At 39.6% G+C, this 72,089-nt stretch overlaps 1 protein-coding gene and 1 pseudogene across 1 annotated transcript; both read left to right on the top strand.

The window, feature by feature from the left end:
- The first annotated feature begins 15,333 nt into the window (after positions 1-15,333).
- LOC133090095 (large ribosomal subunit protein uL22-like) lies at positions 15,334-15,893 on the top strand. The gene has a single exon (XM_061188368.1). It carries the CDS (start codon positions 15,465-15,467, stop codon positions 15,891-15,893), a length of 429 nt encoding a protein of 142 aa, XP_061044351.1. The 5' UTR covers positions 15,334-15,464.
- Positions 15,894-38,801: 22,908 nt separating this feature from the next.
- On the top strand, positions 38,802-39,065 carry LOC133090094 (large ribosomal subunit protein eL38-like; annotated as a pseudogene).
- Positions 39,066-72,089: the final 33,024 nt, after the last annotated feature.

Genomic DNA, 72,089 nt, shown 5'->3' with positions numbered 1-72,089 from the left:
TTCTTATAACTCTAACAAGCTTCAAAGAGCAGTTTCAATCCAGTTTCCAGCAATGAAAGCAAAAATTAAAAAAAAAAAAGTTCCAGGACTATTGTCAACAATATTGTAATGGAAAACATCTCAATCATTTGGGTCTGTTATAAATTCCACCCTCCCCCACCATTTGCTATAACTACTCCCAACTTAAGTATCTTGTGACTAGAGACACGGTCTCTTATTTGAACTTGGTTTACCCAATGGGAAGAGAAGACCCCAAAGCCATCAATGCCAAAAGGAATAGTATTTCCTTCTACAGTTTTATAATTTATTCTTATTCAGAAGTGAGGTTGGGTTTCCAAATCTGTTCCTTAGAGAAGGAGTAGGGGGGACGGGAAGGGCATTGCACTACAGAGTATGATTATATTTCAGATTATTTTTTATGTTTGAAATCTCTCAAGCTCTGATTAATAGCAATTATATTAACAAAAATGATGATGATAATGACAGAAAATCAACCTACGGTTTCTTCTTTATTAGTCCCCACACTCAGTGACTCAAATAAGCATAAAATGTGAAAGATGTGGCTGCTTCTACTGGCATCTGTGGTTCTCCAGGTCCCCAAATGGCCTGTTGTTAATTTCATTTATAGCAAATTGAGGACATAAATAAACTTGTAATTTGGGTGCCTATGAAAATATGGCAGGCTGGCATGCCAGCACAGCCAAAAATCTGATTTAACTGGTGTTCCTTTCCATCAATTCCATTAAAAGTTGCTAAACTCAGAGCCCAGCTTAGAGTCAGATATAGAGAGGTCCTGAGCCTGTTTAGAGAGGCAATCTGGGATGGTGGGGAACCCCAGCCAAGAAGTCAGGAGGCAAGAGGCTCCACTACTGGCTTCTACCAACACATCATCTATATTTAGAAAACGCTTTTTCTCTCCTAGTTCCTCAAACATTGTATCCTGCTGGGTGATTTTCGTAACTGAGCCTTGTTACCCGGAGTCATTCATAGCATCCAAGACTAGAGGAATTACAGAACATCACATGGACCATAACTCTGTCTCAGGTTTGCCTGACTTCTCATCATCCTGGCGGTGGGGTCGGGGGGGGGACCCATTTTCTTTTCAATTAAAAAATAAATAAATAAAAAGACCACAGATATAGTCTCAGCAGCGATGTAACTACAGACATGACCTCAGAATACAGAGATCAAGAGATTGGTCATCTCTGACACTCACTAGTCAATTATTGGTCACAAGTCCTAGTTGCTCTCAGGATCAGTCTAGACTAGAGTCAGCTGAATATTGTGACTCAACATGAAGTGCCTCAATAACAACGCTAATCAGAAATGTCTTCTCTCTTGCCACCAAAAAATTTCCATTTAGAAATATATTAGAATCAAAAGAGAAGCTTCTGGAGAAGTAGGGAATGACTAGCAGGCATCATACTTCAGCGTAGATTTCAGAGTACCAATTGTATCAGTTAGAGTTCTTTGTGTGCCATAAATAGGAATTAACCCTGACTCAACTTAAGGGAGGAAGTGGAATTTAACCAGAGGATCTGCGGTAACTCAGAGATTTGAAGGAAGAGCCAACTGAAGAACTCTTGCAGAGGGACTACTCAAAGTTTCCAATCCCCAGGAGAAAGAATCTGAGTGATCAGTGCTGGCCCATTGTCTGTCCACAACCCACTGCCCACACCTACCCTGGTCCAGGGGCAGGGACCACGTTCAGCAGCCTTGATAGAACTGCAAGGAGCTGTGAACATGGTCATTCCCCAAAGGAAAGAATGCTGGACAGGCAGACACAAAATGCCCCCACCCATGCAAGCATCAGCAAATATGTTTGTTTGCTAGTGGGGATTCTTCTGACTACAAAAGTCATGCATTTTTAGTATATAAAATTTGCTAGAGAGAGAGATTTCATTTCACTTTGTGGAAGGGAGAGTTAAAGAAGATGCAAGCAGCACATCCAGTAGCAAAGTCCCCTAGAAACACACAGGAAATTTTCAGACTTTTTGGAAAAGGAGAGGAATGTCCATCCAAGCTACTTATAAATGTCTTTAGCTCTCACAATTACTTCATGACTTGCTTAGAAAATGAAATAGGTATTATTAACTGACTGTTTCTTGCTAGACGATAAATGACAAAATCTAATCAGACATTAGACTTACCAAAGCAAAAGCATCTCTCATATACCAAGGCAAAAAACCTTGAGAAAAGATATAATGCATGTGAAAGAGGTTTTAAAGCTATAAGCCAGGGACTTCTCTGGCAGTCCAGTGGTTAAGACTTCACCTTCCAATACAGGGGGTGCGGGATCGATCCCTGATTGGGCGGCTAAGATCCCACATGCCTCATGACCAAAAAACTAAAACATAAAACAGAAGCAATATTGTAACAAATTCAATAGAGACTTTAAAAATGGTCCACATCAAAAAAAATCTTAAAAAAAAAAAAGCTGTAAGCCAGTATTACAACTGTAAGATCATTTTCTTCTGTATATTGTTGGGAGTAACGCAAGGAAAGAGTACATAGTAGTTCTCAAAGCAGTAACTGAGAGAATCCACAAACCCTTGGCAATACACACTCTCCTGCTGGTGGGGTACTCATAGACAGTATAGAAGTTAGGGCTCTGAGAGCATTCTTCTGATAACTAATGTGACAAAGAGAGGAGCTATAGCCATCCCATGTTTGTATATGAGCATCTAAAATTATTAGTAGAATAAAACAGAATTGATAGAAAGACTGAAATAAAGACATAAATTACACAACAATTATTTAGTGAGTGCCTACTTTGTTTCAGTAAATAATAGCTCTTTCATTATATTGGGGGGACTGAAGTTAACTATGAGATATTTTATATGGTCCTTGCCCTAAGGGAAATATTAATAATATACTTGGAGATCAATCATGAATTCATTAGTCAGGGCAAGACACCAGACATTCACTGGTCGATGAAAAAGCGTGGTCCTGGTCCACTATACAGTTTACAGTCTGGCGGGGACGATGATGTCAGACTATAGAAGAAACATTAAATAAAGGTGCTGCCATGACACACTGACATGAAACAGTCCAATTAGGGGTATGCCACCACAAAACTGTAACTAACACAATGAATTAACTAACACAAACAAAAAAATTTGTTTAAGACAGCATGTTCAAGGTTACCTCTGTAACTTTGCATCCTGATAGGTTTTCTTGAGTACAAGAGAAAGATGCAGACTTATGCAAAGTCCCTGACTAGGAGCCTCGCAAAACTCTAGGTTTTATACACACATAAATAAATAACATTTCGTTGTTACTGTATGTGTTTGCTATGTGTGTAAAGCACATTTTGCAAATTATGTCACTTAATCTTACCCTCATAGCAACACAGTTAAGTGGGGTGTTTTTTGTTTGTTTGTTTTACCAGATAGAAAAACAGAGCTGGGAGATGTTAAGCAATTTGTCTGGGGTTTTATAGCTACTAAGTGGGGCTGTCAAAAGTTGAACCCAGGTCTGCCCAACACCAGAGTGTGCCCTCTGAACCACTCTACCACGTTGCCATGTGAATTTCATCCATCACGTGTAACATGGTGGAAATCAGCAAGAACACCTGCTGTCAGAACTCAGTGACCCCTGAGAAGAAATGCAATGAGCCCCGTTTGGATATACCCTATTTGACTGTGGACCCCCTTATCTCTGGATCTTGACTAAAGAGTTTCAAGTATACCAGGGGCAGCTGACCTCCTGGGGCATGCTGTCATGGCTGTGAAAAACCAGGGTCCAAAATCCAAGGGACTTTAGCATCTTCTAAGGAGGGGTAGAGGACTTTCCTGCTGACATGAGTAGAGATCAGCCACCGTGACCATTGGTCCAAAAAGAGTGAATTTCAGGATGTGTGTAGAATTCATGGAGAAGAGACTAGCTGAAAAGGTACAGGCCAGAGCTGCTACAGCCATCTCATCACCAGGGGAAAGCTGGTATGAGAACAGAGGCAAGAGAGAAAATGGGCTAAGAGACCGGAAGGAGAAATCGTGTCCTGGTCAATTGTTTACGCTCCTGCATCCAACTAGGCGGAAAGCACATTCTGCCATCTGTACTTAGTTATAGGAGCCAGTTAAGACCCTTTTCACCTAAAAAACAGTCAAAATTCTTCATCATTTCTAATCAAAAGAATACTAACTTTCTCAATGTATAAAAGTGATTCCCAAAGAGGCCGAGGGTCTTGCCCAAGGTCATGAAGACTTTCAGTGGATGAGGGGGTTCATGAACAGAGATCCCCCAATTCCCAGCTCACAGTAGGAATGCATTCCATGCATCTTACCCAATGGCATCAATAAAAAATGTATTTCTCCCTTTCAAACAGGAGGGGTTTAAATACTTTCTGACCTGGACTCTCCTATGCAGTGGCCCAGACCCTAATTCATGGTGTTCTCATCTGCTCAGGACAAGAGAGCCACTGGGCATAATTTCAAAATGTGCAGATTCACAGTGTCTTTAATTATCTCTCTGTCATGCACGAACAGCCCTTGGAGCAAGAGCTATACACCCGACTGTCCTCCTCAGCATGGTTTCCATGGCATGACCACAGATGGCTTCTAAATTTAAACTCGCACTGCCTTTTAATTGGGTGGTTACGTGTTGTTTCCTGCCCACTCTTGCTACAAGTTAGCCTGAGGCTACTAATTACCAGCAGGACCGGTCAGTTGTCATGTCTGCACCAACTCCATCATTTCTGACATCCTCACACAATGACAGGCTCGCCCTTTTCCCTTTAGCAAATCTGGGTTAGCCAGGGTTTGGCTTCATTCTCACGAAAGCAGGACGCCAGTATTCCTAGCTGAGACTTCAATTATTTTAGTTGAAGTTTTCTGCAGCTAAAATGTGTCTGTTCACTCAACAAATGTTTATTTATTCAGGGTCTTCTCTGTGCCTGACCCTCTGCCAGGCCCTGAGTATACAGAAGAGAGATAAACAGACATGGTCTTTCCCTCAGGGAGCCTATTGTCCAGTAGGAGAGATAGACAATGACCTAGTGAAGAGTCAAATAAGGACAAGTTGTGTTCAGGGCCAAACAAGAAGAAGAAAAAATGCTCTGAAGGAAAATAGGAGAACCTGATTTAGATGGAAGAGAGAAGGCAAGGAACACCTCTCCAAGGAAATGATAATCAACCTGAGACTTGAAGGAAGAGAAGGTGCCTTTCAGGTAAGGGTGAAGAGCAGGGAATTCCAGACAGAAGGAACAGCAGCAGAGAAGCCCAGAGGCGGGAAGGCTGTTGATGGACTCAAAGAAATGAGAGAAGTCTGGACCATGGCAAGAAAGGGAGAGCAAGCTTAAGATGAAGGGTAGGAAGGGCCTTAAAAGCCATCTTAAGGAAGGTGGATTTTACTCTACCTGTGACAGAAGCCATTGAAGAGTTTATTCATACGTTTATTCTGTCAATAAGTCAGTAGTTGATTGAACATCTACCCTGGGTCAGGTACCATTCTAGGCACCGAGAATACATCAGCACAAAAAAGCCCCACCAAATCCCCATCTTCCTGGACCTTACATTCTAGATGACAACTCTAACACAGAGAGGTTTTATTTGTTCCACATTTATAAAAAGAGCACTTCGGATCTCTATGAAGAATGGAAGAAGGGAGGTGAGGCAGCTCCAATGGTTTCTGCAGGAGAGACAGAGAAGCATGAAAGCTTCCTGTGCTTCACACTGCAGGGCAGGACTCCTGATGTCCCATTAGAAAGGCGTCTTGTGCCACTTTTTGGCTAGAGCGGTAACGACTTTGCGTGGCTCCGTTATTTCATCTCCTCAGGGGTCAAAAGCAATATTTTTAAGGGGGCTGGGTAAAGTTAAATTGCAGTCTATGGCCCAGAAATGACCAGAGCTGGGCAGCGCCTTTGAGACTCATTGAAGCAAGAAGCCATGCACACCTAGGCTGCATGGTGAATACAGCTCTTGGGCTAAAAGAAAAAAATATATGGCTGATTCCTCAGTCTACCCCAGTAAGACATTCCTTTCTCCTGATGAACTAATTATCTTTCCATGGTTTTCCTTCTTTTTCCATCCCTTCTCCTTAGGTACACACACAGTCTTTTAAGGCAAAATGAATGCAAATTTGGCCCAACAGAGAATGAATTCGAACAATGACCACATAACCGGGACAAGCCAATCCAGCTTTCCTGAAGGTATAATCCAGTGATCACCTGTATCTGTATCAGGAGCATTAAAGAGTAAACACATGTCCACATTTCTCTGTATCTAACTCCTCCCCCTGCCCCAGGACCCTCAGAATCTAAATCTCCAGGGAGTGAAGCCCAGGAATCCTCATTTTTTCACATATTATCTAGGGATTTTCTTTTTTTTTTTTGCTTCAATTTTCTCACCATTAGAATTAACTTATTCAACTAAAGGCAAACCAGACCATTTAATTGTCTGTTCTTCTCTCCATGATTAGGGTAATGTTACAGGATCTCTAAAGCCCTTCCTTCACTGAGATACAATGAGATGCAGGATGTCATAGAGGTTAAGAGGTGAGCCAGATCTAGGTTCAAACGCTAGCTCCAGTAATAACTACTTATGTAACCAAGACAAGTTATGTAATCTCTTTAAACCTTAGTTTTCCTCACCTGGAAAATGGAGATGATATCACATCATATATTTATTGTGAGGATTAAATGAAGCAACAAGGTGAAATCCTCAGGTTAGATCTGGCACATGCTACATCCTTCATATATAGTGATGATGATTGTTCTCTAATTTTCTTCTTCTTTTTCACCTTTGCTATTAGGACCTGGAGAGGGTATGAGAGTAGTAAAAGATGGAAGGAGAATATAGATAACAGATACTTGTTCTTTCTTCTCTAAAAGAGAATTTTTTTATTCACCTTAATCAGCATTCTAGGAACAATTCTTCAGCTGAGGACACACAGAATAGCAGCCTGAATCCCTTATGTAAATATAGAAATAGTTATTCCCACAAGGAATAGAAGCAAAACTCCCACACCCTAGCTCTCCCAGGCTTGCTCAAGGCTGCAAAAGCTGGGCTTGTCAGAAAACACCTCCTTGATCCATCCCTAGAGATTTTTCTAACCTAAAGTTAATTTGATGGCACTGGGGAAGGGAGAAAAGGGAGAGCTGGAATCTAATGCCAGCACCAAAATTTAGTTCTGTTTTTAACTTGAAACATAAAAAGGCAATGTCATCCAGAGAAAAAATTCCCAAATGACAGGAAGAAGGGAAACCTGAGGCTTAGAGAAGTTAAATATACTCTTCAGGATTAGTAGTGATGATAAACCAAAAGACGACCCTCTCACAACTTCTCCCTATTCTAATGGCTGCTTTCTTGCGTTAACTCATCTTTATCGTCTTTGGATATGATCCTAACTAAATTTTAGTTATTCTGAGTTTGGAAACCAGAGGGGTTCAATAAAATGTGGACTGTCTGGATGAAGGAAGGGAAGAAAAGACATGGAAATGAAGATGCACTTCCCAAACAGGCCCTCAATCCATGAAGGCAAAAACGATGCACATAGAAACATTAAAAACGTCAACATGAACACCTGTTAATGAATGACACCATTTCCGGTAGAGAATAATGACACATGATAGGGCTTTTCTTTTGAATTCTTGAGCATACTTAGATCTGGGGAGATTCTGTTTCTGGTCGTGGTGGCTGTTGTCTTTGCCCAGGACTTCCATTCCAGTTCCCCTCACACCATCTTGTTCTAGCAAGGGACCCTAAAACTCTGATGGAATATAATCCCGATGATGCCTATCATTATACGGCAATGCCTTGGCCAGTCTGTGGTCCAGGGTTAGATATGTGACCCTAGCCAATATCAGGGCACTTTCCAGGAATCATCTAAAGGGGCTGGCCAAGAAAAATCTCTTTTCCTCTCTGTTCATAAGGCTGCCAGGAGCTGCAAAGTGCCATATCCCTCAACATAGAAGATCATGAGGAAATGAAGCTTGGAGAAAGTTTGAGAAGGCTTGGAGATGCCTTGGAGAAAATTTGAGAAGCTAAGGGAGAGTGACTCTAAATGCCATCATGTCCTGAGCTCCAGGTTCTGATCTGCAGCTCTTCCTTTTGTCCAGTGAGGTATCATCTTTCTCTTAATCTGAAGGAACTTGGGTCACTACCACTTGGAATCCCATGAATCCTAATAGTTATACTGAGGCCTGAAATTACAAGACCCAGTAGAGCAGGTGATGTGCTAACTAGCCGTCCAAGCTCATGGAAAATATAGATGTCTCTTCTTTAAAACTTTACTCATTCAAAAACAATACCATTTACAATAGCAGCAAAAGAATGCTAACTACTTAGGGATGAATTTGATAAAAGATATGCAAGACTTATACACTGAAAAGCTACAAAACCTTGCTAAGAGAAATTTAGAAGACCTAATGAATGGAGAGATATACAGTGTTTATGAATGGAAACACTCAATATTATTAAGGTATCGATTCTTTGCCATTTGCCACATATAGATTTAACTCAATCTCAAACAAAACCTCAGCAGGACTTTTAGGGAAACTAATAAGCTGATTCCATAATTTATATGCAGATGCAAAGGACCTAAAGTAGCCCAAACAACTTGGGTTGAATAATTTTTTTGTTGTAGGGAGGCTATCCTGTGTATGTTCAGCAATATTCCTGACTTCTACCAATTATATACAAGCAGTATCCCACCCCCGTTATGACAAGCAACAGTGTTTCCAGACATCGCCAAATGCCTCTGGGGAACAAAATCACCCCAAATTCAAAGCCACTGAGCTATAGTAATCAAGTGATGTATTTGCATAGGGATAGACAAACCAGTGGAACAGGGCAGAGAGTAAAGAAATAGACTCATGTATATATGGTCTACTGATTTTTGACAAAGGTCCAAAGACAATTCAACTGAATAAAAGTAATTTTTTCAACAAATGGCATTGGAACAATTAGCTATCAATAAGCAAAAAGAAGAAATGAGAAGGAAACTCAATTTATACCTCCCACTACATATAAAAATTAATTCAAAATGAATTCATACTCAAATGTAACCTAAAAATTCAACTTCTAGGTTCTAGAAAACATCTGGAAGGAAATTTAGGTGAAAGTGTTTGTGACCTTGGTTTAGGCAAAGGTTTTTAGTTAAGGTACTAAAGGCAGGACCTAAAAATGAACAAATTGATAACTTTGATGTAATCAAAATCAAAAACCTCTGTTCTTCAAATGCTATGAAAAGATAAGAAACAAAGAGAAAATATTTTGAAATCACATATCTGATAAAGGACTTGCATGTAGAAAATAAAAAGAGCTCTCAAAGGCAATGGTACGAAAACAGCCCAATTACAATTGGTAACGGATTTGAACAAATATTTTATCAAAGAAGATATATAGATAGCAATAAGCTCATGAAAAAAATTCTCAACATCATTAGTTATTAGGGAAATGCAAATTAAAACCCCAATTAAATATCAGTATACACCTATTGGAATGGCTAAACTTAGAAACTGACGTTACCAAGTGTTGGTGAGCACATGGAAGAATTAGAACTCTTAAGCACTGCTGCTGGGAATATAAAATGGTATAGTCACTTTGGAACACAATTGGGCAGTTCCTTAAAAATTTAAACAAACATACTGTATTAGATTGTTATGGTTGCCATAACAAAGTACCCTAAATTGGGTGCCTTAAAGAACAGAAATTTATTGTCTCATAATTTTGGATAGAAGTTCAAGATCAAGGTGGTGGCAGTGTTGGTTTCTTCTGAGGGCTGTGAGGGAGAATCTGTCCCATGCCTTTCTCCTAGCTTCTGGTGGTTTGCTGGCAGTCTTTGGCATTCCTTGGCTTGTAGAAGCATCACCCCTACCTTTGCCTTCATCTTTACATGGCATCCTTCCTTTGTGCATATCTCTATGCCCAAATTTTCCCATTTTTATAAGGACAACAGTTATATTAGATGAAGGACCCCCCTAATGACTTCATTTTAACTCGATTACCTGTATAAAGACTCTATCTCCAAGTAAGGTCACATTCTGAGGTACAGGGGGTTAGAACATCAACATATCTTTTTCAGGGGACATAATTCAACCCACAACACCTACCATATGATCCAGAAATTCCATTCCTAGGTGCTTATCCAAAATAAATATAAGCATATATACGTATGTTCACAGCAGCTTTATTCATAATACCCCAAAACTAGAAACAAACCAAATCTCAATCAACAAATGAATGGCTAAACAAATTGTGGTGTATCTATAAAATACAATACTACCCAGCAATAAAATGAATTAAACCCCAATTTACACAATTATACAAATGAACCCCAAAATAATTATGCTGAGTGATGTAAGACAAAGGAATACATCTTTTGTGATTTCATTTATATAAACTCAAGAAAATGCATAATAATTATAGTGACAGGAAGCAGATCAGTCATTGCCTAGTGATGGGGAAAGGGGTAGGGAGAGATTATAAAGGGAACAAGGAAATTTTGGGGGTGAGTGATTTGTTCACTAGCTTGATTGTGATGGTAGTTTCACAGTTTTATATGTATATACATGTCAAAACTTATTAAATTGTATGCTTTATATATGTGCAGATTATTGTATGTCAATTATACCTCAACAAAACTTTTAAAAACAAAACAAAACAGAGCTTGTGCATAAAGCAGGGCACCTGGTAATATTGAAGAAGATGTCATGCTAAACTAGTGATGATTGTATAAGACAGTTGGGACATCTTCAAGAAATGGCACTCCATTTAAAGTCTTAGAACACCATCTAAGACACCATAATAAGAAATGTTACCATCTAAAAGAGGTATGGTGCTTTAGGCTGGAGGAAGACTACTTACAAACACTGACTATCCAACATAACTGAAATGGAAATGAGAAATGCTGTCGAAAGAGAAAGGGCTATCAGCCCGATTTGTCCTGCCAATGCCAAATCAACTCATTTATTCAACACAGATTTACTAAGCTCAAACAAGGGCATCAAGCTTTGCATGCAGTGATGAATTGGATGTGCTCCTTGTCCAGTCTGGTGGGACAAGGGCAGAGGCTGCACATTATCAGCTCACCAGAACGCTGCTTGCTTCGGGCTCTGTGAATGTGCTTGCTAAGTGCTAGGGGAGCTGAAGGGGGCGGGGGATGGCTCCATCAAGTCTAACCGATTCTCTACAACTCATCAGAGCATAAATCCATCACAAGTATATAAACTGCCAGTTTAGATCAGACTTAGACCCCCCAGATCAACATTTTGTATCGGGCAGTGATATGTACCAAGTGTATGGGGAAGAAACACAACTATCTTCCTTGGTGATAGCATGAAAGTTTGGGGCTATTCCTAGGGTCCTTATATTCTATGTCTGAAATGTTACATTTAGTTAAGTTACTTCAATTCTAGAATACAGTGTGAGAAAGGATATAATCAGAGTCTACAGAATCAACAGCAGTCTGGATAAGATTAATTTGAACTTGATATATCAATTCAGTGAAATCTATCAGTCCAACCAGTGTTTGACAACTGGCAGGCAAAGCAACCAATTGATTTGCCATCATTTTCTTTCTATAATTGGCTGCTGCTTGATGTAGTACAGTGGAAGAAGATCTGGATATTTAACCAAAATGCCTAAGAGGCAGCAAGGAGTAAATGAAAGGCAAGGTCAAACTGTGTGACATTAAGTTAATGAACCTCTCTGAAACTTAAATCCTGCCTTGACAAAAAGGTGGATAGTAAGAATACCTACATTAAAGAGTTGATCTGAGGATTTAATGAACCAGGTGTGTGTGGTCCCTGGTTCATGGTATTTTAATAATAATAATAATAAGTAGTAGTAGTAGTAGTAGTATTGATAGTAATAGTAGTAGCAGTATTGCCACTGTTGTAATTTATGTTCTAAATCTGTTACTTGTTTTTTAGGTATGTCTCCATTGATAGGATCTTTCACTCTTTTTGACTTTTCTCTCACTTAATCTGTAAGACAGCAGTTATGAGAGCTGCCTTACATAACCCACAAATTAATTCAAGAAGTAGTTCTACTTGATAGGTGTATGCCAGTCACTAAGGCTATAGAGATGAACAAGACATGATTCTTGCCCTCAAGGAGTTTCAGTCTAGTGAGGAAGGTAGACAAGCAAACAGACAGTGGTAAAATAGGATGAAGGCTTCATAATAGGCAATATACAGGCTGAGTGTGGATGTCCACAGAAGGACCAGCAGGCTTCCTGAATGAGAGTTAGCCACAAAAGCGTTTTTGGCAGAGGGAATAGATATCCAAAGGCTGAAAAGGCAAGAAACAGGTGGTGATTTAGCAAATAATAGTTTAGTGTGGTGAGAAGATAGAATCCAAGGAAAAGAGAGATTAAATAAATTCTGGGAAGGTGCATAAGGGCCAGACCAGGAGAGCCTCTTAAACCATATGAAGGAGTTTGGCCACTACCTTGAAGTATCCTGAATACAAAGTTGGTATTAGAAACAAATGTTAAAATCTAAGTACTCTTTAATTCTAAAATTCTATTCAAATATTGTCACTATCATCAGGTACACATGGATTAAATGTCAGCTGTTGTGCACAAGGACACTGCTATGAACTGCAGGTTTGTGTGTCCCAAAATTCATGTGTTGAAATCTTAACCTCCAACGTGATGGTTTTTGGAGAAGGGGTCTTTGGGAGGTGATTAAGTCATGAGGATGGAACCCTCATATGGGATTAGTGCCCTTATTAAAGAGACCCCAGAGAGCTCCCTTGCCACTTCTACCATGTGAGGACACAGACAGAAGACAGCCACCTATAAACCAAGAAGCGAGCTCTCACCAGATATCAAATCTGCCCATGCCTTGATCTTGGACTTCCCAGCCTCCAGAACTGTGAGAAATAAATTTCTGTTGTTTATAAGCCAACAAGTCTATAGTATTCTGTCACAGCAGCCTGAACAGACTAAGACTGGAGTTCATCTCATTTTCTCCGCCTCTCTAACACACACACACGCACACACACACCACAAAGAAAAAAATAATAAACTATCACACGACTGCTTGCAATTGTAAGTGTGAAGTCCTATGCCTGTTCACTGCCTGCAAGAAACTCAGGAGGTCAATGAAATGAACTATCATTGCTTTGTGGCAACAGCTGCTGTCCATGGTTCTACTCTTACTAATTTTATGTCATCAGAATGCAAGAGCTCCCAGATAGGCTGGTCTCCTGTCTCCAGGTTTGCTTTCCCTTGCAGTGAAGCAGTGTTGCCCAGAGAACTGAATGTGAGGAAATGGAACCACTGAAGTTCCTAGACAAAAATTAATGGTGCCATTTTTTTTCAATGTAAGCCTAACCTTAGAACTTTTGTTGTCAACCATTCATAAATGCTGCTGTCAAATGGGCATGCAGCCTCAAAGCCCTAGTGAGGCACCAACTAATGGTTTATATTGCCACTAATATATTACAAAAGGCTTGAACATTTAGTTAAAAGTAAAAATGGAGAATTTGGGGGAGGTGCCAGAGAGGTAAATTGGGAAGAACTCCATGGCAGAAGAAAGGAGTCTTTGATGCATGCTGGGGTACAATATATGTGTACCACTTTTAATTGTTCTTTGGGTTGAAAATTGCAGTTTCTGCATCTGAGCCCTTTCAGAAGAATTAATCAGAGGAAATCTGTAAAGTTTTCCCATACGTAATAAAACATGCCTCCACAAAGCTTCACAGAGGAAATTATTATAAGATGGTCAGCCCGTATGTGAGATCACACCTGTGCTTTCCATTCTGGAGAAAGAGCTGGGGAACTTGCCTAGTTAATCTTGGAAAAGAGACTGATTTTGTCTTCTGAAACCTTTTCTCTTGTAAGTTAGTTCTCTAGACTTTGACAATCACAGTTACTTGGCTGATTTATTTGAAAATGCTGATATTCCTGGTGTTCCTAAGGCTATATAATAGTATAAATTAATGACAATTTTGACAATTTTATTGAAACTAATTTTTAGTTTTTAGACTCATTGGAATAATTATTAGAATAATTTACTGAAATTAATTTATACCAGGTACTATAAATAAGACAAGCAAATAACGAATCTGAGACTATAAAAATCAAACTGAAATATGCTACATCATATTCTGGAGCTATACCACACATCCACAGGAACACAAGTCTAAGAAAACTAGATGTAAATACATGAATTCTTAGAGAAAAGTGCTTCCAGTTAAAAAGGGTAGTCTTAAGAGAATGGCAGGGTAGAGGTAAGGGTTTTTAGAGAAATCTCCCTGCCAAAAATTCCTGCCAAATGCCTTGGCATTACTTCAAATTATTGAGTTTCTGCCTTAGAAACCTTAATGTCTGATTTATAAATCCTTTCTATAGAATCTTTTCAGGAGTATGAAAACATTCACTGGTTTATACAAAGCTAGGTTTAAAGACCTATTCAGTGCATCATTTTGCTCACATTGGTCACATATGTACAAGCTAAACAGATTTGTAAGAGGAGAGATAAAATGAATAAACTTATTCCAATAAGTTAGGGAAAAGGACCTCCAAGTATTCAGCCAAATGCAATATTGGAATAGCTGCTTCAGAGTGAATCCTGGAAGATGGAATATATAATCAAAGGTGTTATACCAAATTCCAACTGTCAAAGTAAAACTGACTGCACTAGACTGACATGACACACATAGTAGTTCAAGTGGTCAAATTAGAGTAACACAACAAGTTTCTATTCATTACCATGCAGATGACAAGTCCTGAACTAAATGTTGTGAAAAATAAAAACTTACAAGACATGGTGTTGTCCTTAAGAAGATTTCTATCTCCCTGGTGAAATAAGATTTAAATACAAAACCTAAGTCAAATTAACATAATCTAGCACATAATGAAGGACAAAATTTTCATCAATCATTAATTTATTCTACATTTGTTGAATGCTTATGGGACAAGCAATATACGAGCCACTGAGTATAAACAATGAATCACACTTAATCCCTGCCCTCAAGAAACTCACAGTAAGAAGTATTATTTTCCAAATTGTTTTCCATGGACAGTGAAACTTCTCAAACCGCTTTGACAATGGAAGACTTTTTTCCAGAGTCTGAAGAGTATTCTTCAGAGCTATGTAGGAAATGTTGGTTTCAATCCAGGAATGGTACAAAAATTTAAGTAAGGAAAAATTTCTAGGTTATACTTTGAGAAGTCTTTATGGATTTTAATCAAAGCACTGGATGATGGATAGACCTTGGACTGGTAGGTAGATTTAAGGCAAGGAGAGCTCATAATATGTGCAGGGTACACGGTAGATGATACTTAAAATGACTGGACCACCTAAAAATGGTAGACGATACTTAAAAAATGACTGGACCACTTAAAATGACTGGACCACTCTTCCTTTTCCGGTAAGCGGCCTGAGGTGACCTCTAAAAATGGTTCGCTATTCACTTGACCCAGAAAACCCCACAAAATCATGCAAGTCAAGAGGTTCAAATCTTCGCGTTCACCTTAAGAACACTCGTGAAACTGCCTAGGCCATTAAGGGTATGCATATCCGAAAAGCCACCAAGTATCTGAAGGATGTCATTTTAAAGAAGCAATGTGTGCCATTCTGTCGTTACAATGGTGGAGTTGGTAGGTGTGCCCAGGCCAAACAGTGGGGCTGGACACAGGGTCGGTGGCCCAAAAAGAGTGCTGAATTTTTACTGCACATGTTCAAAAATGCTGAACTTAAGGGCTTAGATGTAGATTCTCTGGTCATTGAGCATATCCAGGTGAACAAAGCCCCCAGGATGTGGCACAGGACTTACAGAGCTCATGGTCAGATCAACCCATACATGAGCTCTCCCTGCCACATTGAGATGATCCTTACTGAAAGAGAACAGACTGTTCCTAAACCAGAAGAGGAGGTTGCCCAGAAGAAAAAGATATCCCAGAAGAAACTGAAGAAACAAAGATTTATGGCCTGGGAATAAATGCCTCAAAAAATAAATGCAAATAAAAGTAAAAAAAAAAAAAAGAATGGATCATCACAGGTCCTCAGGCAGAGTAGTGAGAAATAAAATTTGATAGGTGAATTGAGACCAAGAGTGGAGGATCTAAAACCCCGAACTGAAAACTTCATTCTTTATTAAGAAAGTGACATGGAAAAAGCCCTATTTTTAAGAAGCAACCTAGCCATGATAGTTCAGTGTAACCTGCACATAAAGAAAAAAGTCTGGAATAAACTCAGAAGATAACCAGACCCAAACTCTCCCTGAAGAATGGATCAACATGACTGTAATGACAAAAGTTCAAAAAATGATACTTTACATAAGAAAACATGCTAAAATTAGATAGAAATAAGGCAAAAGATGTAGAAAAGTTTAATTTGCTTTTCAACAGCAGAATCAGTCTGGGGCACTGGAAAGGAGACCATCAATCATAAGGGCCAGAAAGCATTGGACTTTAACCTTTGAGGTCCATTGAAGGCAACATGATATAGCTACAAAACTGCTTGAGCTGTACACTTGTGCTGACTGGGTTCAACCGCATTGCTGTCATTTACTACAGTTTTATTCCTATCTAAAATATTTCTTTTGGTTATATGCAATCACTTACATTCAAGAAGGTTCTTCAATGCATAAGCTTTAAGAAATTTTATATCTTCATTTTTTTTTAATTTAATTTAATTAATTAATTAATTTATTTATTTATGGCTTTGTTGGGTCTCCGTTTCTGTGCGAGGGCTTTCTCTAGTTGCGGCAAGTGGGGGCCACTCTTCATCGCGGTGCGCGGGCCTCTCACTATCGCGGCCTCTCTTGTTGCGGAGCACAGGCTCCAGACGCGCAGGCTCAGTAGTTGTGGCTCACGGGCCTAGTTGCTCCGTGGCATGTGGGATCTTCCCAGACCAGGGCTCCAACCCGTGTCCCCTGCATTGGCAGGCAGATTCTCAACCACTGCGCCACCAGGGAAGCCCCTATATCTTCATTTTTTACACTTTATTTAGTCTTTCAACAAATATTTTCCAAGTATCGATTATACATCAAGGACTGAGCTAGGCACTGGAGGTTCAGCATTGAACAAGACAGACATGACTGCTGTCCCGGTGGAGCTCACATTAACTACAGAAAAACTTTTTTTATTAATGTACAGAAAACTAAGAATACAGCCCTTGCACCATTTTCATAGTACAGCTCACCATGGCAGATCTAATGTCTTCCATGGTGTGATGCATAGATGTCAGAAACGAGAAGGATGCATTAATTTACTGTAGATAATGACTAGACATTGAAAAGAAAGTATGAAATCATTGATCTATAGTAAAACCAGCAACTGACTTTTCTTGCTATTCAGAGGACGTGATAATCATCACTAGCACTTAGAAACAGAATGCCAGAGTTGGAAAGGTTCAGAAAGATCAAATCATTCTACTTTGCATTTTTACCGATACAGGAACTAAATCCAAAAGAGCATAAATGATCTGTCTAAGGCTCCATAGCTATTCAGAAACAGAGAAGGAACCAGAATCAAGATGCCCTTTACATCAGCCCAATGCTCTTTCCAATACACTAGAAAGGACACCATTTGTTAAAACAGTGAGAAAGTTGGAGATTTTAGAGCAGACCTGTGATATTTATCTGCATCATCCTTCCATTTGGAGAATTACACCTCCCTTTTCATTGTCTTCTAACTCAGCTCACATGATTTGGCTGAGGCTCATACAGACTTTCCAGCCTTCCAAGTCACAGGGAGGTCACATTACACAGGCCTTGCCAATAAGAATGCTTCGTCTTCTCTAGACACACTAATGGGTTCAGGGATGGGTACATGCCCCAAGCTAGGTCAGGTGATGTCCTCCTTAGGATTTTTGCCTGATTATCAGGAAAGGTATTTCCCTTCCTCTAGAACCATAAACCATATGGATTGCGAAAGTCTGGAACTCTTGGAGCAATGTTCTCTGCCACAGGGATAGAGCCTGCTAGGAAAAAAAGCAAGTAAAGCAGAACCAAGAGGTGAAAGGATCAAGCAAGAAATGTCACGAGTAAGTCACCTGGATCCAGCCTGGCCTGAAACAAGACCTCCCCCAGACTTTTCTGTAAAATGAGCCAATCAGTTCTGTTTCTTAATCTAGTTTAAATTTTTTCACTTACAACTTTTTAAAAAAGGTCCCCAAAATACATGTACTAAACGTCTACTTTCAGAATACACCCAGTACTATGATCTCCAACTTGAAATGTCTTTGTAGCACTATCCAAAAAGCCCATAAATTTGATGGCCAAACCAAGAGTTTCTAAGATGCCTAACAGGAAGTGTTAAGGATGATTTATTAGTAGTTACTTGTTTCTCATTAATAATTTTTATATTTATTATATGTTGAAAAGATCACAGTTTGGATATATCGGTTTAAACAAAATACTTTATTAAAATTATTTTATTATTTCCTTTTTACTTATTCTAATGTGGCTTCCAAAAAGGTTAAATTACATATGTGGTTTAATTAGATTTTTTTTTTTTTAATTGCTCTCCATCAACAACCTCAAGAGAGTCTTTTTTTTTTTTTTTTTTAACTTTAGGGTTTATTTATTTATTTATTCATTCATGGCTGTGTTGGGTCTTCGTTTCTGTGCGAGGGCTTTCTCTGGTTGTGGCAAGTGGGGGCCACTCTTCATCGCGGTGCGGGGGCCTCTCATTATCGCGGCCTCTCTTGTTGCGGAGCACAGGCTCCAGACGCGCAGGCTCAGTAATTGTGGCTCACGGGCCTAGTTGCTCCGCGGCATGTGGGATCTTCCCAGACCAGGGCTCGAACCCGTGTCCCCTGCATTGGCAGGCAGATTCTCAACCACTGCACCACCAGGGAAGCCCCGGTTTAATTAGATTTACATTGGACACTGGTAATGCATAGGTACAAACACTATGCCACAACTAGGGTGAACTGCCCCTCACCCAAAGGCTCCCAGATTTCTCCCTTCCAGCGTTCTGAGTCTGCAATCCTCTGTGTAAAATGGACAGGTCCTGTCTCCCCAGTCTGACCCCATTTCCTATTTCTCTGTTTTTTTTTAAATGGGTATACCATAATTCTTTTATTTTCAAGTTTAAATTTTCATCAAAATTAGATTTGGACATAATTTACAGAGTCACACAATTCTTTGAGACTTATTATGAAAAAACAGCATTCTCCTATACTCCTCCCACCTCATCTCTTTCTCAAAAGCAACCATTCTCAATTATTTTAGCTGTTTCTTTTGTTGCTCACCTCCATATATCTAAATAACATGCTTCTATTTCCTACTTCTTGAATTTTCAGGTTTAGGTATTTATTATCTATAGAATATGAGAAATTTTGGAGGAAGGCAGCATGCTATGGTGGGTAAGATCATAGCTTTGGAAACATACAGACCTGGGTTACATGTCAAATACTGGTTCTGCCAGTTATGGGCTGTGTGACCTTAGGCATGTTGCTCAATCTCTCTGTTTCTCCTCTCGTGAGGCCTAAATAAGAGCATGTATATGGAGTGCCTTGCACAATGCCCACCACATGTGTAAGCACTAAATACATAGTAACTATTACTGTTGATATTACAATTATTGTTGTTAGTGGTAGTGGTGGTAGGTACTAACTGCAATTCCTGTGCTAAACATTCAGGATGCAAAATGGAATAAGGTACAAATCTTGCCCTTCAAGTTGCTAACAACAACTGTTCAGAATACTGATAGGTGTCAAATAAAGGATACCAGCCACAAACACTCTGGATTCCAAGGATGAGAGAGAGAACCATGAACTTAAATGGATGGGGAAGATTCTATTGCCTGAAAATTATAGTAAGTAAAGCGTATTACTGCTCCTATTTCTGCCAGCAAACATTCATGGTAGCAGATCTAAAAATAGGTAAGAAGTAGAAGAAACCTAAATGATGAGCCAGCCAAATTCCCCACTTTACAGATGGAGAAACTGAAGCCCCTTTAGAGAAGAAACTTACCCAGATCACACAACTAGCCACTCAAAAAGTGAGGGTGAGAAAGCTGTTGGAAGCTTTTGAAGTTGGAGGCTTCTCTGTGTAAATTCTGAACAGAGTAGCTAACCCATTTCTGCACATAATTTACTACAGAGTAACCTCCATCTCACCTCCTGTCAGTTTTAGGATTGTATCATTTCCTGTGATCTCTGTTGCTATCATTAGTCAATTCCTTAAACTGACCTGAATTCAACATCTTCACTGTAGTCATTTATTTTAAAAGTTTCAATTGGCAGTTTGTTGAAAGACATACCATCTTTCTCATGACAGTATCACTCTTGATCTAAATTGTTCTCCTCATAAGCGGGATGAGAAACAGGAAGTGGAATTATTCTCTTCTTTTGACATTGATCTTGCTTCCTTCGGTGGGGATCTGCTCCAGGCATACAAGTCCAGCCCCCTTGGACCTAATTAATATTCCAATTCCTGCCGCCTAGACAGCTCCACGGACTTGAATCAGAACTCCTGGTATTAGATTAGCATCTCTGCCTAGGGGACAGCCATGTTCTCATTTAACTCAACTTTTTCCTGATGTTTTAAAACCCTTCAGTTCTAAAATTTTAAAGGCTTATGCCACTTATTTCCATAGTTTCCATAGAAGAATAAACATGCGATCTATTACTTTTCTGGCCTCTCAGCCAGTGATACAGTCAAAAACATCAAGGTCTGAATGTTTTTCAAGACATCCCAGGGACTTCCCCGGTGGTCCAGTGGGTAAGACTCTACACTCCCAATGCAGTGGGCCTGGGTTCCATCCTGGTCAGGGAAATAGATCCCACATGCATGCCACAATTAAGAGTTTGCATGCCACAACTGAGAGTTTGTATGCCACAACTAAGGAGCCTGAGTGCCACAACTAAGAAGTCTACGTGCCTCAGTGAAGAGCCCGTGTGCCACAACTAAGAGCTGGAGCAGCGTAAATTTAAAAAAAAAAAAAAATCCCATATCCCCAAGCCAATCTCACTGTACATTTATAAACATTTGTTCTAGAAAGTCGCACTATCCAGCCATGGAGTTAAATTTATTCTCTGAGGTGTTTGAGATTCTCCATTCTCACTGACAAATCACAGGGAATTTTACATTTCCCCACTCTGATAGCCTCGTGGCTCTCTGTTGTTCCATCACTGGCTGGATTATCATCCACGAACCGTGGTGGGTTCCAAAGAGACAGAAGGCTGTTTTCAATCCATTTGTTATTTTAATGACAAAGAATCACCCCATAAGCCTTGTTAAAACCTCATTTAATCTAGAAAAAATAGAGGCACCAAGATTCTTAAGCAGGAACAAGGTAATATCACCATCCATCAAACCTGAAATAATGGAGTGGAAGGAGGCCTGGAAAGGCTGTCCTGGGAGGCATTTGGTCATCCCAGAATGAGTCAGCAAGAGCTTTTAGCATTAGCTACCACTTCATTTAACCCTCATTTTATCAGGAATGAAAACCTTGCATACTTATTCTCAAACTTTAGTTAGAAAAATCTTGTGTGCAGTCAAAACACCAGGAAAAATAAAGTAATAGAACAATAACTCATGCACAGATCTTGAAGATCATCTGTTGCACTTTAAAAGTGTGTAAACTAAAACCTGGAGTGGAGAAGGGACCAAGCCTCTCCCCAAGACTCTTTTTAAATGGCCTTAATGTCAACTGAAATGTGATTTGCCAATACTCATTATTCTAGTCTTGGCTCTGTCACTTATTAGCTGCATAATACTGGACAATTTGCTGAACCTCTCCAAGCCTCAGTTCCCTCATCTGTAAAGTAGCTATAACAACAGTGCCTACCTTATGGATTAATTAATATATGTACATGAAGTGATAATCACATAGTAAATATATGATAAGTGATAGACATCAATACTATTATTTATGATGTGAAATTTTAGTATGATGCACCTATGGAGAAATGTTGATCTAAATTCCACCCCTTAATCCTCTGTGTCCCAATCTCTTTCTCGCTCTCTCTCTTTCACAGATGTGTTCTATAAGCACAGAATGTGGAGTCAGGAAACCTGGACTTCAGTGTCAGCTTTGCCATACTATATGTTGGGTGACCTTGGGCAAGTCAGTTTACCAATCTAGGCCTTAGTCGCCTCACTTTTAACATGGGGAAGTGAGATCAGGTGATATCTATGGTCCTAAACATCTCCACTATGAAATAAATTCTAGAATCTATACCATTGACTGGCTGCCCAGGTCATTTTCCTAGATTTCCAGTCAAAGGGAAAAGCGTCTAGCAATACTCAGCCCCACAGATGATCTCTCTCAAGTACTGGGAGAAGGTGGAGCTCTAAGCTCAGCTCCCCATCCTAAAATCACAATCCAGGATTTACTCTGAAAACCACCAAACAACTCCCCATGGGTGATAAAGCCTGGACCTGCTGAAAGACCCCACCTGTCTCAAGAAAGTCCCCATCACTCTCCTCTACCAGCCTGTCATGGACCTTTGCAATTTCCATCACTCTCCCCAACACTATGGCAGCTTCTGTCTTACTTTCAGAGAAGCTTAGTTATTGAGGAAGAGGGCAATGTTGCTGAAGAGGCCCAATGCTGTCCAATCAGAACATTTTCACTTTTAAGGGCCTTGTTTTTCGATAAATGAAAGTCACCAAAAGAGACAGAGAGAAGTCTAGGAATAAAGTTCAGAGCAGCCATCTCTGTGAGATGGTCTCTGAAGCCCTACTTAATTTTATTTTTTGAAAGTGTGTGGAGTGTTTCTTATAAGCTAGGTGTTGTTCTAAGAGCTTCACCTATATTGTCTCACTGAATCTTCACCACAATCTTGGGAGGTAGGTACTTTGTTATGACTATGCTATAAACAAGGAAACTGAGGCACAACCCTACCATGTGCAAATCTGTAAATTTCCAACATATATTACCTACCTGTCCACTGAAACTAAGGTTTATTCTGCTAGTCATATTTATCTTGTGGTTTTGATATAGATTTTTTTCCCCTTTTTAGGCAGTGCTTGCTTACTCTGTTATGGGTTTTAACTGAGCCTTCTTCGTGTCTGTGTGGCAGATGTGTAAAATCATTAAGTACTATTGAAAACTCTCAACAGGAATATTGATTTTTTCCTACAGTTCTTCCCTGAGATGGTTATTACTGACAATTTAGACTTCTGCATGTTAAAATAAATTGACCTGGCCTGCGCCACTAAATACAATCCAATCTTTGGTTGCCCAATTTTAAATCCTCAGATGAAATGATACAGTTTGGGGGGTGAGAAACAGGGAAATATCTGTCAGTTTAGCCAACAACTTGAAACTGTATGAATACAAAGGTTTTTTTCTCTTTTTTCTTGAATGCCTTTTAAAAAATAAATTACCCTTTAAATTTAAGTGCTTTGGTTCCTGTATCGGTCAGGTTTTCCATAGGAACAAAACTAATAGGAGATATATATATATATACACACACACACACATATATAATTTTATTATATATAAAATATTATACATAATATACAATATTGTATTATAATAATTATATAATACATATAATTTTATATATTATATATATAATTTTTTTTTCCAGTCTGAGTCCAAAGGCCTGAGAACCAGAAATGCTGATGGTGTAATTTCCAGTTCAAGGGTAAGAGAAGACCAACGTCCCAGCTTATGTAGTCAGGAAGAGAGAGCAAATCCTCCCTTCCTCCCCTTTTTTGTTCTTTTCAGCCCTCAACGAACTAGACAAGGTCCACCTGTAATGGGGAAGGCAATCTGCTTTACACAGTCTGTTGACTGAAAAGCTAATCTCATCCAGAAACACCCTCACAGACACACCAGAAATAACGTTTAATCAACTATCTGGGCATCCTATGACCCAGTCAAGTTGACACGGAAAATTAACCATCACAGTTTCACTGTTCCTCCAAGTTAAATGACACAGTATAGAAGTCAAATTGTACATTAAGAAGTGGTCAAAAAAAAAAAAAACTGGAATTTTTTTCTTTTATATCATTCAGGAAAGGTGGACTATCTTTCAGACCACAGGAAGTTCCATACATTTGTCTTTCTTCTAGTCATCAGTAAAGCTCCTTAATGCCAGAAATCAATCACGTTATGCAAACTTGTGTTCCCCTCAAAACTTAAACGGTTCTTAGAACATAGGAGGCACAGTAAAATGAATGCAGGAAAATATGCAGTCATTGAACACATGAAAGGAATTATGAGATTGGCTCATTTACACTGACATGTAACTCATAAGCAAAAGCACTTTTGAGTAGAGGACCCACTATGTGCAAGATTGGTATTTAATGGCTAAATGATCAACTGGAATGAGTATCACCTTCCCAAAGTTATTCACATGGATCTTCAGCTCTGACCAAATTTATAGCAACTGTGGCCAACATCTTAATTTTTCCCTTGCTAAATTACTATGGAGATGAATTTTAGCAACTTAATCCACCCTGCTTAAACTAATTCTTCATTAAAGCGTAACTTTCTCCCATAGGAAAACTTCTAAAGCCACCAGATATAAGCGTGAACACCTCTGGTTTGTTTTAATTCTTTTTCTTAAGTGAGAAGCTGAGCACATTTTGCCAAGGATTAAATCTCCTCAGGTCTCACAAATTTGGTATTTTCAAACTAAATTCATGGTCTCACACTGCAATTCTTTTGCAGCTGGAGGAAAACCACTTCATGCTGCTATGGGAAAAGTATTTAAATGACCCAGAAAGATGGCAAAGGGCTTAGGTAAGTCCATACCTCCTAACATTTCTGCTAAATTCAATATTACTATCCTAAAAAGCTGTGGATTACATTTCTCCTTATACTGCTTAATACGCTTTCAAATGAGCAAGAACTTATTTTTTTAAAGTTAAAACACTCAAAAGGATGTGAAGACAAGCCAGACTGGGAGGAAATATTTGCAAACGACATTTCTGATAAAAGGTTATTAACCAAAGTATACAAAGAACTCTTAAAACTCAACAATAAGGAAATGAACAACCTGATTTTAAAATGGGCCAAAGATCTGAACAGACACCTCATCAAAGAAGATATACAGATGGTAAATAGGCATATAAAAAGATGGAGAGGGCTTCCCTGGTGGCGCAGTGGTTGAGAATCTGCCTGCTAATGCAGGGGACACGGGTTCGAGCCCTGGTCTGGGAGGATCCCACATGCCGCGGGGCAACTAGGCCCGTGAGCCACAACTACTGAGCCTGCGCGTCTGGAGCCTGTGCTCCGCAACAAGAGAGGCCGCGATAATGAGAGGCCCGCACACCACGATGAAGAGTGGCCCCCACTCGCCACAACCAGAGAAAGCCCTCGCACAGAAACGAAGACCCAACACAGCCAAAAATAAAAAAAAATAAAAAAAAAAAGATGGAGAGCATCACATATCATTAAAGAATTGAAAATTAAAACATGAGATACCACTATACATCTATTAGAATGGCCAAAATCCAAAACACTGACAACACCAAATGCTGGCTAGGATGTGGAGCAATAAGAACTCTCATTGCTGGTAGGAACACAGAATGGTACAGCCATTTTGAAAGACAGTTCAACAGTTTCTGGCAAAACTAAACACACTCTTACCATATGGTCCAGCAATTATGTTTCTTGGTATTTACCAAAACGAGTTGAAAACTTATGTCTACACAAAAACCTGCACATGATGTTTACAGCAGCTTTATTTAGAATGCTAAAATGTGGAAGCAACCAACATGTTCTTCAGTAGGTGTCTGGATAAATAAGCTGTGGTACATCAGACAATGGCATATTCCGTGCTAAAAAGAAATGAGCTACCAAGCCACAAAAAGACATGGAGGAATATTAATGCACATTACGAAGTGAAAGAAGACAATCTGAAAAGACTACATACTGTATGATCCCAACTACATGACATTCTGAAAAGGCAGATCTATGGAAATAGCAAAAAGATCAAGCATTGCCAGGAGTTAGGGAGGAAGAAGGAATGAATACATAGGTGGGGGACATCTTAGGCACACCCAAAGAGCCAATCCAACAGGAAGGATCTTGTGAATGGTGGCAAGAGAAATAGAGTCTTCATACATCTGAGACTCAACATATGCATCCAATCTAAAAAAGCAAACCTTTTCTTCAAAGCTCAGAAACAAGGTTTGGACTGCATTTCCCATTAAATTTCTGAAAAGCCACATCAACCACGTTAGAATGCTGACACTCTGTCTTTTTTATTTTTTTTTAAACAGTGTGAAAGATTTCAGCATGATTTGATGAGCACCTGCTTTGAGATTTCAGCTAATGCTATTAGAATCCTTATAGGCAGATGATACTGGGGTAAGGGCAGTTTCTTGGAACCATGCTGTTCCATTATCGTCTGGTCACCAATCTAGATTAAATGGCAAAGACAGAATTAGAACAAACTTTGAATATAACTGGAGTCCATCCTAGGCTAATCTTTTCAAATTCTTGTATGAGAGCATGCACAATAATACCATTTATACAAATTCAATTTCTATCAACTCAGAGTAGGTACCTAAAAATCAAGTGTATCTGGAGTATGAGCTTTGAAGGAGCCAATCAAATAATGTTGCACTCATATGATGCCCTTTTACCCTTCAGAAAAAAATAAGTCTGATGTACTTGGACCAAATAAAACTCAGGGGATTCTTTATTTACTGTACAAAACAGTGGTTCTCAATTAGGGGCATTTTGTCACTCATCCCTAGGGGACATTTAACAATGGCTACAGACAATTTTAGTTGTCACAACTGAGGGAAGAGACTGCAACTGGCATCTAGTGGTCAGAGACCAGAGAAATGGCTAAACATTCCATAATACACAAGATAGTCCCCCACGACAAAGAATTACCTGATCCAAAATGTCAACAATGCCAAGGTTCAGGAATATTATTATTATTCCAAGGTAACATTTTTGTAATTTTTCCTTCCACTGTACAAGTAAACGTCTTAGAAGCATTGCCCATAGTCTTTATCTTTGCCTCTTCACCTCGCACTAACACCACATCCAACCCCAAACTGGACCCAGCTCCCTTCATTCCAACAAAACAGTTGTCACCGTAGTCATCCATGAGCACCTACCACCAAATCCAGCATACATTTCTCATCCTGCTTGACCTCTTTATGAAAGATTCTCTCCTCTTGCTTCCAGAACCCTAAATTCTCCTGGTTTTCCTCTTCTCTTTCTTCCCTGTCTCATTAGTAAGTTTCTCTTCTTTATATCACCATTATGTAACAGAGTTCCATGATTCAGTGTTAGGCCCTCTCTCTCCTTAACTTTTCTCAAGGTAACTGGATTAGTTTCCTATCGCTGCTGTAATTACCCCAAACTTGGTGGCTTAAAACAGCACAGTTTTATCATCTTACAGTTCTGGAGATCAGAATTCCAAAATGGGTCTCACTGTACTAAAATCCAAGTCTAATCAGGGCTATGTTCCTTTCTGAAGACTCTAGGGGAAAATCTATTTTCTGGTCTTTTCCAGCTTCTAGAGCTGCCCCTATTCCTTGACAAGAGGCTCCTTCCATTATAAGCTGATTCACTTTGTTATAAAGCAGAAACTAACACACCATTGTAAAGCAATTATATTCCAATAAAGATGTTAAAATAAATAAATAAATAAAATGCCAAAAATAAATAAATAAATAAAGTAGTTTGGCAAACTGGTAAATATAACAAATGATAATTTAAAAATAAAATGTTATTAACAAACCACAAAAAAAAACAAAAAAAAAGCCAGCAATGACAGGACAAGGCTTTCTCACATCACATCCCTCTGAAACTGACTCTTCTACTGCTGTGTTCCACATTTAAGGACCCTTGTGATTACATTGGGTCCACCTAGATAATCCAGGATAATCTCTATTGCACAGTCAGCTGAATAACAACCTTAATTCCATATGCTATCTTAATTTCCCTTTGCCATGTAAGATAACATATTCACAGGCTCTGGAAATTATGACATGGACATCTTGGAGAGGCCGTTATTCTGTCTACCACAGTCATTTACTTTCAATTACCACCCATTTGTGCACAGATGACTCCCAATTTCATATTTTGTATCTATAACCTAGACTTCTCTTCTCAATGCTAGATCCAAATATTCAAGTGTTCAAGAGAAAACTCCAGACCCAAAACAAACTCATAACCTTCCTCCCTGAATATGGTCCTTTGCCAGTGTTCTCAGGTTCAGTGAATGGCATCATCAGCCATTCAGTTACTAGAAACTTGGGTGTTGGTCATCCTTAACATTTCCTTTTTCTTTACCTCCATTTTCAATCTAGTACCAAGTCCTTTTACTTTCTAATTGTCACATGAATTCATCTACGTCTTACCATCTCCATCCCTCTCCCCAACTACTGTCATTCAAGAGACCTTTAGCTCATCAGAGCTATTGGAAGACCATCCTAACTAGTCTACCCTTACTAGTTAGCTACCTTTGACCCCTTCCAACCCCCATTCCTCATATGGCAGGATTATCTTTTTGGAACTCAAATCTGATCAAGTCACCCTTCTGTTCAAATTCTGTAATGGCTTCCTGTTTTTCTAGGCGTAAAAACAAATCACTTGAATATGGCACAGAAGGCTCTTCCAAGCCTAGCCCTATATCTCTCTCCAGTTTCATAGGGTAACAGAACACACTGCTTCTCTCCCAGAATGAGATGTACCCACCTCTCGCACCTCACAGGACCTTGGCACACACTGCTCTCTTCCTGGAATATCTCTTCCATTTCTCTCTTGCTGTATTTGACTCAAAACTTAACTATCACACCTCCTCAGGGCAGCCTTCCCTGACGTCCCTTGCTCAATCCTTAAAGCACCATGCCTCTCTCTTTAGTAACACTCAGCATAATTGCAGTTTGGGGGACTTCCCTGGTGATCCAGTGGTTAAGACTTTGCCTTCCAATGCAGCAGGTGCGGGTTCGATCCCTGATCAGGGAGCTAAGATCCCACATGCCTCGCAGCCAAAACAAAACAAAACAAAACAAAACAACCCCACAAAACAGAAGCAGTATGGTAACAAATTCAGTAAAGACTTTAAAGTTGGTCCACATCAAAAAAAAAATCTTAAAAAACTAACAATGATAAAAAAAAGTAGTTGCAGTTTTAAATTTCTCTGTGAGACTATTTAATTAATAGTTCTCTTCCCCATTTGATTGTCTGTCCAATGAAAGCCGGACAGTATCTGTGCTCACCACTGAATCCCTAGTGCCTAGCTCAGGTTTAGGCACAATGTCGGCACTCCATGACTATTTGTTAAACGGGTAAATAAATGACAATTGTATGTGGAATTTTTTTTAAAAATGATACAAATGAACTTACTTACAAAACAGAAACAGACTCACAGACTTAGAAAAAAAAAACTTATGGTTATCAAAGGGGAAAGGTGCAGGGGAGAGATAGATTGGGAGTTTTGGATTGACATGTATACACTACATGTTTAAAATAGATAAACTATAAGGACCTACTATACAGCACAGGGAATTCTGCTCAATATTCTTTTTTTTAACATCTTTATTGGAGAATAATTCCTTTACAATGTTGTGTTAGATTCTTCTGCATAACAAGGTGAATCAGCTATATGTATACATAGATCCCCATATCCCCTCTCTCTTGCATCTCCATCCCACCCTCCTTATCCCACCCTCCTAGGTGGTAGCAAAGCACCGAGCTGATCTCCCTGTGCTATGCAGCTGCTTCCCACTAGCTAGCTATTTTACATTTGGAACTGTATATATGTCAATGTTACTCTCTCACTTCATCCCAGCTTACCCTTCCCCCTCCCCGTGTCCTCAAGTGCAGTCTCTACATCTGTGTCTTTATTCCAGTCCTGCCCCTAGGTTCATGAGAACCAGTTTATTTTTAGTTTCCATATATATGTGTTAGCATATGGTATTTGTTTTTCACTTTCTGACTTACTTCACTCTGCATGGCAGACTCTAGGTACATCCAGTCACAAATAACTCAACTATGATTATTTTTATGGCTGAGTAATATTCCATTGTATATATGTGCCACACCTTCTTTATCCATTCATCTGTCGATGGACACTTAGATTGCTTCCATGTCCTGGCTATTGTAAATAGTGCTGCAATGAACATTGTGGTACATGACTCTTTTTGAATTATGGTTTTCTCAGGGTATATGCCCAGTAGTGGGATTGCTGGATCGTATGGTAGTTCTATTTTTAGTTTTTTGAGGAACCTCCATACTGTTCTCCATAGGGGCTGTATCAATTTACACTCCCACCAACAGTGCAAGAGGGTTCCCTTTTCTCCATACTCTCTGCAGCATTTATTGTCTGTAGAATTTTTGATGATGGCCATTCTGACGGTGTGAGGTGATACCTCATTGTAGTTTTGATTTGCATTTCTCTAATGATTAGTGATGTTGAGCATCCTTTCATGTGTTTGTTGGCAGTCTCTATATCTTCTTTGGAGAAATGTCTATTTAGGTCTTCTGCCCATTTTTGGATTGGGTTGTTTGTTTTTTTGATATTGAGCTGCATGAGCTGCTTGTATATTTTGGAGATTAATCCTTTGTCAGTTGCTTCATTTGCAAATAGTTTCTCCCATTCTGAGGGTTGTCTTTTCATCTTGTTTATGGTTTCCTTTGCTGTGCAAAAGCTTTTATGTTTCATTAGGTCCCATTTGTTTATTTTTGTTTTGATTTCCATTTCTCTAGAAGGTGGGTCAAAAAGGATCTTGCTGTGATTTATCTCATAGAGCATCTGCCTATGTTTTCCTCTAAGGGTTTTGTAGTGTCTGGCCTTACATTTAGGACTTTAATCCATTTTGAGTGTATTTTTGTGGTTGGTGTTAGGGAGTGTTCTAATTTCATTCTTTTCCATGTAGCTCTCCAGTTTTCCCAGCACGACTTATTGAAGAGGCTGTGTTTTCTCCACTGTATATTCTTGCCTCCTTTATCAAAGATAAGGTGACCATATGTGCGTGGGTTTATCTCTGGGCTTTCTATCCTGTTCCATTGATCTATATTTCTGTTTTTGTGCCAGTAAAATACTGTCTTGATTACTGTAACTTTGTAGTATAGTCTGAAGTCCGAGAGCCTGATTCCTCCAGCTCCTTTTTTCTTTCTCAAGATTGCTTTGGCTATTTGGGGTCTTTCCTGTCTCCATACAAATTTTAAGATTTTTTGTTCTAGTTCTGTAAAAAATGCCATTGGTAATTTGATAGGGATTGCATGGAATCTGTAGATTGCTTTGGGTAGTAGAGTCATTTTCACAATATTGATTCTTCCAATCCAAGAACATGGTATATCTCTCCATCTGTTTGTATCATCTTTAATTTCTTTCATCAGTGTCTTATAGTTTTCTGCATACAGGTCTTTTGTCTCCTTAGGTAGGTTTATTCCTAGTTATTTTATTCTTTTTGTTGCAATGGTAAATGGGAGTGTTTCCTTAATTTCTCTTGCAGATTTTTCATCATTAGTGTATAGGAATGCAAGAGATTTCTGTGCATTAATTTTGTATCCTGCTACTTTACCAAATTCATTGATTAGCTCTACCAGTTTTCTGGTAGCAACTTGAGGATTCTGTATGTATAGTATCATGTCATCTGCAAACAGTGACAGTTTTACTTCTTCTTTTCTGATTTGGATTCATTTTATTTCTTTTTCTTCTCTGATTGCTGTGGCTAAACTTCCAAAACTATGTTGAATAATAGTGGTGAGAATGGGCAAACTTGTCTTGTTCCTGCTCTTAGAGGAAATGGTTTCAGTTTTTCACCACTGAGAATGATATATGGCCTTTATTATGTTGAGGTAGGTTCCCTCTATGCCCACTTTCTGGAGAGTTTTTATCATAAATGGGTGTTGAATTTTGTCAAAAGCTTTTCTTGCATCTGTTGAGATTACCATATGGTTTTTAACCTTCAATTTGTTAATATGGTGTATCACATTGATTGATTTGTGTACACTGAAGAATCCTTGCATTCCTAGGATAAACCCCACTTGATCATGGTGTATGATCCTTTTAATGTGCTGTTGGATTCTGTTTGCTAGTATTTTGTTGAGGATTTTTGCATCTATGATCATCAGAGATATTGACCTGTAGTTTTCTTTTTTTGTGACATCTTTGTCTGGTTTTGGTATCAGGGTGATGGTGGCCTCGTAGAATGAGTTGGGGAGTGTTCCTCCCTCTGTTATATTTTGGAAGAGTTTGAGAAGGATAGGTGTCAGCTCTTCTCTAAATGTTTGATAGAATTCGCCTGTGAAGCCATCTGGTCCTGGGCTTTTGTTTGTTGGAAGATTTTTAATCACAGTTTCAATTTCAGTGCTTGTGATTGGTCTGTTTATGTTTTCTATCTCTTCCTGGCTCAGTCTTAGAACGTAGTGCTTTTCTAAGAATTTGTCCATTTCTTCCAGGTTGTCCATTTTATTGGTATGTAGTTGCTTGTGGTAATCACTCATGATCCTTTGTATTTCTGCAGTGTCAGTTGTTACATCTCCTTTTTCATTTCTGTTGATTTGAGTCTTCTCCCTTTTTTTCTTGATGAGTCTGGCTAATGGTTTATCAATTTTGTTTTTTGTCTCAAAGAACCAGCTTTTAGTTTTATTGATGTGGGCTATCATTTCCTTCATTTCTTTTTCATTTATTTCTGATCTGATCTTTATGATTTATTTCCTTCTGCTATCTTTGGGGTTATTTTGTTCTCCTTTCTCTGATTGCTTTAGATGTAAAGTTAGGTTCTTTATTTGAGATTTTTCTTGTTTCCTGAGGTAGGATTGTATTGCTATAAACTTCCCTCTTAGAACTGCTTTTGCTGCACCCCATAGGTTTTGGGTCATCGTGTTTTCCTTGTCATTCGTTTGTAGGTATTTTTTGATTTCCTCTTTGATTTCTTCAGTGATCTCTTGGTTATGTAGTAACGTATTGTTTAGCCTCCATGTGTTTCTAGTTTTTACAGTTTTTCCCTGTAACTGATATCTAGTCTCACAGCATTGTGATCAGAAAAGATACTTGATATGATTTCAATTTTCTTAAATTTACCAAGGCTTGATTTGTGACCCAAGATATGATCTATCCTGGAGAATGTTCCATGAGCACTTGAGAAGAAAATGTATTCTGTTGTTTTTGGATGGAATGTCCTATAAATATCAATTAAGTCCATCTTGTTTAATGTATCATTTGAAGCTTATGTTTCCTTATTTATTTTCATTTTGGTTGATCTGTCCATTGGTGAAAGTGGGGTGTTAAAGTCCCCTACTCTTATTGTGTTACTGTCAATTTCCCCTTTTATGGCTGTTAGCATTTGCCATATGTACTGAGGTGCTCCTATTTTGGGTGCATAAATATTTACAATTGTTATATCTTCTTCTTGGATTGATACCTTGACCATTATGCAGTGTCCTTCTTTGTCTCTTGTAATACTCTTTATTTTAAAGTCTATTTTTTCTGATATGAGAATTGCTACTCCAGCTTTCTTTTGATTTCCATTTGCATGGAATATCTTTTACCATCCCCTCACTTTCAGTCTGTATGTGTCCCTAGGTCTGAAGTGGGTCTCTTGTAGATAGCATATGTACAGGTCTTGTTTTTGTAACCATTCAGCTAGTCTATGTCTTTTGGTGGGAGCATTTAATCCATTTACATTTAAGGTAATTATTGCGATGTATGCGCCTATTACCATTTTCTTAATTGTTTTGGGTTTGTTTTTGTAGGTCTTTTCCTTCTTTTGTGTTTCCTGCCTAGAGAAGTTCCTTTAGCATTTATTGTAAAGCTGGTGTGGTGGTGCTGAATTCTCTTAACTTTTGTTTATCTGTAGTTTTAATTTGTCCATCGAACCTGAATGAGATCCTTGCTGGTAGAGTAATCTTGGTTGTAGGTTTTTCCCTTTCATCACCTTAAATATGTCCTGCCACTCCCTTCTGGCTTGCAGATTTTCTGCTGAAAAATCAGGTCTTAACCTTTTGGGGATTCTCTTGTATGTTATTTGTTGTTTTTCCCTTGCTGCTTTTAATATTTTTTCTTTGTATTTAATTTTTGACAGTTTGATTAATATGTGTCTTGGCATGTTTCTCTTTGGGGTTATCCTGTATGGTACTCTCTGTGCCTCCTGGACTTGACTGACTATTTCCTTTCCCATGTTAGGGAAGTTTTCGACTATAATCTCTTCAAATATTTTCTCAGACCCTTTCTTTTTCTCTTCTTCTTCTAGGACCACTATAATTTGAATGTTCGTGCGTTTAATGTTGTCCCAGAGGTCTCTGAGACTGTCTTTAATTCTTTTCATTCTTTTTTCTTTATTCTGCTTACTGGCAGTTATTTCCACCATTTTATCTTCCAGCTCACTTATCCATTCTTCTGCCTCAGTTTTTCTGCTATTGATTCCTTCAAGAGTATTTTTAATTTCAGTAATTATGTTGTTCATCACTGTTTGTTTGCTCTTTAGTTCTTCTAGATCCTTGTTAAATGTTTCTTGTATTTTCTCCATTTTGTTTCCAAGCTTTTGGATCATCTTTACTATCATTACTCTGAATTCTTTTTTAGGTAGGTTGCCTATTTCGTCTTCATTTATTTGGTCTTGTAGGTTTTTACCTTGTTCCTTTGTCTGTAACATATTTTTTGTCGTTTCATTTTTTTTTTTTTTTTTTTTTTGGTGGATGGTGCTGTATTCCTCTCTTACTGGTTGTTTGGTCTGAGACGTCCCGCACTGGAGTTTGCAGGCAGTTGGATAGAGCCAGGTCTTGCTGCTGAGATGAAGACCTCCGGGAGGCCTCACTCTGATATTTCCTGGGGTCTGAGGTTCTCTGTTAGTCCAGTGGTTTGGATTCAGAGCTCCTACCACAGGAGCTGGGCCTGCCCTCTGGCCTGGGAACCAAGATCCCGCAAGCTTTGTGGTGTGGTAAAAAAATAAATAAATAAAAATAAAAGAAAGAAAGAAAGAAAAAAAGGCGCTGTACAATATCAAATAATAAAAAACAAAATAAAATTAGAAAGATAAAAAATATATTAGGAAAAATAAAAGTATAATTAAAACAACTGTAACAAGGTAAAATAAAACCACAACAGAAAAAAAAAAAAAGTGGGGTGGGGGGGTGATAAGCCAAAAGGAGAGAACAATAACAAAGTATAAAGAATAAAATAAAATTAGAGAAATAAAAGATTTATTAGGAAAAATAAAAATAGAAAAGAATCAAGAACAATGAATCAACAAGGTAAAATGGAACCCCAGTCTAAAAGAGGAAAAAAGAAAAGAAAAAAAGCCTTGGCTATGGGGTTGGAGTTTAGGCCGGGGTGGAACTTAGGCAGGGGTGGGGTTTAGGGTGGGGCTGGACTTAGGCAGGTTGGGGCCTAGGCTCAGGACCCACATAGGTGGAAAAGGCCCTGGGGGCGGGGCCTAGGCGGGGCGACATTCAAGCGTGGGCTGGGGCCTCTGCTCAGGACCTGCAGGGAAGGGGAGAGGCAGCACGTCAGAAGGAGGGCCTCTGGAGTGTGGAGTTCCGGAGTTTGGAGGTAGGGCCCTGAGTGAGGGTGTGTGGGTGGGGTTTAGGCCCAGCACATTGGAGGGGGTCTCCTAGTGTAGAGGTAGGGCCCTGTGTGGGGGTTTAGGGGTGGGGCTTGGGTTCTGCACAGCAGGAGGGAGGCTCCGAGGGCAGAGGATTAGGCCCGGGAGCCCAGAAGGCTCCCCGGTGCCTAAGTGGACAGGGAAAGTACTGGCCACATTCCCTTCCGTTCCTTCGCACCCCTCCCCCACCATCTCCCCCAGAGTCTCCCCTGTGGCGCTGGACCCCTAACCATGGCTGAGTCCTGCTGGGTGTAGGAACTCCTCCCTTCCCCCAGCCATCCCTTAGGGGTGCAGGTCCCATCCCACGTCCACTTCTCCTCCCCCTTCACTCCCCCCACACCCCACATCCTTCCCAGTTGCTGGGTGTTCCTCCCATCCCCTTATGTGTCAGTGGTCCCCCACCAGTGGCTGGTAGGTGCCCTAGTTGTGAGGAGACGTGGATTCCACGTCCTCCTAGTATGCCGTCTTGATTCTGCCCTCCCATTATTCTGTAATAACCTAAATGGGAAAAGAATTTGAAGAAAAATAGATATATGTATATGTACACCTGAATCACTCTGCTGTACACCTGAAACTAATACAACACTGCTAATCAACTATAGCCCAATATAACATAAAAATTTAAATAAATGACAATCAATGAGTAAGATGACTATTACTATACATAGTCATACCAATGATTTGCTAGTCATCTTGCTGTTCATTCACTCAATAATGTTTTACTGAATGTACTTTTTTTCAAATACCAGTAAGCTAACCTATTTTATTTTATTTTATTTGCTAGTTAGAACTGCCAATTGTATGAGCACAAGTTTAACAATTGTACTGTAAGATCAAGAGGAAAGAAAAATGCTCTTTTGGCATCCCTTGATTTCTCCTCTTAGGTACCATTGTCTTCCCCTGAGATACATTTGGACCACTCTACAGCAAAGTGGCTTGACCCTCTGTCCTCAGTATCACTGGCAACAATTCTCAAAGCTGCCAATGGCAGTTGTGGACACTCATTGGAAATGACAGCAGACTTCAACAGGGCATTGACTTGCATGAAGTTTCTCTAATGCTTAAGGAGTTTGGTCATGTGTCAGAGCTGCTCACATTAAATGATCTATTAGGTGCCATGATCTCCAGAAAGTTCATCTGTCACAAAGTAGGCCAGAAGTGTCACCTCTGTTTAATGTGATATGAAGCCAAACTCCCAAACTAACTAGAGAGAAATTGGCATATGTCACTGCTGACGATCAGAAAACTGAGGCTCTCAGTTCACACCCATGATTGTGCAAATGAAAGTTCCCTACTTTAACAAGTACATAAGCTAAATGTTTAATAGTTTAAGAGTCTATGACTTAATGGCCATTGAATTTTAATAGTTACAGTATTATTAGCTTAAAATAATATTATAATGAATATAAAGTAAACCTATAATGAGTATAGTTATGACTAAGATGAGTGAAAGCCTTTTTTTTTTTTTTTGCAGGGATGGCTACAAAATGAAACTTTTGTGAGTAGTAAGTGAAAATATTAAACTGAATTTACCAAACAAGAAAGATTTTTAACTGTGAAAGAAGTCCAAGATTCATTTTCAGGTATTTGTAATATTTGTGAGGATCTGGGGTGATTCCTAAGTTGGTCAAAGACAACATCATGCATGGCAAGATCTAGCTGAAAAGAAAAATCACAGTATCGATTAAATGGAAATCAAGTTTAGTGAAGTGTCCCTGAAGATAGGGTATATAGACTCTTCAGAAGCACCCCCAAGTGGTTATCACTAGGCTAACATGGACTGGTGATTAAAAGAATTAATTATAAGGGAAAAAATACAATTTAAATATTGTGCTAAAAAGTATGTACGTGCATTATATCTGACATATTTTTGATATCACAAAAGGTATCAATTGGGTTCACTCTCGGCCTTTGTCTCAAGATACATGAAAGTAAAAGAGAAAGTGTGCACTTTAGGCTGACATTTCATCATTCATTTGTATAATCCGTATATGTTTCCCATTTTGTGTGTTTTCCTTTGTTACAGTCCGGGTAATTTTACCAATAGTTTAGAAGACTGTTAAGATGATTCCTACAGCTGAGATGTAAGTTGCATCTCTTAGAGAACTCACAAGTGTGTAAAATTTTTAAATAGACTAGGGTCATGCAGAGACTCAAATCTCCTTCCCCTTTAGACAAGCGCTTGGAAAGATAAAGCAGGTGAGTTATTTCTCCAAAACACAGTTTTGGAGTTGTGGCTAGGGCATGCTGGGACTGCAGTCTGCACACTGTTCTGTGTCTTTCCAACATGTGATGACACCTCCCACAGTACTAAATTCTTTCGGATATGATTAGTCTTTACAGTCTTCCTCAAGCAGCATGACTGCCTCCTTACACTTCAAAGAGACATTAAGAGACCCTAAGAGTGCAAACCATAAAAAAGAATTGATAATGCTATAATTTAGAAGTTTGTCACCAAAAAAAGATACTATAAACAAAAGATAATGTACAAATGAGAAACCATTAGCATTGGACATAACTGAAAAAGGACTAGTCTCCTGAATATATAAAGAGCTCCTTTAACTCAAAAAGAAAATGAAAACAGAAAAAAAAATGGATAAAGTATGAAGAAGCAATTCATTGACCAAGAAACCCAAATGAAAAATAGATGAATAAAAAGATGCTCAGCCACACTGGAAATTAGGAAGATGTAAATTAAAACAACAATGAGATAGCATCAAATTGACAGAAAAAAAAGTCTGACACTACCAAGTACAAGTAATGTTGCAGAGCTATGGGAACTGTCACATACTGCTGCTAAGAGTTTAAATTGGTACAATGACTTTGGACAACTACTGACAATATCTAGTAAAGTTTTTAAAAGCTCATATCCTATAAGTCAGCAACTTTCCCCTAAATCTGTGTTTCTCAACAAGGAGAGGAGTAGTTCACCTATCCAGGGAGTATTTGGCAATGTCTGGAGACATTTTTAGTTGTCACATCTCTGGTTGCAAAGGCAAGAGAGGAGGGAGGGGATACTACTGCAATCTAGTCCATAGAGGCTAGAGATACTGTTAAACTTCCTACAAAGTACAGATTATCCCTATGCCCAAAGAATTATCTGGTTCAAAATTTCAGCAGTGCTGAGGTTGGGAAGGATGGCCCCCAAAAGACTTGTCTACCTGGAATCTGTGAATGTGACTTTATTTGGGAAAAGGGTCTTTGCATGTGAAGTTAAGGATCTCAAAATGAGATCTTGGATTATCTAGATGGATCCAAAATCCAATGACAAGTGTCCTTATAAGAAGACAAGGCACAGGTCTCTCGGGCCCTATGTGGGGAGTGGGAGGTAATCCGTGGTAATCCACGACCGGGTGATATCTGGGGACCCCGGGCCTGAATGGAAGGTTCCAGCCACGCTCTCCGTGCCTCGTTGCCATGCCTCTCAAAATTGAGGAAATCAAGGACTTTCTGCTCACAGCCAGGCGAAAGGACGCCAAGTCGGTCAAGATAAAGAAAAATAAGGATAATATGAAGTTTAAAGTTTGATGCAGCAGATACCTTTACACCTTGGTTATCACAGACAAAGAGAAGGCAGAGAAGCTGAAGCAATCCCTGCCCCCAGGTTTGGCAGTGAAGGAGCTGAAATGAATCACGCACACTGACTTGAACTGTATTAAAATTTTAAAAATTCTCAAAAAAAAAAAAGAAGAGGAGAGACACAGAGGAGATGGCCACGTAAAGACAGGCAGAGATTGGAGTAAGCATCCCCAGGCCGAGTGCCAACAGTCAACAGAAGATGGAACAGGCGAGAAACGAAATCTCCCCTACAGCTTCTGGAGGAAGTGACTGACACCTTGATATGGGGCTTCTGCCCTGCAAAAATGTAAGAGGAAAAAATCTGTTGTTTTAAGCCACCCAGTTGGTAGTAATTTGCTGTGGTAGCCTGGAGACTAGATAAACACTCAAGGGAAACACTTGCATATGTTTGGGAGGAGAAAGGTACAAGGTTGTAATTGAAGTTCATTACAGCAAAAAAAAAAAAAAAAAAAGAATTGAAACAACCTAAATTTTTATCAAGAGGAAAATTGAAAAATGTGTTGAAGTATATTCACTTAATGTTCTACAGCAGTTAAAAAAAAAAAAAAGAACAAATTGGAACTGCATTTATCAGCATGTGTTAATTTCACAATATAATACTGAGAGAATAAAAGCCAGTTCAGAAGGATATATAAGGTATGATACCATTTATATAAAGTTTTTAAATCTACAAAGCAATATTCTATAATATTTATGGCTATCTAAATCTGTGGCAAAAGTATAATAATGTGGGCGATAAACACTTGTCCCCCAGTAGTAAGTACTCCTGCTATGGATATGGAGGAAAAAGAGAAGGGGTGTACAGGAAGCTCCTATTTGCATCTGAAATATTTAACATCTTTACTTAAAAGAAATAGTCTGATGAAGATCTGGCATGATATTAAGATCTGATAAAGCTGGGTTTTGCCATCTTGTAGTAGTGTCCATTCTTCTCTATTTTAAATCATTTATGAGAAAATTAACTAGTCAAGGTTTATAAGACATGGAAATGTATGCCATGTAAAATAAATCAGAATGATGTTTACAGGTGTCAGCATAGTAATGAAGAGACAGTGAAGTGATGAGGAAACAGGATACAGGTGGGGCGTTGGATTCAACACAGAGATGGAGCCCTAACGAGTTGGACAATCAGAGCACAGATGCATCCCTTTTTAAAGCTTTCTTCAGGGAGTCGCCTCTTTTCCTCCCCACCTGTCTCTCCTCTAGTTCTTTTATTATTTGATTTCAGTTGAGAACATCCTCCCTAGTTTTTCCTTGGTTCAAAATTACATCTAGGATAGTGGTAAATGACAGGGGGAAGTGAGGATGGAGAGACTTCGGTCTTTGTTGTTTTGATCATCAAGAGCCAACCAGGAGATTTGCATCAGTGAGTTATACTGTCCTAACCATACTTTTCAGATTTGGAGGAATTGCAGCTGTGATGTCTTCCAAGGGACTTCTGAGCACAACAGCAGAACTGTCTTATTAGTGCTTCTGGGTCCTGGCTCTGGGGTTCCTCGAGGAAGGCAGGGCCAGCTGAGCAACACAGATGAATTTTGTGAGCCTAGTTGAGCTTGTGAATATGTACAAAGTCCAACTCCAGTTTGTGATTATGGACTTAGTCGAAGTACACCAAATCAAGAGTTAGGGAAGGTATCTGAGAGGAAAAAACTAATAATAAAACACTATGCTGCTGGCATGTGGGGAACACTAGTAGTTTGGAGATGTTTTGGGAAGAAGAAATATCCTGATTGTTTAACAGTCTAAAATGCCTAGGCTCCTTCCTCTCATGTTGTCCCTCATGACAAAGACTGAATTTTGATAACAATGATTGGCTTGAAATAATTAGGAAGAAAGCACTATATTCTTTGGACCAAAAAAAAAAAAATTTATAAACTGAACCTTTTCACTCATGAATTTTTATATTAGATGAGGCATTTCCAAATGTAAGATGGAAATACAGTACTATTCTAAGAAAAAAAAAAAAAAACCCTGTATTTCCAATTTTGCAGCTCATTATGTTTCTTTGTCCACTACATATATATAATCTGCTCCAAAACTTCAAATTAGGAACTTATTTATAGCATTATTCTTGCTAACCTTGATATTAACCCCAAAGCTTCTGGACAAGCGCTACTTTTGGGCTTTGCATATAATCTGTCCTTTCCCCAAGATGTACTCACTAAGATAGAATTATTTATTTATGCAATTATCTGTTTACTGTGTTCCCTCCTAGCTAGACTGGAAGCTCTATGAGGGGAGAGGGAGTGACTGTCTCGTTCAGCACTTCATGTTAGTGCCTATCATAGAGTTTGCCCCATAGTAGGTGCTTATAATGGACTGAATTATGTACCCCCAAATTCATAGGTTGAAACTAACTTCCAATGTGACCGTATTTGGTGATAGGGCATTTAAGGAGGTAATTAAGGTTAAATGAAGTCCTGATCCGATAGGACTGGTGTCCTTGTAAGAAGAGGAATAGATATCAGAGCTCACCCTCTGTGTGTTCACAGAATAGAGGCCATGTGAGGACACAGCAAGAAGCCAGGTGCCTATAACTCAGCTCACCAGAAACCAACCCTGATGGCACCTTGATCTTGGGCTTCTAGCCTCCAAAACTGTGAGTAAATAAATTTCTGTTGTTTAAGACACCCAGCCTGTGGTATTCTGACCTAATACATTGTTCAATAAATTCTTATGAAATAAATGGTGTTGTGTTGATGATGATGATTATAAGAAATTACAGGCTGATAGAACATAAATGCTAAGTATGTAAAGGTATAGCTATTAAACCAATTTTAAGTAATTCAGATTTAGTGCTTCCTAAATACACAAAAATAATTCTATCCACAGATCAAAGATGTTTAAATTACATTTCACAAGAATAGATGCAAAAAACCATATTTCATTCTTGATTGGGTTATTTTTTTTTTTAGTAAGTGGAAGTATTCATTTCAATTTTTAAAACTTACTTGACCTTCTTAATCCATTTTTGTAATTTCCATGATTATTAAATAAGAATTCAAAATGCTCATACAATCCTACAAATGTTAAGTAACTCTATGTCCAAAGTACCTTGATTGACTGTGGCCTTTTTTCACTTGAACGTGGAATTGAAGAGGGATCAATTAATGTTTCTTTAGGACATGAGAAATTTATTCTTGTCCAAATATACATGTTTTTCCCACCCCACCTTCATCAATATTATGTTTCTCTTATCTTCTCCCCAGTGCCCAAATCATTTGCTTCATTGAACTATCACAATTAGAAATTACAGATTTATTTGTGTAATTCTTAATCTGACTCTCACCAAACAGTAAGCTCCATGAGGAAAGAAATTATGTCCAATTTTATCTTAGCACAGTATTCTCTGTACCAAGCACCATGACCACCATATAGTAGGCCCTTAATAAATACTTGTTGAATAAATTAATGCATTTTAGAGGAATAATTAAATTTTTACCCTTTTCACTGAACTCCAAGGCAAGGTAACTCTTGCCTTCATTTTAACATCTAAAACCAACCCAATTAAGTCAGCTACTTTCAAAGGACCATTTGGAATTATTTGCACACCTCAGAGTTCCGCACTACAACCACAGGCAACACAGAAACATTTTCTCTTGCCAGAGCTGAATGAATCCATCAAAGGAAGTAAATGTTGCCAATGACTTCTAAACACTCTTCTGGGTGATTGGCAAAAGAGAGGATAAAACCGGCCTTGCCAAGTGGACCAGTCATTCTCTCTGAATCAGCACTCATCATGATTGACTTAGCACCCAGAAGCTGTCCTCCAAAAGTCCAGAAAACAAATACACTTGCTAGATGAATGTGAATGTGAATGTGAATGTGTTTGCTTTTGCAATTTGCTCTGACTCACAGTGACTGATGTGTAGTGCTATGGGTCATAATGAAAAAGCACAAAAATCTAATCATTGGTACCTATAATGAGCTTTCCTCAGCTAAGCCCCCTGAAATTGTATCTGAGCAAAGATCTTTCCAACATGCTCTGGTGACCTAGGTCATTATCCAATCATTTATATTTTTGGAAAGGCCTTTGAGCAATAAGCTGAGAGTGTTTCATAGTCTTTAAAATCAAGTCTGTCAGAGAACACATTGCAGAAAAGCAAAAGTTCATGACATAAATCTTAATGCTGGTTTAAAGTTTAATAACTCTTTCTACATTCTCATCTTCTAGTCATTTACTGTGTGTATATAAGGAAGTGCATTATACTCAGGGGGCCTACTAATCAGTGGAGAAGAAATTGGGGAGGTGCATTAAGCCTTTTAGGCCATTAGGATATCATTTAGTTCATTGGAGAAGGTCATTTACTTACAGCAAGGAGCCAAGGTCCTTCCCAAAGATGAGCCATTTAATCCCAGCTCACCCACATGATCCTGCCCAATGTGCATTTTCCTACTTTAATTTCCTCTGTAGGTTTTCTTTGATTTGTCCTATTTTATTTCCCATTTTATACTCACGTTGTCCAATTTAAACTTAATTAAAACTTGCAATTAGAAAAAAAAAGGATAGTTCTAGATACCTCCCAAGAAACACTTCATTAATGGGAACTACTTAATAAGCAAAATATCTCACTGTGCAGACTAGAGCCAAAGCTAGAGCTTCAAAGATCCGACATGTTTTTTCCAAAGTCTGGGTCGCGATGGCCAGGGATGACTAAATGCCGCAGGGCTACAGAGTTTGGAGCCTAACTAAGATCAGCATCTTTGGCTTCAGGTACTGTGTTCACCGGATGACTGTGATTGACTCAGGAGTGAAGCATGATCTAAATGAAAGCAAACAAAGCCAAACCAATGAAGGGACTTTTTCTGGAACTATTGGGGAAGATGCTCTATCTTCTCTGTGCTTTTCAAGCTGATAAATTGTAATTCTGGAACTTCTAGAAGCATGGGATGCCAACAAAGAGGTAAGTAGAGCCTAAAAATCTAAGTGACAAACTATTGGAAATGTAGTTTAAACACTTGATCCAGCTGTGCTTGAAGCAATATTTACTACTGCACTTTCCAAGTACACAGACATCCCTTCCCCAAAAAAGCCCCTCTCCACATTTTTTCCCTTAGACCTCAGACCTACTGAATCAGAATCTCCATTTCAACAAGATCTCTAGGTGATTTGTATGCCCATTAAAGTATTAGAAGCACTAGCTTTAGCCCTCTTGAGTTGCACTTTTTTACTTGCAGCTGAAATATTCTTAATAAATATAGGTAGGTTCTATTATTATTTCTGTTTTTACGAAATAGGATACTAAGAAAAGTTCAATTGTTCAGGATCATGCACTAGTAAATGGCGGAACTGGGCTCAAAACTCGGCCTGCCTGTCTCCAAAGCACATGTCCTTACCACATGGGCCAAACCACAAGGACTCTGCTTGACCCTGATTGACTCTGTTTTCAAGTGAATCCACAATGTGATAGGCGAGGTCAGCAGGTTGGAGATTCAAGGAAGAGTTGCAGTTCGAGTCCAAAGATAGTCTGCTGACAGAAATCCTTCTTGCTTGGAGAAGATCAGTCTTTTAAAATTATTATTATTAATTTTTATTGGAGTATAGTTGCTTTACAATGTTGTGTTAGTTTCTGCTGTACAGCAAAGTGAATCAGCTATACGTATACATATATCCCCTCTTTTTTGGATTTCCTTCCCATTTAGGTCACCACAGAGCATTGAGTAGAGTTCCCTGTGTTATACAGTAGGTTCTCATTAGTTATCTATTTTATACATAGCAGTGTATATATGTCAATCCCAATCTCCCAATTCATCCCAGCACCCTGAGGTCAGTCTTTGCTCTATTAAGGCCTTCAACTGATTGGATAAAGCCCACCCACATTATGAAGAGTAATCTGTTTTACTCAAAGCCCACCAATTTAAATGTTAAACTCATCCAAAGAAACCCAACCAAACAACAAGAACAAAAACAACCACCTTCCCAGAAACATCCAGAACGCTGTTTGACCAAATATCTTGACACTGGCCCAGCCAAGTTGACACATGAAATTAATTATCACCATTTTATGGATTGATGGAGGCAATACCTTTGCCTCCTTGTGTGGAACCTGGCAGATTCAACCATCTAAGAAAAGTGCGAAAATAACTACTAATCTCTAGGATGAACGTAACTCTCTTACCCTGGCACAAGGTCATTCTCCAAGGAGTTTTATATGCCACTATGGTTAGGCCTGGAAACTCAGCAGAGGCCAGTCTGGCCACAGCTGCTCCTGCTTAGGGGCTTCCCAGGTGGTGGCAGAAGGTTCCTGTCAGTACAGGTAAAGGCTAAAAAGGTCGCTGGTCATCAGAAACATGAACGGCAGCCTAAGAGGACATGGCTGGCCAGGTGGGATTTCTGTCCTAAAGGAATGTAGCCAACTAACCTAAGAAGAAAAGGAATGTCATATAAAGCTGGACTTCCAGAGAATACTTTATCAGAGACTCCTATCTCTTCCTGGTTTGCCTTCTTTTTTTAATTGCATTGCTTGTTTTGTGGTTTGGATGTCACATATTTCAAAGAAATATTTGGGTTTCTCTGGATTAGACTTTAGCTTGTTACCTTGGTTTAATGCAAGTGAATATGTCTCCATGCTTTTAGGATAAAAATCCACCATATTCTTATTTATACTCTCATCTTTAATCTTTTTCTGTTTTTCTTTCTACAATATTTTTTTCTGTATTTGCCCTAATAGTTGTTCTATTTCCCAATTAGACACACCTTGGGATACCCATAGGTTACCATATCCATAAGATACAATTCCCTGTGTAGAAGTCACCCCTGACTTACTGAGATGATGGTCGCTCCTGACTTATCACATCCATCTGATGTTACATCAGCAGTCATGGGGTTTTAGACCCACTGTCTCTGATATAGAACAGAGCCCAGACAGCAACATGCCAGAGAGCACAGTGTTATATATAACTGTGTCTTCTAGGCCTTGGATACCATTTAGTCATATCCAATAGGAGCTGCAGGTGTGACCTCTGTAAGGAACCAGAGGGAGCTGCTAAGCCCCCTGAAGGACACTCTGAGGGCACAGTATACAGGCCATGGTCAATTTCAAGTGACACCAAGTGGACAGTAAGTCCACTTATTTACAAGCTGGCCTAAGTCCTTTCTTCCACATATTCAAAGGGAAAACCACTTGTGAAGAAGGATCAAGAAGAAACTCTCTAGATCAGGAGCTATCCTAGGGGAAAAAAAGGGGTGGAGGGAAAGGGGGTACTTTACTACAAGGTCAATGTCAGGATCCATATTAGGCTCCCTGGACTTGGAATGTTAGCACCAAGGAGAGGGAGTGATGTACCTCACCTCAAGACCCAGCTAGAATACTCTTGGAAAGCAGAGAAGCAACTGAGTTTCTCCACCTCTCAGTACATCACCAGCGTACAGTCCTCAAGAAGTGACTTTAAACAACCTAAAATGAAAATCTCATCAAGTCATTCCCCTACCTTAAACCCTCAAAGATTTCTAACTGCCCTTACAATTAACAATAAAAATAATAATACCAAAGGTTGGCATTGTTTCCTATTATTTCCACTGTGCCAGGCACTGGCCTAAATGCTTTATGTTCACCTACCTTTTTCTCCCACCTCATACTCTGCCTGGCACCCATGCTGAACTTGTCCAATTCCTCAAAATGCCTGTGTCCCCTCCCTCTCCAGGTGTTCCAATATGTTGTTTCTTTTGCAAACACTCTTCCACAGCTATGGTCTTGGCAGATTCCTTTCCTATTCAGATCAGCTTAGATAGCATGTCCACAGGGAAGTATCTCTGTTACCCCCTTCAAAGTTACTTCCTCTTTTTTTTTTTTTTGCCGTGCTACACTGCATGTGGGATCTCAGTTCCCCAACCAGGGATGGAACCTGTACCCTTTGCAGTGGAAGCTCAGAATCTTAACCACTGGACAGCCAGGGAAGTCCCAACTTCCTCTTCTTATATGCTTCCAATGTATACTCACTTACTCTTTCGTAACACTTATCACACATACAATTTCCTGTTCAATGTCTGTCTCCCCCACCTGATTACAAGCCCTACAAGGGCAGAATGACATTTGTTTTTTCACCAATGTACCCCCAGTACATCACCCATAGCTTTGTACACAGTATGTTCTCAGGAATATTTGATGAATGAATATAAGAAAACACACCCCTCATGACATAGGACATAACATTATTTCTGACATTTTCCCAGTTTGTGCTACAAAATTTAGGGGACCTTTTGTAGGTCTCCCCCAAGAGGAAGTTTCTTTGCCTGTGATGCCAATTGTTAATCACCAAGTGAACAAACTGAATGTACTTCCCACTCGACCTCAGGCAGTGACACCTTCCCGTACTCCTGACCGAGGGCCTTAACTCATGCCCCCAGCACTACTCTCCCCAGTGACAATCCTCAAGAAGCCTCCTCATGTGTCTACAAGCTCATCAAACCCAATTTGTCAAAAGCCCTGGTGGTGCTAAATAATATACGAGATACATCTTAGTGCAACACTACCAGCATGACATCACTGGGACCTACTGTGTGCCAATATCATTAATGACATAATGATTATGACAATATTGACAACAGTGACATCACAATTATTTCTTGAGCACCAGCTCATACTAACGCTAGGAGGACATTGCTCTCCTTTTACAGATAAGGAAAATGAGACTCGGAACTTGCCAAAGTTCACTCAGTAAGGGCGGGCAGAGGTAGGATTTTAATCCAATCATCCGTGTGGTTCTAAATGTGGTCAGAGAACCACAAATGTCAGAATTACCTGTGTTTATTTAAAACAAAGGCTTCTGACACATAGAAGACCGAAATTAGAATCTCTCATGGTGTGGTCCATTGTTTCCCCTTAATGCACCTTAATATTTGGGAAGGGTCACATCAAACTGCAGTTTTTCCATAAACAGTTTCCAATTCACTGTCTCAACTTATTAAGTTAGGCTCTCTCCACTTACCATATCCTTAAAAATGGACCCAAGACCACTCTGAAAGGGTTCATCTCCCCTCATTTTAGCTCCTAGAACCCATCTGTATCCCCAGTTGGTCTGATAAGGATAATGAACTTGGAAGAATAAAACAAACTGGTGGGTTTTCACATACATGTGTGTGAATACTTATATATTCATAACTAAATATATTCTTCAACTTTTTACTTTGAAATAATTATAGATTCACAGGAAGTTGGAAAGAAATGTACAGGGAGGATCTGTGCACATTTTACCCAGTCTCCCCCAGTGTTAACATCTTGCATAACTATAGTACTATATCAAAATCAGGTAACTGACCTTAATCAGATATAGGAACTCATTTGTGTGTGTGTGTGGGGGGGTGTTGTATGTGTAGTACTATGCAATTTTGTCACATGTGTAGCTTCCTGTAACTACCACTACAATCAAGATATAATCACCCCAAAGTTCCCTTGTACTACCTCTTTGTAGCCATATCCCCTCCCATCCTTCACTCCTGGAAAGCACTAATTTTTTCTCTATAATTTTGTTATTTTAAGAATATTATATAAACGGAATCATACAGTATGCAGCCTTTTGTAATTGCCTTTTTTCATGCAGCATAATTCCCTTGAGGTTCATCCAAGGCATGTTGAGTTGTTGTATATATATATCAGTAGTTCATTTCTTTTTATTTTTGAGTAGTATTTTGTGGTATAGATAAAACGTAGTTTGTTTAACCATTCATTCATTCATTGAAAGACATTTGGGTAGTTTCCAGTTTTTGGCTGAATAAAACTGCTGTGAACGTTCATGTACAATTTCCTTGTAAACATAGTTTTGATTTCTTGGGGATAAGTGTTCACAAGTATAATTGCTGAATCATATGTTAAGTCCATTTTTAGTTTTAAAGGAAACTGCCAAACTGTTTTCTAGAGTGATGGTACCACTTTACATTCCCATCAGCAATGTATGAGTAATACAGCTTCTCTGCCTCCCTGCCAGGATTCAGTGTTATCACAATTGTGTCATCTCCAAAAAGAGACAGTTTTATTTCTTCCTTTCCAATCTATATGCCTTTTCTTTCTTTTTCTTGCTTTATTTCACTGGGTAGAACTTCCAGTATTATGTTCAAGTAATCCACAGGAAAGTAAGCAAAGAGAAAAAGAGGAATAAGAAAGAGAAAACAAACAGAAAACAAAGTGGCAGACTTAAGCCCTAACATATCAATAATCACTTTATCTATAAATGGTTTGAATACACTAATTGAAAGACAGAGGTTTCCAGAATGAATAAAAAATTAGGACCCAATTAGGCTATCCACAAGAAACTCACTTCATACATAACAACATAGGTAGGTTAAAAGCAAAAGGACAAGAAAAAGATATATTATGCAAATATTAATTTTTTTAAAAAGTAGGAATGGCTATACTGATATATGACACAGTAGACCTCAGGGCTCAGAGAATTACGAGAGATAGAGAGGACATTACGTAATGATTAAAAGGTTGATCCCATAAGAATACATAGCAATGCTAGGTGTGGATGTATCAAACAACAGAGTTACAAAAAAATGTGAAGCAAAAACTGATAGAACTAAAAGGAGAAATAGGTAAAATTTTAATTATTGTTGGAGACTTCTATACCCTACCTTCAGCAATTAATAGAAGTATTAGACAGAAAATCAGCAAGGATATAAAATTTAACACCACCATTACCAAAAGAATCTTATTGACATATACAGAATATTCCTCTTAACAATAGAATATCCACTCTTTTCAAGTGATCATGGAATATTCTCCAAGACAGACCATATCCTAGGTCATAAAACAAATCTTAAATTTAAAAGAATTTAAATCACACAGTGTATGTTCTTTGACCAAAATGGAATCAAACGAGAAATCAATAACAGAAAGACAAGAGAAAAATCTTCAAACACATGAAAATTAAGGATCTTTTAAATCCTCCCCTAAAACTTTCTTTTCTCACATCGCCTCAATAGATTGTTGATAATAAAAAATTGTCCTGTCCATCATTTATCCATGTATTTTTCTTTCAAGATCTGAGGAAAAGAAGTAAAATAAAAGTACAGAAAAGTGAAATTACACCTCCAACCTGAAAAACTTCTTACAATCTCATTTTATGGAAAGTGGAGGCCACTGATGAACCCCCAGAACTCTAGCCTCTGCCTGAGCTATGCCTGCAATTCATAAGCAATGTAGGATTTTCTACTTATTCAGCTGAGATTTTAGGCATCAAAGGTAAACCTGCCCTTCTCCTTGGCTGCCTACTTCTTCCTGATGACACACAACCTTAAGACATATAAGCGAGGGAGGAATGGGTCCACTGGGCAGTAGTATGATGATCTGCAATCAGGTGTGATTTCAGCAGAAAACTGCATTCTGCCCTTTTTCAGAGTCAAGAAGTAATGCATGAATCCAGCAGAAATGGTTGACTCTTACCCCTTGAAGGACTGGGCCTGGTTAGTCAAGACTTCGATCTGTTCTGTTCAAAGAATAGGGCCTCTGAGTGACTTTAATCAAAACACTGATGGACAGAAAAAAAGCCCAGACAGCGCTGCCCTTTTCATTCGGGTCTCAGAGCTGAAGGAGAGGAGTCACAGAAAACAAGACTGCGGTGTTTCCAGAGGTGACACTGACAACTGCAGAGCAGGTGGGGCTTCAGTTGTTTGCTCCTGCCTGTACTGAGAGGGTTTAGAGGCAGTCAAAGAAAACACAGTGTACCTGGAAAGGGGAGAGCTCCCACTTTGTTTACAAGCACGGATGGTGCCTCTAACCTTGGCTTCTTTAATCAGGCCTCATGTCCCGTTGGCTCCTGTGTGTAAAACAGTTACCTGGTTCTAGCTAATGGTTATGTTTTGATGGAAAAATAAGTGCTCTTCTGTTGTTTAAACCCCTTCAGTGATTCCCTGATACCCTTGGAATAAATTTGAAATTCTGTACTGTGGCCTGCAGGCAATCCCTCATGAACTGCCCCTCTCTACTGTGTACCTTCAGCTTCAACTCTCACCAACCCTCCCCTCTGTTCTACACTCAGAATGAGCCTCTGTCACTTCCTCTACTGCATCATGTTCTCTCTCATTCCTGGGCCTTTGAATATTCTGTTCTCTCTACATAACACACACTTCAGCCTCTCCGCCTGGCTGACTCTTATTCATACTTTGAGTTTCATTTAAATATCACTTCTTTCTTGGTTCCAAACTATGCCAAGTAGACACATATGTAGCACCTCGCACTGCCCCTCTTTGAGCCCCTACTCACTTTGTGGTTACTGCTAGCTTAATCATGTCTCCCCCCCTGGTACACTGGGAGCTCCACGTAGGCAGGAACCACGTTTAGCTTGTTCATCATTTATCCTCTCATACAGCGCCTGGTATGTGATCGGCACTTAATAATTACTTGTCAGATAAACAAAGAAATTAATAATCAAAAGAAGAAGAGCAAGAAAGTGTTATTTTGGGGTGGTCAAGTTGCCTCCTTTATGAGCACAGGGCCCACTCAAAGGTACTATCACTAGGCATTAACAATCAGGGCTTGGCCTCTGGTTCCCAACTATGAATTCACATTAGAACCATCTGTAGAACTTTTTCAAGATATCAATTTTTCCACATGCCGGCTAGGTGCACTTCAATAAACATCTGATAAATTAATATATAAACAAGCATCAGAGAAGGATATTTTTCTCCTCCAAAAATCACGGCAGCCACCTCTCTGCTTATTACTTCATCGTCCAACAATGACTCTTCCCTGTCTTTCCATTTATTTTGATAAGAAACAGAAAAGCAACTGAAACATGAGACAAAGGTTCTGGATTTTAAAAACAACTCCATGATAATAGGCAACAACTCCATGATAATAGGCAATAACGTGCTTGAACCTCAGTTTCTTTATCCAATGAAGGTGGTAGACCGTGCTCTGTACACCTCAAGATAAAGGAGTGTATTTAAAAATGCTTTTGTAAACCTTAAAGTACAAGAGAAGGTAAATTCATTTTATTATGCCAAAACTCAAACAAGAGATCATAAATTCATGTTCTTCATTTTCTCTGTATCAACCCAGTAGAGAGTTAGAGAAAAGTTCAGACATGAATATGACTAGAAAGGAACAGATCAAAGACTATTTCATTAAACAGATGCTTAAAATTCCATCCAGAATGCATAATGTTCTGAGACGTTCCTGTCCTGGATTTCTCTATCATCTAATATCTGTGTTTCTTCCAGTATCCAATAGCAGCGATTGGCAAACTTTTTCTGTAAAAGGTCAGGTAAAAAATATTTTAGATTTTGAGGGCCATGCAGGCTCCGTAGCAACTACCCAACTGTGCCGCTGTAGCAAGAAGGAAGCATAGACAACATGTAAACACATAACTGTGACTGTGTTCTAATAAAACTTTATTTATAAAAACAGGGAGTGAACCACATTATTTCTGTGGACCAGAATTTGCTGATCCCTGTTCTGGAGAGATCCTGAAGTGCAATCTCCCTGTTATAGGTTGAGTTTTCTAGGAAGTAGACTTGGAGATAGAAATTAGCATGTAAGAGGTTTAGTAAGATGAGTTCTTGTGGTCAGCACCTTTGGAAGGGCAGGAAGCAAGACTGGACAAAGCAGGAAGCTGAGCATGATGCAGTCCCAATAAAAGTCTCAGTCAATGACTCTTCGGAGTTGTACCAGGTTGTGTGTAGGGGGCCAAACCTGGTCATTATCCATATCCCATAGCAACTGGTCATTGGGTAGGGCCTGTCCCAAGAAGGGGACATGACCTTAGGCAAGGAGGAGCTCTTCAACTGGGACAATTCCTGTAAGAATTGGCAGCCTGCAGAGCTCCCAATAGCTGGAGGAGGAAGCTCTCCATTCCTGAAGGAGAATCATGGCCGTGCATCCTATCACCCACCATACTCTCCCTTGAGATTTAGCTCTCTGTTCATAAAACTACAATTTGTTTCAGGTCAATGTTTCATCTACATACAATACTTATCTTAAGAGTTTCTAACATCACTGCAGCCAGATTTAGAAAATCTTAGCATCTTAGCATATTCCCCAACTTTCTCTCTGAAAGAACATGGGAAAAAGTCACATCATTCTGGTTCATTGCTTTCTTACATTCCATCCCAAACTCCAATCTCTGGTGGACAAGAATGGCAATATGGCTAGGGGTCATAAAGGGGTTATACAGTCTTATCTAGAGTTAAATAAATGAACTAAGTAAAGTTTATGGTCTATAAAAATTCTATTCTAGCATGCAGATAAAGATGGAATCAAAACTACTTACAGATAAATTATTAAGCCAGAAAATCTGCAATGGTCAAAAAGAAACAATGCTTTGAAGTTACTTAAGCCCAGCACCATACTGGCTAAAAGGTTACTAGCCAGTATCTAGAAACTCAATACCTCCTGCTTCAAATAATGTAGTTAGATCTTCATGTCAGTCTGAGGTTTTTAATTGAGCATCAATCAACTTGCATTTCTACCACTGAGACACTGAGATGTCTGTAGGTGTATCAGAGGAAAGAAGCCTGGATAGATTGTATAGATTAGTTCCACTTCTCCACATAAGGGTCCATGAGGGAATCATCTATGATTGGTAACAGTGCTGCCTGGGATCACCTTAATCATCTCTTGACAAGCAAAAATAAAAATCACCTGAGAAATTAGCTATGTTGAGAAAGAAAAAGAGAAAAGATGAGGGGGGGGGAAGTATCAGAATACAGCCAGGATGCACATTACAGTCTTCCCTTTATTTTAATTGAATGGTTTGTGTCTTCAGGAAATCTCATTATTCTCTCCAGAGCAGAAGTGCAGAATGAAGGCACAAACCTCATTAACTTTTGAATGTGGAAATCAATAAACTGCAATAAATCTAAGCTAATTTGTTGCCAATAAATCTCCCAAAATGCTGTGTTTTTTAGCTGGGGACATTGGAGGGTATGGTAAGAACTTCCATGTCAACACCAAGATGGCATCTGGGGTTTACCTTGTCGGTTTTTACGACCTTTTAACATGAAACAATTTATTGACATTTACATAGAACACGGTTTTCTGTGGGGTTAATTGTCTGTTTTTTCAGTTGAGAACATATTGGGACCTTTTCTCTTTCCATGACTCTTTTAATAAATGACATGAAAAAAAAGAAACAGGCAGGCATCCACTTGGCAGTTCTTTCTCATGTACCTGCCCTGAAAAGGAAGAACAGAGCCCATACTGAGGGACTGGGAAAAGGTTCTTTGAGCCTAAAACTGGCTTTACTCATGACTAGCACATAGTAGGCGCCTAAAAAAATTTGCTGAAAGAGTAAATGATGGCCCTGACCTTTGAGAATCAACCTTTACTAGCTAAGTATATATATTTACTATATATGTATTGTTACACATGTGTTATACCTATGTATGTACACATGTATACACATGTATGTGTATACATATGTAGATATGTACACTTCTATTACATACACACATACATATATATAAAATGTCTGAGCAAGGGTGGGATACTTGCCTATTTATCTTGAAAAAAAACAAAAAAAGAAGGGGACAATAAAATATTAACCAGTTATGGAGAAATGATTGGGAAACAAGATGACAGGAAACCCAAAGGACCATGAGGCTGTGTTACAATGAAAACTCCATGAGAGCAGCTTCTCTGTGGTGTTCACCACTAAGCCCTAGTGCCTGAAACAGTGCCTAGGATAAGGCAGGTACTTGGCAAGTGTTTGATGGTTGAATGGATGGATGCATGGGTGGGTGGGTGGGTGGGTAAGTGGGTGAGGAAATATTTATTATTAATAGGAGAAGTAGGAGAGTCATTTGAGTTTTCTGTGAATGGTCTACATGGAGAGCAGAGAATATCTGTAGACTAAAGCAACAGGATCACCCCTGGGTACACATAACAAGGGACCAGCATTCAAATTGCTCTGCCCCATGCGTTTGGATAGGAGAAGATGTTTGTGTTCCAGTGCATTGCGTCAAAACTACAAAATGTGAAAGAGCAGGTCCCTATCATGATGTCTTATCTCACTGACATCTTCTCTGGTAAGTCTAATGGAACCACTCTACATGTAATAGGGAAGAACAAATCTGACTCCATATTGGATCTGTTTTTCTTACCTTTGTATTCTATTGCTTTTTCTATAAGTTAATCACTAAAAGAATGTTGCCTATAGCCTGAAATGTACAGGATAGCCCATTCTCAAGGCTCTGACCTTTAAAGGTGTAACACTTTTCTACTCATGTAGAGATAAAAAGTTGCAGAACAAAGAATAATATTTGTCTTGTTGGAGGTTTATAGGAACACTATGGCCACACCTACATGGACAGCTGCAAGAACAAAGGATTCCAGCACCAAGAAGTTCGCAACAACCAACCACACTCCCTCCCCTTTTAGCATAAAAGAAGCCTGAATTGTAACTCAGGGAAGAGCTCTAGCGTTCTTTGGGACACTAGTCTACCATATTCTCGGTCTGCTGGCTCTCCAAATAAAGACACTGTTCCTTGTCCCAACAACTCATCTCTCGATTTATTGGCCTGTTGTGCAGCAAGCAGTACAAGCTTGGACTCAGTAACATATAGATCTCAGAACACCACTGAGCCTTCTGACAATCAGACTCAGTACTGAAGTGCTCCCAAGAGGAAAAGCCACCCCACTGCTGGAGCATCAAAGGGAGGGCTAATTTCACCCTCGGATGCAGTGGCTCCAGTTCAGGTTTAGTCGCAATCATTCAACCAGATGCTGCTGACCCTGCTGGTTTCCCCCGCACCTGCTAGAGGTCCTGTGCACTAGGCTTTTGTTACTTAATGAGTTGAAATTCTTTCCCTAAGTAAGGGAAGAAGAAAAGGTAAAAGTTATTGTACAAGCTTCACACTTCCACCAAGTGACATGCCATTGCTCAGGTTGACCTGTTTAATGAAGACCTTTTAAAAGGATACTTCTCAAAAGTGTCATCCCCAGGCCAGCTGCATCGACATCATCTGGATGGCAGTTAACAATTCAGATTCCCAGGCCCTGCTACCAGTGACACAGGTCATAGGTCAGAGATAGGGCCAAGGAGTCTGCGTTAACAAGCACCCTAGACAACTTACAAGCTCCCTGAAGTTAGACACCTGTGATTCAAAAATAAATGTCCGTCCCTCCTCCTCTGTAAGAGTCTCACAAACACCTGGTCCTCACTGATACTGAAGTAGCTGGTAGCATAGTCAAGAAAAAGTTCTGAGTCGGTACGCAAGTGCTGTGCATCTGCTGTGTGACAGGCGGTAGAGGCTGATGGGTAAGCTGTGTCCCCTGGTGTGAGGCTGCCTGAGTTTGAACTCCAGCTCTGCCACTTACTTGCTGTAAGCAAGTTAATTAGCCTCCTCACAACTTAGTTTCCTATTTGCCAAACGAGGGTGATAACCATGGTGATAACCATAGCTCCTCTCATTTGAGTGTTAAGACAGAACCAGGCCCAAGGTAAGTGCCCACTAAGATTTACTGTTATTATTCCTGTGTCATAGGAACTGGGGATAATCTGTGAAAAGAGAGACAGATGCTTGCCTTCTTGATGCTTAAAAATAACAGGAAATGCAGGCATTAAACACAATCTCTTAACAATGTATTAACTAAATACAAGTGTGAGAGTGCTTAGAGGGATAATCGCTGGGGGTTATTGGCGTGTACAAGACCATGGTCCTAACAGTGATCCAGCAGGATTGAGCTACGTGAGTTAGGAATTGTTTGGCAAAAGCCATGGGTAGTAAGAACCAGGTTCCAAGAGTCTCAATATTTTACACTCTGATCTTTAAAGATTTGGTAAAATTGCCCTCAGAAAAAATTATGTCTTGTGCATTTTACAGGGAAGTTCTTTTAAATTGTTTTCTATTTTAAAAAAAAAATTCGTTTACACTCAAAAAAAAAAAAAAGAATCCAGTCCCATTCTTGCCTCTAAATGAAAGTACAGGAGTCCAAGGCAAGTTCGTCCTCTTTCCGAATCTCATTGCCCAACCTATAAAATAGGGGGCTCGGCTCAGATGATTTCAAAGGCCCTTCCAGCTGTGGCAGAGCAGCAGGACAGACAAGAGGCAAGCTTTGCAGAGACTGGGGCACCAGAGCCAGGCTATGAGAGCCAGAGGCTCCCGCCGGGAAGGGAGGTGAAAAGAAAGGATGGGGGGCGGGGATGGGGGGTGGGGAGTGGGGACCAGGGGTCAAAACCAATCTTCCTCTTGCCAAAGTTCTCCTCAGCTTGTCCCTGCAGACATAGTGCTTCGGTCGAAGGCATTCTTCTCAGAAATCGTACTTCTGAAGAAGAGTGATAGTAGAAAATACGGCCATGTGATATGTGGGGGAAATAGTATCCGGCTTATTGTTTGGGTCTGTGGAACAGAGAAATGCATATTTTCACGTCGCTGTAAGTTAATGGAAAAGCAGTTGAGAAACAAAGAGAGGGAGGGGAGAGAGGAAGGGGGAAGGAGGTCCAAAGATGGAGGGGAGGAGGGGGACAAGCAAGGAGGAGGGAAATACAAGATGAATCAGCTCAAAGTTGGGGCAACGCCTTTAAAAGGCAGAGTTTGCAATTCTGTAGCTCACACACAGCTGCTCCTTCTCTCTGCCCCCCTCAACTTAGACTTGATTCTAACTACATTACAGAACCTTTCAGTGGCTTCATCTCTCCTCATGTATTTCCTAAGTAGTGATAATAGATGAATGACAAGAACTACCAACCCACTCCCAAGGTAAAGATTGGAAACTGCCTTTATGTAAGTGAGAAAAATTTTTAGATTAACCTGTCTGCCTACATGAACTCTTTTTTCTGTTATAAACATTACCTCGAGCTGGAAAGAGAAAACACAGAGTAGAAAGATGGAATGTTAAAAGCCTGCCTCATTTTGCAGACGGAGAGAAAAGGGCCCCGAAAGAGCTGTGACCTGCCCAGGGTCTCTGAGCAAGGAGGTGGCAGGGCTGAGAGTTCCATACAAGTCACCTGTCAACTAGTCCTAGTGAGACACAGTCACAAGGACACGAGGGAACATTTTGTATTTTCACAGTTACATACATATTGCAATAGGTATTAGGAAAATTACCACATGGCATCCATGATTTGGGGGACATCATGGCTTAGGGAAAAGCTAAATTATCTATGTTAAAAATGTGAATCAATTTAAGGGACAATATTGGGTCCAATGGAATTGTTGATACATGGGTAGCCAATAGCTCCTGACCAGGTCTCAGATTATTGAGAGAGACCATGTTTCTAGTCCTTCAGTGAGAAAAAAAAAAAAAAAAAAAGACCCCAAAATGCATCTAGCCTGCGAACCTCCAGAGCATCCTCTGAAAAGTTAAACAGTTCACCTTGCAGCGTCTCCTCCCCTTCCTTGAGTAAGCCTGGGAAATGAGAGTTGGGTGTTCAAAGGAGTCAGACAAGCATAATATTATATATACACTCTACATCCATCTCCTGTATGAAACCTCATTGTTCTTGCGTAACAAAAAGTAAATATTTACCGTAAGCCAGGAGAGGTAGGGAATGATCAGCATTCGGGCCATCAATCACAGTGAGCCATGCTCCCATTTTAACAACCCTCGTAAGAGAGGGCAGGCAAGGATGGCGAAGACTGGCCGGGAGAAAAGAGTTTGTCAGAAGAGTCAAATGGCTCCAAGTGGAGGAATCTAAGGTGAGTTGTTCACGCGTGCCGCCTGGGAAGGGCCCTGAAGATGGGTTTATAAAGTTGAGGCAGAAAGGTGGAGTGGTGAGGAACACGGTCTCTGCAGCTGGACCACCAGCTCCTCCACCTACAGCTGTGGGAGCTTGGGCAAGAAAATTCCAGCTACCTCTGTGACGTGGGGATAACAGCACGATCCACTGCATAGGGCTGCTATGAGGATTAGATGAAGCAATACAGGCAAAGTGTTTTTAACAGTAGTGGGGGCATAGAAAGTGCTCAATAAATATCTCTAGGAGAGCCGAAGACAATAGCCTCTCTTGGTTGAAAGAAGATGGCTTGAGGGTGGTACCCAATCTGTTAGCTGTCATGCACTCAGCTACCCAAGAATTCAATCAGCTGATTTAGAACTTGTGTAACTGTCTAAGCTCACACAGCCAGGAAGAAGCAGAGCTACGATTTAAGCCTAAGCAGTTTGGCTCCAGAGCCCATGGCCTTAATCTTTATTCCTCTTCAGAGATCACATACATTCTTTTTTTCTTTTATTCTTTCTTTCCCTGCTAGTCAACTTTCTCTCTTCCAGGTATAGGAATTGACTGATTCTCCATGGCAAAGGTAAAGTGCTCAAGTGAAAATAAAAGCAGCAAACAAGGGTCGGAAAGCTTATATTGTAGGCCCAAATGGAATGGTTGGAGGAATGGAAATGTTTACGCCTGGAGGGGGGAATATTTCAGCAGAGGATAAATCTGTGTGTGTTGAGGAGACCTAAGATGAAGAAGGAAGACCAGCCCATTCCTCAGGGCTCAAAACAGAGACTTAATTCCACCAAGCTAGAGGTTATGAGGAGAGAGATTCCAGTCCAATGTCAGAAAGAACATTCCAGGGGCTATCTCATAGTAGCTGAGAACTTAAATTCAATCAGACAAATCCCAGCTCCACCTCTGACTATTTCTGTGACCCTGGACAAGTTATATGACCTCTCTAACTAAGCCTCCATTTCTTTGTCTATTACTGAGGAGGGCTTAGCAGTATCCATCTTGTAAGACCAATGCAAGGTTTAAATGTGATAAAGCATGTAAAAACGTTAACATAGCTTATCATAAGCCCTCAGTGCATGTTGGTTGTAAACTGGCCTAGATTATGAATGAACGTAAATATTGCTCTGAGTAGATATTTCTTTATATTTTCTTCTTCTCTAGAGACCTTTTTAATTTTTGTCCCTTTTTTAAAAACACATGCATTTTTATTAAACATTTTTATTACATGTATATTTTTATATATAAGTATTTATTATAAGTATAGTTAATTTACAGTGTTGTGTTAGTTTCAGGTGTATAGCAAGGTGATTCAGTTATATATGCGTGTATATATATATATATATATATATATATATATATATATATATATATATATATATATATATACACGCATATATATATATAGTTTTTCAGGTTCTTTTCCATTATAGGTTACTACAAGACATTGAATATAGATCCCTGTGCTATACAGTGATTTATCTATTTTATACATAGTAGTGTGTGTGTGTTAATCCCAAATTCCTGATTTCTCTCTCCCCCCCCCCACTCCCCACTATCCCCTTTGATAACCATAAGTTTGTTTACTATGTCTATGAGTCTATTTCTGTTTTGTAAATAAGTTCATTTGTATCATTTTTTTAGATCCTACATATAAGTGATATTATATATTTGTCATTCTCTGACTTACTTCACTTAGTATGATCATCTCTAGGTCCATCCATGTTGCTGCAAATGGCATTATTTCATTCTTTTTTGTGGCTGAATAATACTCCATTGTATATATGTACCACACCTTCTTTATCCATTCATCTGTCGATGGACACTTAGGTTGTTTCCATGTCTTGGCTATTGCAAATAGTGCTGCTATGAACATTGGAGTTCATGTATCTTTTTGAGTTAGAGCTTTCTCCAGATATATGTCCAGGAGTGGGATTACAAGATCATATGTTAACTTCTAGAGACTCTTATATTTAAAGTATCTTTGGAAGATCCTTTGTTCATCCTTTCATTCATTTAGCAGATGTTTCCTGATCACTGACTGCTGTGAAGCTCTGAGGACAGAGCATGAACAGGAGGGAAACAGCCCACTTAGATTCCAGTGAAGGAGGCAAGTACGGAAGAATGATCACCCGACAAACTATTAAATTGTAGTCATAGTATGTGCCATGTAGGGTAAGTCTAGAGCTGCCACCAGAACATTCAACAAAGGGACTTATCTAGACTTAGACAAGGAGACCATGGGGACCTCCAAGGAAGTGAGTTTTGGGCTAAGTCACCTCAATGTGATTCTGTGATTTGTGGCCAAAGGCCTGTGTGAGCCCATAGAAGGGAGTTATCAATCTCGTAAGACCCAGGAAAGCTTCACAAACGAGGGCATCTGAAGGAGCATTTCCCCAGGAAGAGAAAGGAAAGAAGAATTTTTGTGGTACAGGACTCTGTAAAGACTTGGAGAAAATCTCACAACAGGAGTTCAGATAATACTACTTTTGTTACAAGTAAAAAGCTATTAGTAAAAATTAAAGGTAAATCTATTCTTTAAAGATTTTCACTGCAGTGTTATTTCTCAAGGAAAACTGGAAATACTCATAAAAAATAATCGTCCAATTGTCCAGCTGAGGAATTTTAAGCAAAATTAAGTCCAACAGAACTTTCTACATGATACTACAAGTATATTAATATTACATTCTTCAAGAGGCTGTAATAACATGGGAAATATTACTTAAAATACTAAATAAAAATAGGCAGACATAAAAAATCAATTATAGTGTGAACACAACCATATCATTTAAACCTCCAAAAATTATACTTTTGGAGGTGATGAATATGTTTATGGCATACTGTAGTGAAGGTTTCACAGGTGTATACTTATCTCCAAACCATCAGGTTGTATACATTAAATATTGCAGCTTTTTGTATATCAATCATACCTCAGTAAAGTTGTTTTTAAAATTCAACTAAAAAATACAAAATTGTAGTGAGAAACAGAAATGAAAATAAATATTAAAACAACTCATATCAGGTTTTTTCGGGATATAGAAAATTTGGTGGTTTTTTTCCCCAACTTGTACATACTAAGTTTTCTATAAGAAGAATGTGTTACTAATTTTTGTTGATGATAGGAATAAATAGCTTCTCCTTTCTTTCCTTTTAGTTGATCTTCTGATCAACTTTACCCTGCCAATGTCATTTCCTCAGCTGAGGTGAAGCCTGGAAGACACCCATTATTCACTCCTTAACACTGAAGGATTTCTTTAGAAGGAAAAAATTTACCTTTGAGGGATGACCAGTTAAATCACTCAATCTTGAAATGGTTTGTGATATCAGCTCTACAACAATGGCCCAACACTGAACGACCAGAACAGAGGGCAGGCAGGTTCTGACAGAGAAGAGGAAGAAAGCTCATTTTGGAGAATAGGGGAAAGAAGAAATATGTAAAATGATCCAGGATAATAAACCTCTAGGAAAGAAAGAGGACATCAATGAAGAATAAAAAGAAACAGAATATAAAATCCATTAGTTTGACTATCTTGGGTCAGATTCCCCAACACTGCATAAATTCTTCAGCTCTTCTAATAGGTCTTCCTATCCATATGTTGGTCTGCCTGTCTCAGTGTCTGTCTCTCTCTGTTTGTGTGTCTGTGTGTGCCCCCTCTTTGTTTTCTCATATATCAAATGCAGATAGTGATTAAATTTTCTTAGTAAGGAGCTGACTTACAAGCAGTAGTGTTTGGAAGCCTTTGCAATCGCAAACGGCTCTGCTAGTCCGGGGTAAGACTAAGGAGGCTATCATGGAAGGCAACTGTCAGGCCAGGTGGGAGGTCGAACAGTCACCAGCACAGATGTGTTGCTCGTCACTGGCCCTTTGGCCATTTTCTAAGCCAGGGCTCCAAGTCAAGCTCTGACCACAGTGATATTGACGGGATATGCTCACAAGCAAGGTCAATGAAATTCACTGGGAGTAAGACACTCCTACTAGGAGAAAGTCACCCCTGGAAAGACATGGACCTTGCCAGACTGATGGCTGGATCACAGAAACCAATCTGACTCTTTGATATTGTTAAAGGATGGCAACCATGCCTTCTGTATCCACATGTGTATGAGCCTGACAAAGTCAACCTCAGTAGTACACACACAACCACCTGCGGGCCGCTCTAGCACCACGTATCTCTATGGCCCACCCACCCTCTATTTCAGAATACCTATATGGTCTGCATAAATGCCTGCTTACCCCTTTAAAGATGCATGTGTATGCAAGGCTGTATGGCTGTGTATTTCATTTCAACAAATTAAGTCAGCCAGCACTGCACTAGACATTGTGCAGGGTAAAAAAAAAAAAAAGAAAGAAAAAAGAAAAAAGAAGGTCTCTATTCTCAGGGAACTCACCATCTGTTAGGGAAGACAAATGTATACACCAAAAAAAAAAAAAGGAAAGGAAAAAATCTTTTATAAAAGGTAGCATGTGATAATCATTATAAAGAGGTAAGAAGAAGTAATGCATGCTATTTTAAAAGTAGAAGAGCAACGTTTGAGGACCTGGTCCCTTAGAGAAGTACCCTGCTACAATGCAAATATACTCAGGGTAGGTATGTAGGCAGGGGGTGGGGGGGAGCAAGAGAAGTAACACATTTAACACTTTCAAGCGTAATAGCTTTAATAAACAGGGGACATCTTGTTCAACAGAGCATATACCACTGAAAGAATTAAATTGAACCCATGGATTACCTACCACGCACAGGACAGGTAAGTTTTGATGAGAAGGCTATAACAGGTGATCCTGTCAAGAGAGGAAGGGCAGATGAGGGCTCCACTAGTGGCAATATGAATGCCATGAGCCCTTAGGGTGAGAGAGAGAAGCATAATGAGAAAGAGTTTCTAGGAAGGTTGCACCAACCCTACTTCAGAGTTAGGAGGTGGTGGCTTAATATTATATCCCAAATATTGGATCAGATATTTCTTCAGTTCCAGAGCCTATACATCTAAGTGCTTTCTGGACATTTCCCTTTAGATTTCCCACAAGAACCTCAGAGTCAACATCTCAAAAGTGGACATTATCTTCCAACCAAATCTCCACCTCCATCCTCTACAATTCTGGGTCCTCTTTCGTGAAAGGCATCAGTATTCATCCAGTCACCCAACCCAGAAACATGGCTATCGTCCACTGCTCCCTCTCTCTCATGCCCCACATCCCCAAAATTCAAAGTTCTGCCTATTCATATTTAATCCCTTTCTCTTCACCTCTACCGCTACTACCAAAGCTCAGGACATCTTAGGTCAGATCTCATCAGTGGTTACCTGATAAGACTCCCAAGGTCCCATCAGTTTTCCACACAGAAGCCAAAATAATATTTCTACAATGCAAATTTCATTGTATCACTCTTTGCTCCTGTTCAAAGCACTGTACTGGGTACCAACTGCGCTCAGGATAACGGGCTAAGCCTGTGGTTCACGAGGATTTCATGAACCCTTTCTACATCTTCTGCGTCATCTCAAAGTCTCCCATCCCCTTACTTTTCCAGCCACCCTGGGCATCTTTCAGATTTTAAATGCACAAAGCTCTCTCACACCTCAGGGTCTTTGCATATGTTGTTTCCTCTGCCTAGAAACTCCTTGCCTATACCTAGATAGGCAAGAATACCTCTAAAGGAAACCTTTCTCTGACCCCAGAGACCAGGTTAGACTTCCTTAATATGTACTCCCATAGCGTCACTCCTGACTGCAAGTGCATGTTTAATTGTCTGTTTCCTTAATAGGCTAAAATTGAGTGCTTTGTTTACTGCTGTATCTTTAACGCATTAAAAAAAAAAAAAAAAGCTAGGACGGCACTAAGGAAATATCTGTTGAGTGAATGAACAAATAAAAAGCTGCTTGATGCCACAGGATATAGGAGAAAGACCACCTACCCACCATCCTACTAAATCCTTCATGAGACTGATGTTGACATTCCCTTATTGTTCCTAGTACCGATGGCCTCATCTGGCTTCTCTTTAATGGCTCTCCCATCATGTCATTAATTTCTTATCACCTCCACTTTCCAGTTTAGAGACTGAGTAATCAAGTTCAAAGCTTTCTGGGACAGCTCATCCTTCAGAAAATTATCACGGTCTAATCCAACTCTGAGTCCTCATCTTCATCCTCTATCCCCTGCTTATATAGGAACTTAACTGGATGAATTGTACTACATTAATGGATTGAAATCTTTTATTTCACTCTCAGGTAATTAAACGTCCAAGCCTGAGCACAAAAACTTTATCAGAAAAGCAGCATGTCAGGAGAACTTTTCTCCAGCTAGACGGAATAGCAAAGCATATTCTACTCAAAAAATATACTGCCAACTAAGCTTGGCTTCTGGGTTTGGGGAGCACTCTGATGACAGACCAGCTACACCTTGGCCATGGAAAGGCTGGCTTGGAAGGACTCTGGATAGACAAGAATCTCTCCAGGTGTGATCCATGGACCCATCTACAGTGACATCAAAATAGAAACTCAGGATAAGCCCTTAGAAATATTTATAGCAAGTTAACATAGCTGAAATATTTTTATTGTATTTTACAAAAGCATCAGTCCATAACAACTGGAAATTAACTTTTTAAAATCTGGTCCTTCACTACAGGCAGTTTGGAAACACTGGGATAGACAAGTCTGAGAATGAATTCAGCACGAATGTCTTCCATTAGTTCTCCTCCCATCCTCTTGATTAATCTGTGTTCCACAGTTAGCTGAGCTCATCAGTAACAGCAGCTCTATAAGAACCCAATTTGGCAAATTCAAGATAGTCCAAAGAATAAAAATACTGATGGCAAAAGAAGAACCAGTCTCTTTCATAATTGTAATTATCCAAGGCTGCTCTATCTAATGATCTAATGTCATGTAGTAATATCCATGATGGTTAATAGCCATGAAGCACCACTATGTGCCAAGCCATTGAAGTTATTCATGTGTATTATTTAATCCTCAGAATTCCTTGGAGTAGGTATTACTGTAATCATTTTAAGGATGAGAAAGTCAGAACTAGATAGTTTAATTAAATTGCCCAAGGTCACACATCTAGCAATTGGTGACATCTAGGCTGGAGATTTAATCCCAAATCTTTAATAACAGCACAGACCCTGAGTCCTTAACCCTAAACCTACACTGCCCCTCTCCCATCTGTATTCCTTATTTTAGTTCCTTTAATTGCGATCTATATAATTGCCCTTTATCTTTCAAAAGAAACACCAAAGCAACTGAAGTAGAGTACAACAGAAAGAACAGTGAATTGGGATAAGCATACTTGGACACCAGACCTATACCTTTTACTAAATTACTGTATGATATTAAATAAATGTTATCAAGTATAACATGGAGATAACCATGATGGTACCATTTACCTACTTCACAGAGTTTTTAAGAGGCTAAAATGAGATAACGAATGGGAAAATTCATTGGAAACTCTCAAGAGCCATTGCCTTGTAGACATCACCATTGTTATTAACCTGGAAAACTGAGATTTGACTATGTTTATCCCACAGAAGATTCAGAATTATTGCATTATTACAGTCTTCTTGTGAAACAGACAGTAAACTGAACTATTTAAATGAACAATTCCAACCAATTACCTTTATCAGCCCAGATTTATGCAGTGATGTTTTAAGAGGCATAAAAAAAATATTCCCTGCCCTCAAAGAGCTTATTGCCTTGTCCAAACTACACTACTTACATACACTGAAAATGTAGAAAGCAACACAAGATCATGCAGATGACCAAGGACTGGATGACACCGCATAGACTCAGAAAGAGAAAAAATCAGCGAGAGCTGGAATGATTAGGAAGGGCTTCAAGAAGGAGCAAGCCTTGAGCCTGGATAGAATCCTATTGTAACTGAATGCTGAAAGACAGCTTAGAAATCACTCCCACCTTATGCACATAGGGGAAGGGAAGCCCAGGTACAGGGATGGCTGCCCGAGATCTCACAGCATGTAGGTGGAGGTCGGGACCATGTGATTGCAGTGTTTCCTCTTCATCACCTCTGCAGTTCTGTTTTTCAAGGGAGATGTGTTTACCAACAGCAATGAGGTCCCAACGTGGGGACTTTTGGACAGGTTGGCAGAGCTGTGGCAGATATATTTCTGGATAAAGAAAGGAAGGCTGGCTTACTTAGCAAGTACCTTCTCCTCCTATGCCAGAAGGCAGCCCTGCCTAAAGAATTGAAATAGGTAGTAATAAGAGAAAGAATAAGAAGTCCACCAGGACTTCCCTGGTGGTGCAGTGGCTAGGACTCCGAGCTCCCAATGCAGGGAGCCCGGGTTCAATCCCTGGTCAGGGAACTAGATCCCACATGCATGCTGCAGCTGGGAGTTGGCACACCACAACTAAGGAGCCCATGTGCCGTGGGTAAGGAGCCCGCCTGCCGCAACTAAGACCTGGGGCAACCAAATAAATTTAAATAAATAAATAAATATAAGAATCCAAACTTGAAATGCCCTACCTGCTGAAACACTATCTTTCTGACAAATTGTGTCCCTTGGGAGTCTGTGGAGGCGCAAAATGTCTTCAGGGGATCCTGACAAAGAACACATGACAGATACAATTTGCCTCTGCTCCAAACAGCATTCCACCCTTGCCCACCCACCTCCAAGATTCAAATAGCAACTCACTGCAAAAAACAGGCTTTCAGGACAATTCTCTGAACTCTCTGCATCTGGACGTGAGGCCACACTTGCATAAAAAAGCTGGAGAAGTGTGGTCAAAACAAGGGCAGATGGTACCTAGAGATACCATCACAGGTCACAGGTCTGTATGCTGCTTCTCAAGGTAAAGTTGAGGCTACTTCAAGGCAGACCTGAGACTGCACAGAGGCAGAAATAGGGTATGTTCTGAACCCCAATGCATCCACTTTCCACATTGGTTTTCCAACAACTGAGCAGTTTAGGAATGGGGAAATAAATGGCTACAGGATGCCCTCCAGCCAGACTGTGGATCCTTGCCCATGGAATGTCCCTTGGTCCTCTGCCCAGGCCATTGGCAGGCAGGAAAGAGTCCAGAGAGGATGCACTCACGTCTACAGGGTGGTCTGGCCAAATGGGCAAAGGGCCATTGACAAGTCAGAACCCTGGCTCTACAGGGCCTTCACCACGTCAGGCACCTGCTGGTTATAAATATGTTCCCTCCAGATACAGCCAAGAGTGACTGTCATGCGGTGACCCTGCTTGTCCTAAAGTGTGGTGTTACTGTATCTAAACACGACACGCAGGGAGAAAAATAAAAGAGTATAATCATTTTTCAGGGCTTCTGGCCACTGCAGCAAATCTGTGCCTAGTGATGACTGCAAATTTCTCTTTATTCATTTCTCAATGAAAATGCAAACAAACAAGAAAACTCAAGATGAAGATACAGTTAATTTTTACTAAACACGTGAGTGTCTTGGTGGCTTATCTCTGGATGGTTGAGAGCCCTGTCAACTAAGTTCAGAGGGTCCAAGATGACATTTTTGACATCAGTTTCATTTCCTTAGGTTGCACAGTACAGTACTAGGCTGCCCGCTTTGCTGGACCTCCACTGCTACTTCCTTGGATCTAGACCTTATTTCTGACTTGGGTCCTAGATGATTAGGTCAGGGAAGCCAATTATATTCCCTTTCTCCTGCAAATTCCAATCAGTGGATAGTAACTTCCTTGAGTACACTCTGAAATACCCGGTTTCAACAGGAAAGAGTGCTGTGATGGATTAGTGATGGTTTCCACTGTGGTGTAGGGTACAGGGATGAAGGTATGCATGTGTAGGGAAGGGAAAAGCCTTTCTCCTCTACCCATCTTAGGTTCTCTGGCTGGGATCCTATACATTATACTGACAAACAAGAGACAGATAAACTAAAGGAAAACAAACAGAAGGTTATTAACATGTGCATCACGCTTGCACTAAGGAGCACCCAGTGGTGAATAATTCAAAGGGGTAGGTAGAACTTGGGCTTATATAACATCTTAAGGAAAGAACAATACATTTTTAAAGATGTGACAAGACAAAGGAAAATAACTTTGAACTTCTAAGGGTGGCAAATCGTGGAAAGGCAAATAAATGGGGAAACTAATGATAGTTTAGGGCTAGTTTTAGCAAGGTTTGTTCTATACATTCCTCTGGTGTTGAAACTAGACTGATAAGGGTCTGGAGTTGTCTCCAGTGATTAACTTCTCTCCTTCCTGGTAGAGAGGGAAGGGAGGACACCCTTACAAATTTATGTTCTGCTTTTAGGGAAATGCAGGGGGAGAGCAAAGAGCTTTTCTGATATCTGCTTCTTCCCAACTGCCTTCAGCTCAAAATAATCCTTACTCCAAAGTGACATGTTTGGGGGTGACATATTCTGCTACCCTTCACATGGTATACATCCACCATCCTATGATATAGACCTTCTCTTACCTTTCATGCTTACTCTCAGAGCAAGGTCACTGTAATGACAAGATTCTAGAACAATTGTTTTCAATACAATAGGGTTACAGTACATGGGTCTAAGCGTGACTAATACGACTGTATACATATTCACTGGCTGCCATACAGTAAATTCTTAATAAACATTTGAATGAATGAATAAGAGAAAACAATGTACACAGACCATATATGGGTCATCAGTCATGGGCAAAGAGAAATAATAGCACTTTAGCATTTCTGTCCAGTTACTGGGTCCTGCCCCTCCCTTCCCAGATGCTTTTCTCCCTCACTGCCTGTGAATATCAGCAGAGGTGACAATAGCAGATTTCTTTCCCCTGCATTTCCTTGTAAACTGTGCCCTTCTCACTTTATCAGTTAGAATGCTTTGACTCCAAAATAACAGCAAACTTCAAGTAGCCCAAATTAAACAATAAGGATTTTCTTATCCTTATTAATATCCATATGAATATTAATTTTAATAAGAAGTCTGGAGTTAGTTCTAGAGTTGATTAACCTAGCAGCTCATCAGCATCATTAAGGACCCAAATTCTTTCCATCTTAAATAAGGAAACAGTATCCAGAACCCTCCAGCAGATGTCCTTTTGTCTCTCATTGGTTGACACAAGCAAGGGGATTGGGGCCATGACTGGCTTGGATGTGGCTTAGGCTCTGAGTTGCTGTAGGGCAAGAAGTTGGGGCTCTTCCAGTAAGGATGAATGGGAAATAGCTGCTGGGTAGGTAACGCCCCTCCCCCTGCCCCCCCCAAACATCAAGGGCATTCATTGCTACAGAGAAGGGATAACAGAACAGAAAAATGCTCATATCTTTTGGTCCTTAAGTCTTAAAAGCCTAGGCTGGTTATACACAAAATATTTAGAAGAATGAGATACATAAGAGCAAAAGCTTCCCTACATCCTGAGACTAGATAATGATTACCCAAGTGAAGAGGGAAATGATGAAAGACCCCAAGGGAATTTAGATATGAGATATCCCAGGCTCCCCACTTTACCTCTGCTTCCTCCCACCCTCTACCTCAGCCCAGGCAGAACCTCAGCAGGAAGGACCACAGGATACAGAAGACAACTGGGGGTTCAGGAACATGGAAGCAGAGTGTTCCATAGCCCCCAGTGGTGTGGAAGGAGATCCCTCCCATCTCAATAAGCACCCAAAAGCTATAAGAACATGGGCCATTGAGTGTGTGACCCTGAAGAAGCTTTGTGACTGGAACAAGGGAGGAACTCCAGATCAAAAGATGCACAAGGCATCTCAGCAGTGGATAAATGGTAATGATGTAGCCCCAATGCCTTACGAATGCCCCGGTGCTCTATGAAGGCCTCCTGGCTTAGTATTAACACTATGGAAAGAGGAGAGACCCCAAATCCACTGAGATTAAACTTCATACCGTTTGTCCCCAGTAACACAAAGTAAATTCATTTACCAAAAACTAGAGAATGTTATGTCTCTTGAACACATGAGTTGGTTGCCTGAGATGTGTGCCTACTTCAGGTACATTTTCTGCTGAGTTTCACAGCCATTCTCCAACTAATTTTTAAAATAAGTGTTTACTAGCCTAAGGTTCATAGACTTAGGAAGAGGTAAAGCCAGCCTACCTCTCTAACTCTGCCTGACGACCCAGTCTAAAGTAGAATCCTCTTCCCAGTACTCTCTCATCAAACCTTGTTTGTTTCTATATAGCCCTCACACATTTTGGAATGATACGTTTGCCTGCTTGTTTGAGTGTTTATTTTCTGTCTCCTCCACTATGTTGTAAATGCTACAAGGGGCTCTTTTAATCACCAACCAGCAGAGTGCATAACACACAATAGCTGTCAATAAATATTTATTAACTAAATAAATAAGGACTTGACTACAAGATCTGTGTTTGTAGTCACTATGTTGTATCATATTAGAGTATATAATATAGACTGTAAATTTGATCTTCCAAACAATTCTTTGAGGTTAGAATCATTAAACACCCCAGTTCACAGGTGAAAAAGCTGAGGCCCAGATGGGTCAAGTCTCTTACCCATCTGCATCAGTCATACCAGTAATGACAGTGTCAAGACCTTGACTCAGACCTCTGGACTCCTGATAGTATGTTTTGCCCATCGCACTGGAGTTGAGCACCTCCTACCTCTGACATCACCTAAGACCCAAGAAGTGCAGCTTCACCTGAGACAACCCAGCCAGGGAAGAAGTGAGTGGATTTCTGTTCATAATATCCCAGTTGGTTACACTGCCATGAATTTCCAAACAAGCTGTAGTGCCTTTCTCTAGCATTTCTAGAATGTTCACGTAGCTTGTGATGTTAAGATACACATTCTACAACCAGAACCACAGGTGCACAACAGCCCAGCAGGCACACTGACATTCTATCCTGTACACATTCTATCCTGTACCTCCTGCTGGGGAAAACTGTTAGTTTCAGGCTAGGTGACTACACTTTGGACTCTGTGGAAAAGACCACAACAAACTTCTCAAGCTGATAAAAATCAAGGCTGCAGAGAAAGAAAATAATGTGAACTCCCGCTACTCTTGGATTAATTAGAAATGTGTTTTTCTTTCTTAAAAAAAAAAAAAAATCTTGTTCTGTGCAGTTGCTAAAAAGTTCTCCTTTTCAGTTAAAAGGTTAAGTAATGCCACTTACATGCGCTTACATTACTGTTTTTGAAAGAGCGCGCTGTTCCTTCAAACTTGGAGAGACATTATTTCATATGTTTCCAGACTGGCCCAAGGTTCTGTATCTTCTTTGTATTATTATTCTTAATAATTCTTCATGTTATTATCATTGTCTGGAAAGCCATATTCCAAGTTTGGTATTTGGGGTTTTAGTTTAGTTTAGTTTCTTTAGTTTTTGATTTGGCTTCTTAGCAAAATGACTTGAGGTTTAACACTTTTCTTTTATAGTCTTCATTTAGGGAGCAACTATCTTACCACTGGGATCTATAAAGTGAAATTGCATGTTACATACAGTGCTTCCAAGAACTACCCTAACCCCAATTCTAATAGCATCAGAACTACAAATTTTAATTTTTAAAGAAGAAATGGTTAATAATTCCAAATTTTAAAAATAAAGCTATAGCAACCAAAGTTTTAAAAAATCTTAAACTGCTACAATTTTAAGAA

Source organism: Eubalaena glacialis, chromosome 4 (genome assembly GCF_028564815.1).
Source record: "Eubalaena glacialis isolate mEubGla1 chromosome 4, mEubGla1.1.hap2.+ XY, whole genome shotgun sequence".
In the NCBI taxonomy this organism is placed as follows: Eukaryota; Metazoa; Chordata; class Mammalia; order Artiodactyla; family Balaenidae; genus Eubalaena; species Eubalaena glacialis.
Note: the sequence above shows the minus strand (reverse complement) of the source record. Positions and strands in the feature narration are given on the sequence as shown.

Bases quoted from the DNA above. Each gene is read 5' to 3' on its own strand.
- LOC133090095 (XM_061188368.1), top strand. From the start codon at position 15,465: ATGCATATCCGAAAAGCCACCAAGTATCTGAAGGATGTCATTTTAAAG.